Here is a 72,089-nt window from a genome sequence, read left to right on the forward strand (position 1 = left end):
CACTAAACATAATGTCTGGTCTACTTGCAGTTAGATAAAGCAAAGAGCCAATCATAGACCTATAAAATTTAACATCTACACTCTTACCTCCTTCATCTTTGTCAAGTTTTGTAGATGAGCTCATTGGAGTGGCTTGGGGTTTTCCATCTTCCAATCCAAACTTTTTGAGCATATCCTTGACGTATTTTGCTTGATTGACGAAGATGCCATCTTTTCTTTGCTTGATTTGGAGTCCCAAGAAAAATGAGAGCTCCTCCATCATGCTCATCTCGAATTCACTTTGCATTAGCTTAGAAAATTATTGGCAAAGAACATCATTAGTAGAACCAAATATATCATTAACATAAATTTGAACTACTAATAATCTTACCTTTATGCTTTAAAAACAATGTAGTGTCAACCTTCCCTTTTGAAAAACCTTTTTCAATTAAAAAGTTTGACAATCTTTCATACAAAGCTCTAGGAGCTTGTTTTAAACTGTAAATCGCTTTTGTCAATTTAAGAACATGATCTGGAAATTTTGAATCTTCAAAACCTAGAGGTTGTTCCATATACACTTCTTCTTTTATAAAACCATTTAAAAATGCACTTTTAACATCCATTTGATATAATTTAAATTCATTGAAACATGCAAATGCTAATAACATCCTAATTGCTTCCATCATAGCTACGGGAGCGTATGTTTCATCATAGTATATGTCCTTCTGAGCCACTATCCTCAATCCTAATCTAGTTTAATTATTACTTTTTAACTTGATTTAATTCTTCTTGCATAGCCATAATCCAATTTTATCTTTTAATGTTTCTTGGATATTCTTACGCTCTATGCATGAGATAAATGCAATATAATTACATATATTTCTAAGAGAAGATCGAGTTGTTACCCCTTTAGATGGATCACCTATAATTTCACCATTCTTTCTTCAATGGTTGGATTCTCGAGAGCATCATGAGTTTCCTCATCTTTCATTTCATCCTTTGATGATGGTTCTCCAACGTCATGTCTAACATCATTTGTATTTACAATACTTACATCATCATCAACACAAGAATCCTTCCTCGAAAGGGAATTATCATCGAAAACAACATGTATAGACTCTTCTACCACTAAAGTTCTTTTATTAAATACTCGATAAGCTTTAGAATTTAAGGAATAACCCAAAAAAATTCATTCATCACTTTTAGCATCAAATTTGCCAAGATTTTCTTTACCGTTGTTTAAAACAAAACATTTACATCCAAAAGGATGGAAATAACTAATGTTAGGCTTTTTATTTTTGAAAATTTAATATGGAGTTTTCTTTAAAATAGGCCTAATCATTACTCGATTTATAACATAACAAGCGGTATTTGTGGATTCTGCCGAAAATATTTTGGCAAATGTTCTCACAAAGCATGATTCTAACCATTTCTTCTAAAGTTCAATTTTTTCTCTCAACAACTCCATTTTGTTGAGGGGTTCTAGGTGCTGAAAAATTATGGCTAATACCATTGGAATTACAAAAATTAGTAAATCCAGGATCTTCAATTTCAGTACCATGATCACTCCTAACACTAGTTATGGAGTATCCTTTTTCGTTTTGGATTACTTTTGAAAACGTGATGAATTTTTCTAATGCTTTATCTTTAGACTTAAGAATAGAACTCAATATATCTAGAATAGTCATCTACCAATACAAAACAATATGGATTTAAAGGAACCTCTTTTATGTTTTCCTTTAGCACATGCATCACAGATTTTATCATTATCAAATTTTAGCTTTGGCAATCCTCTTACTAAATCTCCTTGAATCAGTCTTTGTAAAACAGTCATGCTAGTGTGTCCTAGTCTCCTATGCCATAACCAACTATCATGTTCATACTTAGCAACTAGGCACAAGTTAGTCATATTTATTGTATCTAAATGCACCATGTAAATGTTTCCTATTCTATGACCAACAAACATAATCCGATTAGATGCAATGTCAACAATTTTACAACCATTTGTTTTGAATAAGACATTGTATCCTTTATCGCATAATTGACTAATACTCAACAGATTATGCTTTAACCCATTCACATATAAAACTTTTTCTATTTGTATGAAAGATGTATTACCTATAGTACATATACCTTCAATGTAACCTTTTGAGTTGTTACCAAAGGTTACCACTCCTCCATTTTTCTCGTTAAGCTCAATAAACAGGCTCTTGTCTCTGATCATGTGTCTTGAGCATCCACTATTAGGAACCATGAATTTGAACTTGTATTTTGTGCCTTGTAGCAATGCTCATTTTCCTACAAACATAAATTAATTTCTAATTTTTGGTACCCAATTTCTTTTGGGTCATATTCATTAGTTTCTAAAATCCTAGTCCCCTTGGGTATCCATTTGTGTAGGATATTCTTATCTTTAGTAGTAATGAATTCTTTAGGAACCCATATACTTCTAACGATTTTACCATTAGAGGTTCTTTGGGGACCTCTATGATTGTAGTTTTAAAACTTTTTCTAACAAAGTTGGATTTTGAACTTTCTCCATTTTCAAAACGTTTTGTTCCAACTTTATTGAAAAAAGCTTTAAGATCATTAATTTCTTTTTGATGATCGTCATGAACTCTTGAAAGTAAATTATGTAAATCAGAATTTTTCTTTTCAAAATCTTAGATTTTGATTTGCAATTCATTAATTTTACTTTCAAGATCATTGTTGGTCTTGGATATGAGATTATTTTCGTTTTTCAATTTTGAAATATCTTTATGGTATTTTAAAAACAATTTCTCATAATCCGAAGCCAACCCAGTATATCTTCTACTAACTCGTTAAAAGGATAATCTTTGAAATCAACTGAGTTAGAGATTACCTGAGAATCTTCCCCGGTGGCCATCAAGCACATGTTCACTACTTCTTGTTCCTATTCGTTTGATGATTCATCATCACTCCAAGTAGCCATGTGTGCCTTGTACTTCTTTTTGGATTGACCTTACTTTTTTAATTGCAAGCAATCGTATTTGACATGCCTTGGCTTTTTGTATTCGTAGCAAATGATCGGGTCCTTCTCCTTTGGTTCATTTGTGAAGCCTTCATTTCTTTTGAATTTTCTTCCACTGTTGGGCTTCATTAATTTTCTGAACCGTTTGGCAAATAATGTCATTTCTTCATCATCGTCATCATCATTAGAATCACTCTCATCTTTTGTGGATTTAAGAGCAACTCCAACGTTCTTCTACTTTTCCGTATCCTTCTTTGACTCATCCTTTTTCTCGAGGTCTACCTCATCTGAATCATCATTTAATGCGTGAGGAGCGTGAGGAGAGAATGATGAGTTCATCGAAAGTTAAAGACTTTAGGTTTTTAGCTTCGATGATCGTCGTCTTCTTCGATTGCCAAGCTTTAGAAAGAGAATAAATTAACTTCTCCAAGCTTCTCGTTTGGAATGATCTCTCCAAATGATTTGAGACCATTGACAATCACGAAAAATCTATCCGTCAAAGCTTTGATGTCTTCCTCGGTTTCATCTTGAAATTTTCATAGCTATGAGTTAGAAGACTAATTTTAGATTCTTTTACCTCGTTTGTGCCTTCATGAGTGACTTTTAGTTTATCCCATATCTCATTGGCGGTTGTACAAGATGAAACTCTTCCGTATTCATCTGGTCAAAGAGCACAAAAATATAATATGGATAGCCTTTGAGTTGAGCTGAAGCATTCTTGTCTCTTCTTCACTCCACAATCTTGAATGAGTGGATGGTATGATGTATCGTCTTCCACGATATTACATGCTCCCAGTAACTGCTTGAATGAAGTACCTCATTCTATTATTCCAATAAGCATAATTAGCTCCATTGAAGAAATGAGGCTTGTTGACGGGCATTGAAACAGAACGAAGTCGAAGTTTAAAGTGGAGGCCATTGATGACTTGAATATCGATATAACTTTTCTCAAATCAACTCAAGAGTGGTTAAACCTTCAAATGAGTGTAGCTATGATACTAATTGTTGAGTTAATCAATTGATGAATTGACCAGAGGGGGGTGAATTGACAATAAAAATTTTGGTTGAAGCTTTTGCAGAAATTGAAAAAGATTACACAACGATTTAGAGTGTTCGACTTTCTCAACCAAATTCTACGTCCACTACCTTAGCTACCACACTAAGGATTTTCCACAAATTCACTAATTTGTCTTTCTTTGAGGACAAAGTAACCTTACAATTCCCTCAAGAATTATACCCCAAATTCTTGAGAACACCCCTCTCCCAAAGAAGAATACGAATTTCACAAACTTACAGAAAAACCTCACAAGGCAAGATGTTTGTACAATTCTAGAACAAATAAATAACACACAAGAATGAATACAATTGAGTACAAATGTTTGTTCTTGAAAGCAAAAAGATTATTGAATGGAAATAGGCTTGAAAATGCTCAAACGATAAGTTCAAGGCTTTCTCTTTGATTCTCCTCAATTCTTGTTTCTTCTATTGATCAATGGCTCATGAGCTTGTTTAAATACACCTTGGATCACTTCTGAACGTTGGAGGATCATTGGTGAAGTCAATAGAGCCGTTATGGTGTAAATTATCATTAAAAATTATGTTGGGAGCGTGGGTGTATATGTACACTCTCTAGGTGTATCGGTACACTTTGTGTAAAATTCAAATATTTTGATCGTTGGTTGACTAGTGTATCAGTACATCCCAGGTGTATCGGTACACTAATTACATTCGATGTTTCTCGGAGCCAGGGTGTATTGGTACATCAGCCAGTGTATCAATACACAAAATACATTCGATGTTGGGTGTGTATCGTACTCCACATCAAGAGTGTATCGGTACCTCCCTTTGCAAAAATCATTTTTGGCCCGATTAAGGTTCGAAATATTTTGTAAAAATTGTTTCAAAAAATATCTTAAGACCCATAGACAATTTTACACTTAAGTAAGGATGAATTTGTCATTTGAAAACTTGGAGTAATATTTTTGATATTCGAATAATTAATCGAATATAATTTTAAAATCGAATATAAAATCTTAAAATTTATAGAACTTTATTTGTTATATCGAAACATTAAAATGTTTTCAACAAAACATGAAATGAAAAAAAGGTTGATATTTATAGAAAATTTTAGGGGAAAATTGCACTTCAGTGCCCCATCATTTGGCGTGTTTTTGCAAAGTGATCACTAATAGGGATCAGTTTCATAATTTAACCATTTAAGTTTATGTTTTATAACTTTTGATTTAATTGTTGTGTAGTCCCTCTAACTTTAGTGTGTTTTCTCATGTTAGTCACATGTAGGGATTGTTTTTGTGATTTTCCATTTTTATGCATGTTATATATTTAGGGTTATTTTCAGTTTAGTCCCTAAATGTTTAATGTTTTTTTTACATTTAGGTCGCTAGATTCATCTTATTTGCTAGTTTTGATTTAAGCCTGCATATTTTGTTTTATTTTATTCGGGTCACTTGTATTATTATTTGATTGTTTCGAATTGTTCCGTTAATTTTTATTTTTTTATTAGGTCACTTTTTTAGTAGTTTTGCTTATTATCTTCATGTTATGATTATTTCACATTTTCCATTAATTAGTGATGTTTATTTTAGTCAATAATAAAATCACCTTCGTTTTGTTATTTAAATCCATTTATTTACATATTGTTTTGTTTTTAATACTTATGTCCCTGGAATTAAACAAATAGTGATTTAGTTCATTATTTATGTTTAGCCCCCTATTAATTTTATTATGAATGTGTTTTGGTCATTATTAATATGGATTAATACATAGATAACCCCTTTTTTATTTTACTTTAATAGGGTATGTCATAATTCTATTTTAATCCTTTGAATTAGTTGGATGCAGTTCCTTTTCATTTTTCCATACAGATGTTTATATTGTCTAGTGTTATTTGTCTGTAAATCATATCTTGTATGAAAATAAATTTATTTACTAAGTACTCTTAATGCTTGTATACTCATGTATGTCATCGTATTTAATCTTAGCCTATTTATTTATTTATTGGTTATTTCAAATTTATCCACTAGTCAGTATTTTACTCGAATATTTTCAAGAACAACGATTTGTATAATGTGTTTGGAAAGCATTACTTGATCGAAGTAGTACGGTACGATACGACATTCGAACAAAATGTGGACTTGAAGTAAATCAATTTTATTTTTGTAAATTAATTCATTTTGGTTTTTAAGTTGAACAATGAAATGCATGTTTTTCTAAATAGCAATTCATTTTGGTTGTATGCAAAACGTAGATTTTTTAATTTATATTCGATTCGGGTTTTCTGATAACATTGGTGAGGGGGTATATTTTTTGTATAAAGGAGAAATATACGAGATAACCTTTCCATTGGAGGATGTGTAAATCTTGTGATTTCTTCTCAAATTAAGGAATAATCCCTAACAAATAATTTGAATCAAATTAATTAAACTTTAATAAATGGATCATTTTCTAACTTTATATTCGGTTTATAATTTCCACTACCACGACAATATATAAGCGACAAAGTATCGATTTTGGGCCTTGTGGGGGTGCTAATCCTTCCCCACACGTAATTGACTCCCGAACCCGTTAAATCAGATTTTTGTAAACACAAACCAATTTTTGTCTTACAAAATGATTTTTCTTAAAATTGTTTTAAAATATGTTTTTAGGTATTCGATCTACCTAGCCCGAAGGTCGATGGCGACTCCTATCCAATTTCATTCAAATTAATTCTAAATCACTAATTTTTCAAATTAAAGTCATAAATTTTTTTAAATAATATTTTTAAAAAAATGATTATGACAGCTTAGGACTTATGTTATAATCAATTTAATCCAAACATTGATATGAAGTGAGTAGAAAATAAAGATTTATTATGTGATACGGGAACTAAATCAAGTTGCGGATACTTATAAGTCGAGGTCAACCATTAGACAAGACAATCTTCGATGTTCCCCTCCATCAATTACAACTATAATTAACATAGAAGCTATCTAACGTCTGATTATTTTTAGTTTTGTTTGAGCAAAATATTATTATAATGGAGATTTCGTAAAACGTTTCATGCACAATGAACCAGTTAAATTTATAATTTAATTAATTATACTGATTTGAATAGATATTACGTACTTAAATTGACCTAAGTTTATAAGGATTATATAATAAGTATTTTTTTCATTTAAGTACCTAAAATGTTTTTTAGTCAAAATAAATACTTAAAATATTTTTGATCAAACCAGATACATAAAATATTTAATTTTTTCATCTTAAGTACTTAAAATATTCTTTAATTAATGCTAAATGTCAATTTTTTTAGAACTTAGATGAAAATGTTTGAATAGTTTAAGTACATATTTTGACATAAAATACTTTAGATACTTCTTTTAACAAAAAAAAATAACTTTACATATTTATTTTGACCAACAAATACTTTAAATACTTAACTGAAAAATATATAATTTAAATACTTATTTGTGATATAAGTCAATTTATAATATTTGAAAATTTATAATAGGCTTTATTAGAAAATAAGCGTTGAAATTATATCGTTTTCCCCAAAGTTGTGAATAAGTTTTTTTTCATCAAAGTGTCTAACGTTACAAATATTATCACTTTAGGTATCTGACCGTAACGATCGTTAAAAAACTCTATTAAATGATATATTTCTGGTAATTTTAAACTTTTATTAAAAATAAAAAATAAAAAATATTTTTAAAAAAAATAAACCATCGGACCCACATAATCATTATCCCTGCTCTCCGCGTCTTATCTTGCAAAAGTGTAAAGGTTTGTTGCCAGCCTTTCTCCAGCCCTTGACTAGCCGTACGTCAAACGGTGAAAGGTCGATGGGTGACCAAACGACCAACCACCACTGTCGTAGGTGTTCGAACGACCGACCGAATGAATTTGAGTTAGGATTGAATATGTGATTTGAGATTTAAGGATTTTATTTTAAAAATTTAAGGGATTTGAGTGATGATAAGGATGGTGACCGGTTAGTGGATGGCCGTTGATGAACGGGTGGCCATTTGACATTGACGATGGTGGTTGAAAATGGTCGATAGAAGTATTGAGGATTGAAATTAGAGTTATTAAAGTTTTGGGTTATTTAAAAATTTTAGAAAAATATTCATTTTTTTAAAACAATAATATTTTTAATTTTTAAAAAATAAATTTTCCAAAATTACCAAAACATGAAACATGTCATATAACATAGTTTTTTAACAGTCATTACATGTAACTACTAAAGTCGTTAACTCAAAATTTTACTCTTTAAAATGAAGTTTAAACATCATTCAAAATATATAATCAAATAAACCATATGTGGAAACATAAATATTTAATTTTACAAATGTAGGGAGCTCCCAATACATTCCAAAAAAATACATATCAAGTATATTCAAAATAGAGTTATGACTCGAATACATGAATGTTTATAATAGTACATGTCCTCTATAAAGGACTCAAGACGTACGCTGATGCCTCGATGAATTTGGAATCACTAACTGCTATAACGCTCCTCAAGAGATCTCTTAAGAACCTACACAAGAAAATAAATTTCAAAAGCTGAACTCACAAACTTATTGCCACACTAATAATTGTATTATACCATATGTATTCACTATATGAGCTATTAGTGTATTATACCATATGTATTCACTATATGAGCATGCTAGCAGGTAGAGACATCGGCATATAGAAACAATAAAAACAAGTTGAGGTAGACATCATGGTGTGGTCGGAGGATTCTACATTTCGGGATGTACACCCCTCTAGTCTACCTATGATACCTTTAGGTATCTAGGGTGAGATTTGGAGTTGCATCGGAAACATACATCCGACCAGCTTACTCCATTGAGTACTTGGGCCATCTGCATTCAGCTAGCAATTGAAGTACATTGACAATAGTTGGGATATATCTGAATATTCTAATCACACAGACAATCATCATACTACTAGAGTAACTTGGATGTCATTGTCATTTCTCAAGCGTCACACAGTAACTAGTTTTATGCCGTCATAATTCATATAATTTTTAGAGATTGTTGTATCCATAGTCTTCTCACTTGTAGTTTTATTAGAGGAGTTCTAATGGCCTTGACCCTTCTCAAACTCTTGGATCGAATTAAGTTTCTTGCTTAATTTATGACATTGGTATTGATACTAAGTCCTATTGTAACACCCTAAATTTAACAGAAAGATTAAAATAAGAAGTGCGGAAGTTGAAAATGAAATTGAGAATAAAATTTAAAAAATTAAGGATTAAGTTAAAGTTACTCGATATGACTTTTTAAATATGATACTAAATAAGTTGTAAACTACTTTGTATCGAGAATTTTATAAAGTATATATTTTAATCGAACGAATATTTTAAAAATTATTTTTGAATTCTTAAATATTTTTAAATACCTAAAATTAGAAAGTGAGGGTGATTTTTCCCAAAAATCACATTTTCGTTATATATTTCTGTCAGACACCCTTTCAAATATATTTCCCCATCTAACACCTTTTGCAGAAAGGCACGGCCATGCACCGCGCCTTACGCGTGTTAAAAGGTGCGACCCATGCATCACGCCTTGTGCCGCGTGTACAGAATGAATGCTAGTTTTGCAAATGTTTTTAAAATGATACCTAATATGTAATTAATTTCTGTTATGGTGATTGTGTAAAAACATCAACTTTTATTTATTTATTTTTTGTGTGTGAAAAAAACTTTCTTCATTAAAATATTTAAATATTATTTTGCAAATAATTTTATAACTTGAATTTTTTGATTTTTGCATGAAATTACACAATACATATAATCTAGTATAGAAAAACGTTGAGGGTAAGTAATTTAAAATATGAATAATTTTATAAAAGTTTTTCAACTAGTATTTCTTTTACAAAATGATGATGATGATGATAAGAAATATTTTATAATTTAAAAAATTATAAATTTCATATATTTTAAAAAATTTATTGAATTTTAAATTAATTGTTTAAAAATGTAAAAAAATATTAAAATAAACTTTAATTACAATTGAGTGATCAAATGAATTATTAGTCATTATTATTTTTAACAACAATTAATAATGTTTATTCATCTTTAATAAAATTAGAATTTAATATTTATTTTATATTTTTAAAATTAAGAATATTCTAAATATATAGGTGATATTTTTTAGCTTTACATTCTTTTTTATTGAATTTTCTTACAAGTTTAGAGAGTAACACAAAAGAAAAAAATCTTTAGATTTTCATGTATGTATTTATTTTTCTTTTAGAAACATTTTACCATAATTTTTCTTAATTAATTTGAATAATAGCAGAATGAATGATTAATTTGAATTATAACTCATATATTTAAAATTCAATAAAAAAATTAAAAGTGAATAAAATTCAATAAAAAAATAAGGTAAAGCTAAAAAATATCACCTATATATTTAAAATATTCTTTTTAATATTAATTTTAAAAAAATATAAAATAAAGATTAAATTCTAATTTTATTGAAAATGAATAAACATTATTAAATGTCGTTAAAAAATAATAATTAATGACTAATAATTCATTTGATTCCTTAATTGTAATTAAAAGTTTATTTTAATATTTTTATATTTTTAAACAATTAATTTTAAAAGTCAATAAATTTTTCATGCAAAAATCAAAATTTGTCGAGTTATAAAATAATTTGCAAAAGAAGATTAAAAGATTTTAATGTAGGAAGTTTTTTTCACACACAAAATAAATAAAAAAAGTTAACATTTTACAGAAAAATCACCCTTACAAAAATTAATTACATATTAGGTAAAATTTTAAAAAACTTTATAAAACTAACACCCGGTCTTTACACGGAAGGCTCAGTGCATGGGACACGCATTATCGCACGTGGTACCATATCAACGTAAGTCACAATATATAGGTCGTACCTTTTCGCAAAGGGTATGAGATTAAAAAATATATCTAAAAGGATGTCTGATAAATAAATATATAATAAAAATGTGATTTTTGAGAAAAATCGTCGAGATGTTTTATCGTATGGATAAATGTGTATTTTATTTTCAAAATTTAGTGTATTTCATATTCGAATAAATCAAATTGTTGGTAGATAATTATAGAATTTATGCATTTCTATTACTACTACCGCTTTTGATTTTTTTTACTTTTAGAATAATACATTTCGAAGTGATGGTGGGGTGATTGATTGAAAGAAAGGATTGAAAGCAAATGATTTTTTTTTATTATTTTATTCAAAATATTTAGAAACACAAATTTATAAGATATTTTGGGGGGCAATATTCAATTTTAAAAAGGAAAATTGAGGAACCATTAGGGGACGAGAATCCTAAGTGGGAACCAATGTGGTTACCAAAGACCTTTAACTTATGTATTGCAAGCCATAACCCGACCCATCAATATTTCCAACATTGGAATAGTAAACTGGACCCAAATTAGCTCGTCAATCCCATCTGCCTAAACTTTCAGTAGAACCGACCAACATCGAACCCATCACCGGTGAAGAATCGACGGCAACAATGGTTAACCAAATGAGCCAGTAGTAACGGCAACAACCGTTACCTCTTCGACATCAACATCAAGCAAGGACGGTGATCATTTCTCCCTTAGTCCAATAACCTGGAAAATAAGCTAAGACGAGAAGAAGTCTATATAACAACCAATACCTTCATCGTGTTTATGGCGTAATATAGTCAATTCGGCCATTTCTATTGAGGGAGACTTATATGGTGAGTTGTTTTGCATTATGGGTGATGGGGCTAAAATTGATTTTTGGAATGAGCATTGGACGGAAGTGAATTCTCTCAAAGCTTCTTTCCCGAGAATTTTTGGTTTGGCTATAAAAAAATCAGGGAAGATTAAGTAGTTTGGGTGTTGGGAAAATGGTGGCTGGGAATGAAAGATTGAGTTGCGAAGAAATCTATTTGATTGGGAAAAAGATCTTTGGGCGGATTTTTTGTTGGTCTTGTACAGAGCTGTAAGTTTAGCTCCGTCTTTTGATAGATTGAAATGGGTAGGATCTGCTGATGGTAGGTTCTATCCTAAATCCTTCTGTTCTAAGGTGGCTTCTGCAGGTAAAACGGAAGATTCGATTTGGAGAACGGTTTGGTGTAAATTCGTTCCTCCAAAAGTCTCCGGTTTTGTGTGGAAAGTTTTGCATCAGAGGTTGCCGGTTATCACAGAGTTGGAAAAGTGTGGGTGTTTCCTGTTCTGCTAATCCTCTTTGTGCTTTCTGCAATCGAGCTCCAGAATCTATTAATCATGTTTTATGTCAATGTGAGTGTGTATGGCAGGTTTGGCAACGTTGGTGTTCTGTTTGACATGTTAATATTGTTTTCCCATTGAATGTGAAAGAGTTGCTGCAGATTTGGGTTTCCCAGAGTATCAAAAGAAATTGCGTTCGTTATGGGTTCTTGGTTTTTTTGGTTTGATCTGGAAAATTTAGTTGTGTCGTAATAAAATCAGGTTTAAGGGGAATTCATACTCGGTTGATCAAATATTTTTCTTATCCATGGTTCAAATTGGTATATGGGCTAATGTGCTCTGGCCGTCGTTGATTCCGATTGTTCAAGACTTTGTTCGTTGTCATGAATCTCTTGTAATTAGATTCTGCTGATAGGCTCCCTATTTTCTGCTCTTACTATTGCGGTGATATTGTTCTATTTTGTTCTCTGAGTTATGCGGGCGCACAATTAGTAGAGATGAATCTGTTACTTCTCATCTTTTTATTGAATCTGGTTTCTAGCAGTCTCGGTTGCTCATCAGTTTTGTGTTTGTGGTTTTCCTTTCCAGTAGTCCTGACCGTTCCTTATTTGCTCAGGACTCTTGCTGTTCGTTGGCCTCCATTTTTCAAGCTTCATTTGCGAAATTATCTAGGCTCCTGCATTTTTTTTGTTGTTCTCATTTTCATGAAGGTGCATCTCTATTTGTTTCAGTGGTGGTGATTATTGCATTTACCCAGTAAGGCTTTTGATTAAATGGTATCTAGTTCCATGGCCGTTGCTTGCTGCTTGTTTTGATTCTGTTTGAAGTGGGTTAATTTATTTGTAATCCTTTTCATGTAGCCTGACATGGTTGTTTTTTATGGTCTGTTTCGGTATCTTGTTGTGTTGTAACAGAGACTATGGTTGTTTGCCTTTTCCACCCCAAAATTATACTCTTTTTTTTCCACACATAGGTTTAGGGAGATTTTTTTAATGAGGTCTTGGGTGGTGTACTTTCGTGTTATTCCTTAATACAAAGTATATTTAAAAAAAAAAAAACAACCAATACTTGAAATGAGGAAAAGGAAAAATAAAATAGAGGGAAAACGGTCGATGAACGGGGGTTCCATTTTTTTGGTGATTCGGTTGTTGTTTTCAAGATCCGATTGGTGAGGAAGTTCTTGACGGCGAGAATGATATAGTTCTGAACCGGCATCATCGGATGGTGAACGACGGTGTTTGATGAAATTTAACCCATGGAAATCAAAACGTTTTCCTCATATCTAGGCCAAACGACGATGATTTTGGGAAATCATACCTTATGTTCATGTTCGGGAGGACGATTCAAGCTTACGAGTAAAGTTGGTCTTGAACGGTACCGAAAATGGCAGTCGAAGTGGTGGTCACCGGAATTCGACTGTTGTTCGATGAAGTTTTCTCGTTGATCTTGCAGAGCATTGTTGAAGGCTTAAAGAAGGAATGAAATGAAATTGGCATGTGGGAGATGAAGTTAACTGTTGATATATATATACATATTCCAAAACTACGTGGTTTTGGGGGTGTCTAGAAGGGAGACGGGCAAATCTCAGCTTCAGTCCTTCATTTTAGGTAATAATGTGACCTTATCCCTACATTTCAATGTAATTATATATATTATAGCTCAATAGTTTAGACTAATTCGATTTAGTCCAAATTTTGATAAATTAAGTATTCATTCAATCTTATGTCCTTGATTTTTTAGCGAATAAGTCCCCCATTTATTATTAGTTCTAATAAGTTATTTTATAGAGGGAAAAAAATTGATTAAAGTTCGATGGCAATCGAATGAGGCTTAAACGGTCGATCGATGTAGCTCGAAAATCTGAAGTAATACTTTATCACCTTTTGTATGTGTCGACAGTAGTTTTCTTCCATTTATTTATTATTATTATCATTAATATTAATATTATTATTAATTATAGTTTTTTATTTTTTTTCTTTTCAGGCTTTACAAAACAAGCTCAATCGGGCCCAATTACAAATGGTCATCTAACCCAAACCTAGGCCCAATTACAGGTAGACCTGGAACCCAACTTCAGGCCCAAACCTGAGCTCGTTCTTACCTAATTAGGGTTTATGAAATCCTAGTTTTTCAGACCACGCCGCCGCTGCCACCTTCACTGTTCACCGAATAAATCTACGCTGCCACACGTTTCTGGCCACCCATTCCCATCGACGTCACTGTGCCAACGTCGACAGCTCCCTGCAACAAGCAACCACATCAACAATCAAAGACAGAAGTGCAGAGACAAATGGCAAGGCAACCATCACACCTCTGCAAACTCGACCAAACACACAATCCAAATACAACACCACACGCAAAAATCACAATGATTTCTCTTTGTAATTATTTCGTTTCAGAGTAAAAAAAGAAAGAGAAAAATACTATAAACCGAGGTTTATAAAACCTGAACTATGTTGTAAAAAGGGGGTTATTCTCTTGGTTCCCCTTTTCGGAAAAAGTAATAAAAAAAAGAAAGTTGAAAGTTCGAAAGGTATATTATTATTTTTTCTATTTTATGGTTTTGAAAAGTGTTAGGGGGCTTTGCATGTAACGAAACAAAATAAAAACAGAGGGTTAAATCTTTAGTTACCTGAGACATCGGGGTTAGATCGTCGGAGGTCGTCGGAGTGTGGAGTAGTCGAAGGGTTAAGGGACTCCTCGGGGTGATTAAGGAGTTTTTTTACGCGATTTTAGCCTAGGATGTGGGTCTAGGAGTGTAGATCTAGGCTCGGGGGAAGTTTTGGGTCAGTTTGGGATTTTCGACCACCGTGTGCGGCGGTCGGACAACGGAAAAAGACAACCGACAGTGGGTCAACCGAAATGAAAAGAAAAGAGAGAAAAAATCTTTTAATTTTTTTTGGAATTTAGTTAAAATGAAAAAAAAAACAATTAGGTTGTATATATAGAACAAGTTAGGGGAAATTGCACTTAGGTCCCTATAACTTACGTGTCTTTTTGCAAAGTGGTCTTGTGTAGGGACCGTTTTCTTAATTTACCCATTTCTGTTTATACTATATAATTTTTGGTTTATTTGCTCTTTAGTCCACCTAGTTTAGCCGTGTTTTTGTATGTTTTCCACTTGTAGGGATTGTTTTTGTAATTTACTAATTTTTATGCCTGTTATATATTTTTTTGTTTAATTTCGGTTTAGTCCCTGCATGTTGAGCGTGTTTTTAGATTTTGGTCATGTGTAGTGACTTTTTTATTTTTTAAAATACTTAGGGTTGATTTAGTAATTTTTTCTTTTTATTTTGAATGTATATTTTAGGTTAGAAAAATTTGGAATATTTAGAAATTAGTCCATGTAGTTTATGCATGATTGTCATTCAAACCCGAGTATTTTATTTATTTATTTTAATTTGGACATGCAATTTTAATTTATTTTTAATTTAGTCCCCATGTTTTATTTATTTTTATTAATTGTAATCTTAGCTCTCAATATTGGAAATCCTTATTTTAGCCACTTATATGCTTTATTTTGTTTTAATTTTGGCATGATGGTTTGATTATTTATGTTTTAGTCTTATTTTTTTTATTTTAATTTTTGCATGTTGCTTGCATGTTAGTTCATTTTAGTCCTAATTAATTTTGCATGATACCCTCATAAGAATCACTTGACTCGAATCGAAATAAATTGACTAAGGATAATATTATATCATTTTAATATTGTCGTAAAGTGACTGTCTTAACGTATAAGAAAGTTACTTTCAATGATTTTAAAATGAAAGTCTATCACATTTAGTGACACAAATTAAATTGAATTCATTTTAAAATTTGGGGTTAAGGAAAAGATCATGTTCTTTTAATTAAATTCATCAAGAAAAAGACTGTTAGATCGAATCTAAGATATCTTCTCGAGATATTTAAATAATTGAACATCCTTATTCTCATTAAATAATGGAAAAATAAATAATTAATTATACTTGCTTGATATATGCTTTAAATTTGCTTTATTTTTGTATGTGTTTTCCTGATAGGTTTTTAAAATAAAAACATTCGAATCGATATTGAGAACATTAATATCCCTTCATTTTGATCGGAGTAATAAATGACTGCTTGAAGGCATGAGAGGTCATTTATTCTCGATTGGAAATAATTTGATATTGTCTTTTTTTTCTCGAATTAATACCGATTTTTAAGATGAAATAGTAATATCTCCTCAATTCGATTAGAGCAATAAATGATTGTTTTAATGCACAAAAGATTATTTATTCTCAATTGAAAATTATTAGATATTATCATTTTCCCTCGAATCGATATTGAATTTTAAGACGGAATAATGATATATCTTCATTTCGATTGGGGTAATAAATGATTCTTAAGGTGCGAGAGGTCATTTATTTGCGATTGGAAATAATTAGATATTATCGTTTTCACTCTTAAAATTATTTTGGGTGTGGTTATTTTGAATTAATAGTGAACTTTAGAATGAAATTTTAATATTTCTTTATTTCGATTGGAGTAAGAATCAATTGCTTCAAGGTATGAGAGATCGATTCTTCTCAATAGGAAATAATTAAATATTATTATGTTTCATCCAAATTTTCAAAGAATATTATTTTAGGGGATCTTAAATTAAGTTAGACTCGAACTTGTAAATCTCATTGCAAAGACAATTAATTAATCGACTAGGTACCAATTTAGGGGGTGCTAATCCTTCCCCACACGTAACCGACTCCCGAACTCGAATTTTGGTAACGTAGACCACAAGTTTGTTGATTTAATTAAAATTAATATTTTATTAAAATGTCAAATATGTTTTTGGGTGCCCAATCACACCTTAATCAAAGATTAGTGGTAACTCCTCGAACCATATTTTATCAGTAATCGATCACCAAAAATTATTTCGAAACGAGACCCCCCTTTTTCCCCCTTTGAAAAAAAAACCATTTTGACATTATGCTTTTACGAAATCCGTTGATAATTGGTAAATGCATTAATGGTAACGATCGGGCAATTATGTGTAGTTAATTATTGCTAGTCTTGAATTGAATTTGGTATAAAGTTAGTTAACTGAATAAGACTCAGATGACTCGTATAAAGAATTGAAAGATCAATAAGAAATAAATCCAAACTTAGTGAATAATCAATAAATTAATTAAACTTAAGATCCGTAAATTCTGGTTATTTTTGTTAAAAGTTAAATGTCAGATATACATGGATAAGAAATTTCGAAAATACCCCTGTGATGTAAAAATGATAGAGATTACCCCTGAAATTGGAAATAACCTTGAAAGCTATTCCTGACCTAATAAAACTACTTTATCACATGTTAAAGGTTTGTTTTGCTAAGAAAACCCTGGTATATGATCACGACTTCTGAGATGGTAAAGGGCTTAGGATTATGATTCTTGAATAAATGATTGAAGATCAAATTACCAGATATAATGCATATGCTTGGATCAAATATAATGATCAACATGACCTTAAGTTGCGAAATGACTAAAATAACCTCGAGTATTGAAAAGTCCTAATTACCCTTAAGACTTGGATTAATGAATGGTTTATATAGACTTTGAAAACACCAATGAACCTAAATGTTGTACTGCCCCTAAAGGTTATGGAGCACGACCCAAGCTGTCGGACATACTAAATACTGCTACGATACAAAAATAAATTAAACACCATCATAATACTAAATATTACTTATATATAATATTGCATATTATATTTCATATTGTATGTAAGTATTTATATACACATGATTTTGTTGCCTTTTAATTTATTGTTTCTTTTATTTAGGCATTAATTTATTTGGTCAGATGTATATTTTCACTATGATATTTATTTGTCATAAATTATTTTCCATAATTCATTTACTTTCTGCTGTAATTCACTAGCCATGATATGCATTCTTTTGACTTGTCCCTTTTTTTTTGTATGTTTACACTACAGCTCACAATGTACAAGCGCGTATTATACCATAAACATATGCTATAATTTTAGTTAGTTAGATGTATATAATTAATTAAGGTGTTTTACATCTTTCCTACTTATAATTTGCATTCATTATATACTAACTTATAAATGGTATCTATGTATGTTGTAATGGTATGTTAAATATTTTAATATGTTCGTAAAGTTTACTTGTAGTTATTTTTTTTCTTCTTTTTCCAATAGAGTTGGCCACAATCTTTATTATATGCATTTATACCGATTCATTTATTCGTTTGTGTAGTCTTCTTTTATTTGTTACTTTAAATGTTTGTAGTTATTATTTATTTTAGTGTACTTGATTTTAAAATATGATTTTATTCTTGAATTATTATATCCTAGTCCTTGATTTTAGATTCTTTACAATTTAATCATTGAACTTTTTAATTATATATTCATTTGACATAATTAATTAGAGCCTCCACTTCAAGTTAAATTTTGATTTAGTCCTTTAATTTAGGGAGTAATCTGAATTGGCTATCGATTTAACATACTCGAGGGACTATTTCGATTATTCGATTTAATAATTGGTTAAAAATAAATTAGGATTAATATTAGAGCCTCCATTTTAGGTTTAGTCCTATAGGTTCTTTAATTTGCATAATTTGACACTTTATGTTAGGAAAGTCTTAATTAACCCACCTAGAATAATTAGGTTTATAAATGGTTATGTGATTGCATTTTGATTTTAAAATAATAAAGCAATATCTATTTATAATTAATAATGTATCCTCCGTGTTATGCTCAAGGGTGACCACTGGTAATCCCGAAGTAAATCAACATTCTTTTTAAAACATATATCATGATTTCTTAAACTTTAAGGCAATGTTTGTTTACTTAGATTAATACCAAAGCTTTTGTATTACATGCTTGAGGGTGGTCGTTATTAATCTGAGTAAACTGAGATCCTTTTCCAAATTTGGCATCCATAATGATTTTTTAAATTAAATAAAACTTCGAACTCAAAATTTCCAATTTTAAATATAGGATAATTGACTAGGTACCAATTTCTAGGCGCTATGAGGGTGCTAATTCTTCCCCCGCGTAACTTACTCCCGAACCTGATTTTTGGTTTTCGTAGACCCAAATTTGGTATTTTTTATTAAAATTACCCGATTTTAGGTGTTCCAATCACACCTTAACAATGATTGGTGGCGACTCCAAACAATGATTATAACATCCAAAACTTTACAAAATGATCCCTTTTGAGGGAATTTAAAAGTATTTTTGGGAATATCTTTGAGGGTATTATAGTTTGGTCCCAAAACAACTCAACTTGAGTGGTGATGATTCATGTAGATGTGGGAAGAAGGATTAATGGATTTCGTTCCTCGAAGTCTTCAATCTCTATGAGGGCGTGTAGGCCCTTACCGATGAAGGCTTGAACTACGATCTAAAGCTTGTCTTTGAGCAGTTTGACCTGGTCATGGGTGATTGGGCCAAGCGGAAGAGTTAGTCCATCTTTCTTTGATGGTTGGCTTGTGATGCATGTATCATATTCATTTGCAATGCAAGGTGTTAATTGGGGGCTTAAGGTTAGGCTAATCACCTAAATTAAGTTCTAAGTGTAAGTAAGATCATTCATTTGTTTAGTTTAAGTTATTTCAATTCATTAACAACATGCATTATGTTCTTAAGAAAGAAATTTCATCATGTAAGTATGAATGTTATGTTTTGATACACCAGTTTTGAACAAATGTAATATGAATATAATATGAATATGATATGAAACAGATATGACACACTAGTACACACATATGAAATGAAATGATTCTATTTAAACGCATATTCAATGACAACCAACTAAGAAATCAAAACTTATGTATGAATATGAGAGTGATGTGCATGAAATCAAACTTTACATAGAGTAATATGAATTTATTACTATATTATTCTTTTTTAGATCTTAAGGTATGCCTTAAGATTAAGTATACTCACGTCTTTAAACTTTAATAAGGTATTATAGGCGTTTAGGACATATGGAAGTGTGATGTTGCTTTAGCTCCACTCGTTGGGTGATATGGACTGGTGTGGAGTGTGTTAGTTTATACTTGACAATCTTGAGATTGAAATTAACTCTTTGAATCCATGAAAATGAGAGCTAAAAGGAGATTCATTTAACCGATGTGTCACATCCCAATTTAGGGGCTAAATTTTAAAAATGATAAAGTATTGAATTTAAGTGATATTTTGGATGAAATTGAGGATTAAAGTGTAAAATCGCAAAGTTAGCAGACTATTTTATGAAGTGCAAGAAATTTAGGGACCCAATCATGAATTTACTCATTTTTATTATGTGTTAAAAATAAATTCCTTCCCCGTGCTTAGGTTTCCCAGATTTTCCCCCAATTTCCTCTCCCCCGTCAACACCTTTTGTAACTCTGATTTCTCCACTGTCCGACCATTGTTCGTCGATCCGAAACCACCAATAGACTCACCATTGAACGAAAAAAATCCAACCTCTATTCCGTCGTGAATCGACGCCGTTCGCCGTAAAAATCAACCGGAAGTTTCATCGGTTTTAACTCGATCGTCGTTGGTTTTCTGTCGATTCCGGTCGATCCGACCACCCGTTTATCACACCTCCTACACCATCTCACTCACCATCACCGTGCGCTCAAAACCTGACCGAAATCATCTCGCCGTTGTTACACCGTCGTTGTCACTCGTTGGCCACCGTCGGATAAGTTGGTACGCTTTAAATTTTATAATCCGTTATGTTTTGATGAAAAATACCACTTGCACGAGACTTCCGAGGTTTCGATCTACAAATCTAGAAAATTTGACGCTGAATCGACGATCGAAGCCGCTGCACGCGCCGCCCCCTATGCGTGGGCGGCGTTTGCCAGCAGAACCGACTGGACCAGTTTCGACTGAGCCGCTGAGCTGAGCTGAGCTGAGCCGAGCCGCTGAGCCGTTGACCGTCGTTGATTACCGTTGATCGTCGTTGACATTTTTCTGGTACAATGTCCTGACGTATTTTGACGTACTGAGACCGTTTTTTAGGTCCGTTTCGCAAAATTCGAACCCGATAAGCTGTTTTTCACTGATTAATCACCCGATTCGATTCGTTTTTCACCCGATTATAAATACCAAAAATATTATATTAATATTAAATATATAAAATGAATTATGGAAAATCAGAGAGTGAATTATTTTTTCAAAAAATGCTAAAGAAATCCTATTGACTAAAAATTATTTTATATTGACCAATCTATTTTGTGACAACCAAATACTAGAAAATAAGGAAAACATTTTCCTAAAGATATTTTATGTGAAACAAACGTACCCTAATAATTTTTTGAAACCCAATTTGAATGAAAATTTGCAGGATGCTTGTGTAGGTTTATATTGGTTTGTTGATGTGTTTAAATTGAATTTTTGAGCTTGTTTGTTCGAATAAATGTGAATTGATGATTTTGCCCCTATGATTATAAACTTGTTTAGCTTAGTTTCAAATGGTAAATAGCTTAAAAGATTGTTCGGGTGATCTAATAATTCTGCATTTTATCACAGAATTACAAAAGAAGCAATGGGAACTAATGTTCGGCGTTCCGAAAATGAAATTATGGATCAACTTACGAAACTTGCAGGTTTTGACAATTTGAATACGGTCACATATCTCCAACCTCCTTAGGTGATGCACTCGACGGATGCTGTTTATGGTGAATCAATAAGTAGGAATTAGGAACTTGCAGAAGTTGTTTAGCCCTTGCTAATCCTTGGGTGGTTTTGTTTTATCGTGAACTGTTTATGTTGTTGGCCTGTCTTGTCGAGGTTCTCTCGTAATGCTTTGGCTGATTATGAATGATGAATAATTAAAAAAAAATAGAGATGCATGATTTTAGGTATATTTTGTTCTGAGTTACTTATATAACCAGGGGCGTGGTTGGGGCGGTGCGAATTGTGCGACAGCGCAAGCCCCAAAAAATGACCCCAAAAAAGTATATATATAGTGGCGTTTTCCAAATAGATGAATTTATTGCGACGTTTTTTAAAACAAACGTCACTATTATTATGCAATCCAAAAAAAGCCCAAAAAAGTATATATAGTGGCGTTTTTCCAATAAACACCATTATAGATGGACCTATTACGACGTTTTTTTTTTTAAAAACACCATTATTGTTGTCCCGAAATCGAATATATCTAAAAAATAGGGCCCCTTTATAAGAATTTGTACATGACCCCCGAAAACCTAGCCACGAGCATGTATATCACTAATGTATTAGATGGTATTCAGGTCGGACCATTGTGATAAAACATCGAAGTTACAAATAAAATCAACTAATATATTCACGGTAAAGTTACAATAATATTATTTTAACATGGCAATATAATTTATAATAATATAATAAGACTAATATCATAATACTACTTTTAATAATATCATACAATAGTAATAAACTTATAATTTATAAAATACTAAATATTTTACAAATATGTGAAAAATAACTAAAATAATAATAAACTATTTTTTATTATATTATAATAATATTGACATAATAATAATATGGTAAATTATATATTTGGTCACCCACATATTTATGTATTTTTGTTTTGGCCACTCAAGCATTTTTTTTATAATTATACAGGCATTAGGGATAGCAATTTAACCTAAAATCGATAGGTTTTGACTTGACCCGATCAAATAGGGTCGTATTTAAAAAAAAAAGGATTCAAGTCAAACTTGGTCAATTTTTTAAAGGGATGAGGTCGGATCGGGATCGAGTGGAGGGTGAAAAAACTCTGACCCGACCCGTGGATAATAATGTAATTTCATTAAAAAATTTACTATTATTTTAATTAAGGCTTTATTTTATACTGTGTTGGGTCAAGTCGAGTCGAATTTATACTTTAAATTTCGAGTCAGGTCAAAGTCGACGAAGGATATATAGTTTTTAAGTCAGGTCGTGTTGGATAGAGGATATATAATTTTTGGATTGAATTGGATTGAGTTTGGGTGGAGAATACATATTTTCGAGTTGGGTTGGTTGATCAAAAACATGACCCTAACTCGATCCGTTGCCATCCTTATACCTAATGTTACAATTTCAATTTTGTTTTAATCACTTACCGTTAATTTTTTAATTGACATGGTAACATGTCATAATATAATAACAATTATAATCCTAAAACTTATGCATTCCATGACTAAGGTCCTGGTTCAAAATAACCCATCAAATGTTTAAATTTCTCATCCTTCTTACTTTGCAACAACCCTCGTCTTTCTCCACTTAGTTCCTCTCTTCGTTGGTCATCTATTAAACCTAGATAAAAGGGGAGCAGTCAAGTAAATATTTGGATGAGTTCTTGTTTCTATTTTCCCTCAACCATACATGGAAATAGAGAAATTCGAATAAGTAAATTCGAATTTCTCTATTTCCATGTGTGGTTGATAAAACCGAGATGAAATGAATATATCACAAATAAGTACATAAATATATCTTTTTCTTCATTTAAGTATCTAAAATATTCTTTTTGTCAAAATAAGTATCTAAACTTATTTTTTATTTATCAAAATAGGTACTTAAAATATTTTTTGGTCAAAATAAGTACCTTAAGTATTTGATTTTTTTTCATCTAATTACCTAAAATATTTTTTAATTAATGCCGCATGTCAATTTTTTTAAAACTTAGATGAAAAAAAGTTGAATACTTTAGGTACCTATTTTAACCAACAAAATAAGTTGAAGTACTTATTTTGACAAAAAAAAAGTACCTTGAGTATTTAGATGAAAAAAAGTACACGTTAGGTTCTTATTTATAATATAAACCTTTTTAGAATTTTAAAATTAATGGAATTACACCTTAATCCCAAATTTTTATAGTTTAATTACATGTTAAGATATTTGAATTTTAAAATTAATAAATTTAAACATTTAATCTTTTAATTTTTATGATTTAATTATTTTTAAGATCCTATAAAAATAATTAACAGTATTAGGCAAGAGAAAAGTTGTGAAACAAGAACTGAAAGCAGAATATACCATTCCAGTACCACATATTTAAGTGAACAATTCACCCCCAAGTTTCCCACAATTACATTCTTATACCCCTTCCTTATCAACATATAAACCTTAATTCCCATCTTCACTTTTCCTCACCTCCTACATCACACATTTCAATCATCTCCAGTTTTTTTTTTTCATATCAGAACAAGAAAATATACCCACTTATACCTTGCTACATATTCCACAAGAATTAAAAACAAAAATAAAAAAAGGTTCATAAAACCGAGATGAAATGAATGTTCTGAACATTTCACTGATGATTTACCTTGGCTCCGGACGGGCTGGAAATGACTGAGCTTGTCGAAGCTTCCGTCGTGGAGGGTTGCCGAAGAACATGGTCTGGGATCGCGTCACCATGTCTGTCATTGTAGGGGTCTGGTAAGCTTGAACGAGACTTGTACTGTCGGTTGAATCACCTCTCGCGGTTGCTCTCTGCCAGGAATGTGAGCTCAAACCCGATAACACATAAGCCCTACCAGATGACTCGTAAACTCGACGGTTCACCATCCTTTCTTGCATCTCCTTTAGCTCTGCAGATAGCACAACACATAATCTGTCTCCGGCCCGAGCAGAATCAGTTTCTGATAAAGCCCTGCGGCAACTCTCTAGCAGAGAGACAGCGGTAGTTAGATCACCATGTTCAGCAGCAGCCCTAGCCTCGGCCATAGCCTCTGCGGCGCGGAGCCTGTTTCTTTCCCGGTCTACTTCCATTGACACTACTGTTTGTCCAGTTATTGTTGGCCTCTGGATCTTTACTTCATTTGCTTCTTCCATAGACACCATTTCTTTCGATATGGGGTCTTGGTAATACATCGAACCTTGAGCAATGACATCTCATCAATGGATTCGTCAACTGGAATATGGACTGTCACCAGAAAATCTCTTTCTTCTTCAGCATACAAGTCTCCCGCATCAATAGAACCCGTTTTGGCATCAGCTGAGACGCTAGTTCGATAACTCCCTGCCTTTATCGAATTAATTACCACATCTGGGTAAGTGCACTCAACTTTAACACATGCCTCCTGCACTACCACACTTAGAAGCCCTCCAATGCATTGAGCAAACGCATCTTGGATCACACCTTCAGCTTCAATGAAAGAAAATGTACCCCCGGATATCTCAGAAATTGAATGCATTGAAGCAGCATCGTGATCAGCACCAAACCCAAACGCATGCACAGGGATTCGGGGACCTGCAGGGAGAAGTAATTTGTAATCTGTCCGGGAATGTGCTCCGCCAGGACTTACGACGGTGTAAGTATCCTGCCCATCCGATAACAGTATAATGCTTCCAACTGGATTCTTCCACTTTTGATCTACTATTACCTTGGCAGCTTTCCTAAGCCCTTCAGCAATATTTGTCCCACCATTTGAAGTAAGAGAGTTAACAGCCTGCAATGCTTCCTGCCGGCCTGTTTCAGTCATACGGCGAAGAGGAAAGAGGCGACGGGCTGTGGAGGAGAATGCTATAACGAAAGCCGGTCAGAGGACCCAAGATGCTGTATAACGAACCCCATAGCCCGTTTCAGTAATGCAAGCTTGGTCCCCGCCATGCTGCCACTAACATCAAGAACAGTTACAAGGTCAACCGGGGCACGAGAACTTTGAGTTGAAGGGGATAATATAGTTTGATTTCTACTATTATCCCTCCACTTGTACAGGGAGCCTTGAGATGGATTAATATCGCAAAATTATTACGACTGGTTGCTCTTGGAATGGCCGACACTTCAGGATATGTTTTAACTTCAATTGTGCCACTAGAGTTATTCTTAGTAGCATCACTGGCAAAGACATTTTCCTCAGTTGTCTCGAGCTGTTGATTGAGGACTTCATCATCATCGAATGTTTCAGGTTCAGAGTGATGAAAGAGTGGAGCAATCTGCCTAGTTGGATCTAACCGAAGGGAATGCATCTGCCGTATCGCAGTAATCCACGCATCATCTCGTGGCCAATCTCCTGGGTTGATTCTAGACCTTCCATTGGGAAGATCTGAAGTGGGGCTCTGACAGGGTATGTCCTTCCATTTCGCTCTACAAATGGGGCAAATCTGATTACCATGTTTTACATTAGAAGTTATACAGTGGAAATGGAAAGAATGGGAGCATTCTGCGGTGAAAGTCGCATGACCTTGGCTTGGTTTTATTGCCTTCAGGCATATAGAACAGGTTCTCTGCAGTTTCGAATGACAAGCAGATGAGAATACGTGGCAAACAGGTCCTAAATACAATTCAGTAGCTCGAAAAAACGACAGATAAACTTTAGCATGCACCCACAACACCCGTCACCAATCTAAACGCCAAGGAAGCTAGAAAAAGTGGTAACAAATTGCAAGAGAAGATTACACTTCATAACATTTATTTCACCATAATGCATGTTAATTCCAGAAGTCGGATTAACAACCAAAAACAAAAGAATAGCCAAAGATAAAATAATGGTTCACGTGAGACAATCACAGCAGCAGCAAGCAAGCAATATATCAGAAAATCAAGTATCTCAAGTACTGGATTTAGAGAGAAGAAAGGACGAAAGAGAGCATGCTGCAATTCGAAAGCATCAAAGTTGGCAGACGTTTTCTAGTTTAAACAGAAATTTAATTTCTCAAATTTGGTTTAAATCCATATCCAACTCAGCTCCAAACTATCATCTAACAACAGTATCACCATTGTGTGTTTCGGAAAAAATCGCAAAATTTTCAAAGGTCATTATAGTGCACATCATCAACACTTTCTGTCATCATACAGCTCTATTATTGAGATTGGAGCATGATAAGAAGAAATAGAAAGCAAACTATCCACATGATATGCAGTGAAATTTCTATGGAACTTAATATAAAACCAAAATAGTAGGTCAATGGTAAATAGTCAAAGGTTGTAAAGGCAAATTCAACGAAAACAAAAGGGTTGTCTTGTGAGAAATATGACATTAACGAATTACTTTCTTTCTTATTGAGCTCAAATAATATACTAAGGCAATATATATATATATATATATATATATATATATATATAATAACCTAACCAATGCTTACAGGTACAGTTAAGCAAACTCAATAATCCCCTGAAACTAATGATGACCCTTTCAACAAAATAACCAAAAAAGAAAAACGCAAAGTTCATCAAAAGATGTGGAAATGATAGGTCTAGCCCCCCAATATTTTCACTTTTAATTTTTTAATTTTCCCATTAGTCCTTTATTCATGCTGAAGCTTAACAAATCAAAAAGCTCAGAATTGAATCAAAGAACAGCCTTTCAAAAATGAACATGAAAAGGAGAGACAAACATTTGTGTGGAGTAGTGCAGTTATGATGCGCAGACAAATCACTTTCCCATCAAGGTGAAGGAGAAAGAAAAAGAAAAAGAAAAAGAGAGAGTACAGCTTACAGTAGGGTATTGTATTCCATTTTCTAATAAGCCAAAGGGCAATGGTCCTCAAAGGGACTAGTCCCCTTCACCCCACATGGCCTCCTTATGGACCCATGGGAGAGTTGAAAATAACAAGTCAACAAATACACATCTTCAGAAATTTCAGAATCTTCACACCATAACACACTACCCCTTCCCTACCAAACCTATCCTACATGATAACAAGCTTGAAAGTGGAAACCAACCATTTTACGGACTCTTGTTTAAATAAAAATAAATGACTGAGATTGAAATTAACAGTAATAAATGGGTAGTTATTCAATAGAAAAAAAAACAAGTTAATCTCAATCTTTTATTTTCACTCGATCCTAAATCCACGAAAAACTAAAAAAAGTTATATATATATATATATATATGAAAAATCAAGCATGTGCAGTCTGTAAAAGTAAATTGAAAGTTAGCAACATATATAGTAGTTGTTAATGGTGGACAGTAACATCCATAATTCATCATACACTGAATCCCCATTATTCAAAGATCAAGATTACAATTGAGAATAGGAATAATTTTATATTTTAAAAAATGAATAAAAAACCTTTCAAATAAATCCCACTACCATGGATTAGAAAAGAAGTGAAATGATTAAGTTAGTGACGAAAATCAAATAATCTAGTCACTAACAACCAAAATCTCCTCTAAGATCCATCCAGGGGAAAAAGCATTAACACAAGTGCAGAAACTGCAAATAATTAATTTTTCCTTCAAAAAAAAAATTCAAAACTAACAACAAAACCAACTTCAGAAAATGGAGAAAAAGTAACTTTATCTTGATTCTGAAGTAAAAATGAAGTGAATTTGGTAAGAAAACGGAAAAACATGCAAACCTTGGAAGATTTTGGGCTGGATTTGGACAGCCGGAGCCCGGAAGAGGAAGGGGTCGGAGTTGTAGGGCGGCGTTCGTTTTCTGAAGGAGAAACTGGAGATAGAGAAGCAGCTTTAGCAATAGATGCTGATGAAGATGATGGTGTTGAGTCTTCAAGCTTTTGATGAGGTACATATAAACACATGTTCATACCAATAGCCAGCTTAGCTTTCCTCCATTTACTTCCCATGATAACGATTAAAAACCGAAAAGAAGGAATTGGGTTTTGTTTTGTTTTGTTTTTTTTCAGGTTCAAGATCAATCCTTTGCAATAAAAGCCATCTTTTTTGTCTTCAAGGCTGATGGAAAACCAGATAAATGGTTAAGCAAAGGCACCATTTTTTGGCTGAATTGCAAGAAGGAACATAAAAGAAGGATAATAGAGATGGTGGGGGTGGTGAGAGAGAGAGAGAGAGAAAAGGACGATAAAATGATGTATTTAAGTTTTAATATATTAATTATTTTAAGTGGTCAAAAAATTGAAATAACCGGTCATTTTCTGAGCTTTATTAAATCTATGCTTGAAAACAGAAGTGGTGTTATGAATCATCTAATTCAAAAGAATACTGCTTTGTCTTTGGTTGGAATCAACATTCAAGAAAGATGATTAGTCATACACTCAATATCAACGCAAATGCTCAGCATCACCACCAATAAGTACTATTTTACCGTTAAAATAAGTGTGTTTTGACTTTTGACCATTGGTATAAATGAATAAATAAAGTTATTTTTTTAATCATTCCTAACATTTATTTATTAAATTAAATTAAATAAACGAGTATGAATAAAATATATGTTCATTAATAAATGAATAAATATGAACAAAGATATGTTTGGTTCATTTATGTCCATGAACAAACTTATTTGAAAACTTGTTTATAAGCTTGTTTCCCGGTTCTCCTTTTTATTTTATTTTTTGTATTTTAAATATTGGTGAATATAGAGATTAAATTGAACATAGAGTGAATTTTGGAGTTCAAACTGTGAAGCCTAGGGAGCTTAAAGACTAGTGATGCGATTTCACTATTTTTGAACTTATAAAGGAATATGTTCATGAACACTAAATGAATATATTCAAGAATGCTAAATCAATATTGAACACTAAACGAACATCTAACAAACATGTTCACGAACAATAAATAAACGAAAATTTAAACGAACATGAACCTAATATAAACACTTTCAAAAATAAAATAAACTCATTATTCGTTCAAGTTCGATTCATTCACTCCATAGTTTTTACAGATATAATCTTTTATAATTGGAAATCTCAATCCAACACTTATTTTTAACTGAAAACTATTCTGTAAAATTACTGTAATTGTGCGATCTTAATTCCTGTTAGAAAACATAAACTTTATTTTTCTCATGTTATGATCCTATTCAAAACATAAAAGTTCAAATACTAGTTATGTAATATCTTAAATCGGTCGAACTCAAATCTAAATGATTCAAATGTCATATGAATGTCTAACCATTTTTAAAGTATTTTTTTATTGAACATAAAATATAATTGTCATATCAAAATAAATAAGTATAATTTATGTTATACAAAATACAAAATTTTAATTTTACAAACCAAATAATTATAATAAGCACAATAAAAATAGTTACATACTCAGATATGGAATAATGTCAATGATTATACATATCCACCACATATATCAATAATGTACTTTATATAAAGAAATAGTCAAAATTTTGTACTCCTCAAATCCACATCTAAAAACTTACAAATAAAAATATTTCAAATGTTGAGCTAATGCGCTTAGTTCCACACAATAATAACTTTACTATATAGTATATGCATTTCAAAAAGTAAACATGCCATCAAGTATAATCAGGAAAGAAAGATCACCAATACAATATAAATCAACATACACACATGTAAGTAGGATGGGCATGGGTCGGGTTTTTGGTCCATCCGACCCGACCCCACCGGAGAATAAGGAGTCCTCCACCCGAGACCCGACCCGATCAAAACAAGTTTTCACCTGACCCGAAATAATAAAAAAATATTTTTATTCAATAAAAATAGTGACTTAATTGAAAAAAATAATATATAGAGGGGTATTATTGTAATTATTCTTAAATATATAAGGTAAAATTATATATTTTTTCGGGTCAGGTTTTTTCACCCTAAACCCAAACCCAAACCCGACCCGACTCGAACACCACATTCAAAAGAAATAAAATCCGACCCGACCTGACCCGAACCTGATTTTTTTTAAAAACCCGACCCGATCGAGTCGGGTTCGGGTCTCATGCCCATCCCTATATGTAAGTATCGAGATGAGGTTTGATGCCTCATAAACTCATAACCACACATAACTCTAGCCTATCATAACATCATATACTTTGGATGAGACCTATATCACTCTAGCTTATCATAACATCAAGTATTTTGAATAAGACTTAGATCGCTCTAGCATTAAGTACATACATTCATTGGCCCCATAAATGTCAAATATCTCGGGTGATGCTTAGATTACCATAATATCAATAATATACATCCGACTAACCTATAGCTAATTTACTTTGTATGCCACGGCATAAATATTAAAAAAATATAAATAACTCACCATTAGCATTAGTGCTATAGACATATTGTATGGACATGTTATTTTGATTATTAAATTTTATTATTATCTTATGTGTGCAATTTTATTGTAATATCCTTGAATACTATTGTTAGTTGTTCTAAATATCCCTAATAAATTATTATTGTGGGAACAATAATAAAATAAGATTGGTATGAAATTTAATAGATATTCATTAGATGAATACGTGAATGAGATTCAAATCAAATTCATATGTTTTTGTTGAGAATATATATTGGACTCACTAGTTTTGAGATTAATACATGGATTAAAGTTTATATTAATTTCAAAACAGTTTTGTCATTAAATCATTGGACGTGAAATTACTACAGTTCTCAACATGATGATTATTACGTTTTGACATAATCAAACATTGTCTTTAATCGGATAATTATAAAGGTTATGGTAGAACATGACATGAAACATGTAGTGAGATGTGAGTGATCAAGGTGGAATTTATCCCTCTTACCATAAGAGAGATATCTTACTGCCAATCGATGCTTGAGAGTGAAAAATGCATGGCCGTGAGTTGATATAGATCAATATCATTTATTTAATCAGTTCAAGTGGGTATCGAGAAATTGAAGATAGAGTGATATAAGGTTGACATTTTCCATGTATTATATTCTATCATGACATCGCGATATAAAATGATTATGGCATAAACTGTATTGAGGTTGTTTCGGATCATGAGTTTTTCATTTAACTTGGGTAGTCATAATGTCTTGCTAGAGGTCACCCATGACTTGTATGATCAAATGTGATTTTATATAGGGTCGCACACTTAGAATGGATAAGAAAGATCGTGATTATTACTATAAATGATAATCTAATATAATGAGATTATTTAAAATTATATTATAAGATATTATGAATTTAAATAAATTAACTTCGTATTCTTTAAATAGAACATTTCATTTATTATTATTTTTTGATTCGATTTAGAAATAACATTACATAAATAATATAGTTAAATAAAATTAGGATTTGAATGATTTTGAATTTTTTATCAGATATGAAATATGTTATTATTATTTATTTAAAAGTGTTTAGATAAATAATAATCATGTTATATTTTAATTTTAAAGAGTTTTAAATTAAATATGATTTAAAAAATGATGGATTAATTAACCCTAATTAAATCATATATATACGTGATATATAATTAAGGTTAAAGGTTAATCTTCCATAGCCGTCCATAACCAAAAACTAAACAAAAACAATTTTTTTTGAGAAAACGCATTAGAACTAGTATTCTATTACCATTCATCATTCGTTCACATGCGGATACTTGTAGAGGGAGGTCGTCTTTTAGAATGGCATCACTTTAAAGATCTAAAGAGAATCAGAGACAATACAATAGGATTTTCGAACTGTAGATTAAGGTAATCCCACAACTTTATTTTACAGCAACTAGTATGATATGCATGAGATCCTAGGATTGATCGATTTACTTTTTGAATGTCCATCGTTTTCTTTGCTTCGATTTCCTTTCACTCACCACACACAAGATAGATGATCATCGTACATAAATAACTAAAGTGTTCATATTATTTTTTGAGTATCAAACAAAGACATAAATTTTATGAGACTCATCTCATAATATTTCTTATTCTTAACAATCGTGTATTATCGAGTTCTAATTATTTAAGCTTATTTATTCACTTTAAAGATTTAATAGTTATTCATTGTTGGTATCAATATTCATACATGAGTATTCGTATCAAATCTAAGGTATCAAAACTCTCATTGAGTGTCGATGTCATTTTTAGCTTCTATGATTTTAAAAACCTCACGAGTATCGATAACTCCAATTAAGTATTAGTACCAAACCTTGAATAACGATACTAAAATTAGTTTTTATGTTTTAAAAACAAACTCAGTTTTGAAAGTACTTGGTTGGGTTTTGAAACCTGATAAATAATATTGATATTCCTTGAACATGGTATCGATTCTCCTCTCTTAAAATCCTAGTTCATACATTATCGATACTTAGCACTTTGTTTTGCTAAAAAAAATACATCTAAACTCACTCTAAACACTCACTTTAAGGTCTAGGGCGATTATTAAAACTTGTAAAAGAACTTTGGGGTCATTATACATCATTTTACACACTTTTAACGTCTAAAATCTCATCTTTGATCCATAAGCACAAAAACCACAAAACATACTTCAAAACATCATATAAGTTATGAATCACAAGCAATAAGGAAGACTTAAAAGTGAATTACCTTCAACTCACAACCAACAAAACCCTTTTTGTCACTATTTTCTCTTTGTTTTTGCTCACTTAGTTCACTAATCAAAAACAGTAAACATGTTTCTAAAATTAATAGGGCGATTATAACTTGTAAAGCTACAAGACTAGTATATGAAAATCAAATGAAAACAAATAGAGAAAGTTCTTAGAGTTTAAATCTTCGTAAAACCTCTATCATGGTCAAAACCACCCTTAAGAAGGTGGTGAGCTTTTCTTGAATCTCTTGATTCATAGATCACGAGTCTTACTATCAAATTTTTGGATTGATGAAGAAGAAGAAAAATGTTGCAACATCTTAAAATTTATGTCAATAGAATTGGATTAACAATTAGATAAAAATCTATAATTTTTGAAAAATGAAATTTTTTGAAATAATATGAAATAAATTTTTTAGTGATAGTAAATATTTTGAAATTAAAAATATTATTTTCTTATAGTGTGATTTGATTTTTATTGTTTCTCTTTAATTCTTTCTTGCTCAATCTAAATTTTCATAGCATTTTTCATTTGATTTCAAGTTTCTTCTTCTTCTTCAAGATTTAAAGTTCATCAAGCTTTTAATTCCAATTTTCAGCAATGCAAAATTTAACTTTCGATCTTGATTGATCTTTTTATTAATACTTTAATAATAATATGATCCATTTTAATGAACTTAACGTTCATCCAAAAATTTTAAAAAAATATATAAATTCCAAGTGATTTTCGGAGTTCTTCTTTGACTCGTTTTCTTTAATGTTTCTTGATGGTTTCTAATGTTTCTAGATGGTTTTTAAAGACTATTTATATTTATAAAATCAGATTTATAATTAAGGTTTAAGAGATCAAAACTGAAAGAGAGTTTAATTAGATTGAATTATATTTTTTTTAAAAACTCAATGGTTCTTGATTTATTGTAAATTGATGGTTTAGATTTGATCTAAATACCAGTTTTAGTTTATTCTAATCAGATTTGATTATTGGTTATTGATGCTCTTGAGTGTTGTTGAGATGGTGATATCGATAAGAAATTTGGTTTTTATTGTGATTTTTGTGTTCTATTTTGGGGCAGATTGCATTGTCATGTTTTGATAATTTTAATGAATTATTTATGTATTCTTTTAGGTGATTGAATAGTGGTTAGAGTGTGTTTGCATTAAAGATTATGTCGAAATGATTTTTCTCTTTAAAAATAAACGAAATTTGATTTTGAAAGTAAGTGATTTTTAAAAGATATCGTCTCGAATAATTTGGTGATCTGTTATTAATAAAACATGATTCGAGAATTCGCCATCAACCTTTGATTAGGGTGTGATTAGACATCCAAAACGTATTTGTTATTTAAAAATTATTAATTTGAACTAAAACAATAAATTTATGTTCTGCGTTACCAAAATTTGAGTTCGGGAGTCGGTTATGCGCGGGGAAGGATTAGCACCCCAGTACCCTAATCGGTACCTAGTCGATTAATTAATTGTCTTTGCAATGAAATTTAATAATTCAAGTTTAATTTAATTTAAGATCCCATACAAATAATATTCTTTGAATTTTAGGGCGAAACAAAATAATATTTAATTATTTCCTATCGAGAAGAATCAACCTCTCATGCCTTAAAGTAGTCGATTCTTACCCCAATCGAAATAAAGGAACATTACAATTCCTTCCCCAAATTCATTATTAATTCCAAGTTTAAATGCTCAAATAAAAATAAATTTAAGATAACAATAAAACGCTCTTTGAATTTTAGGAGGGAAAAAGAAAATATTTAATTATCTTCTATCGAGAAGAAACGACATCTCATGCCTTAAAGCAGCCATTCTTACTCCAATCAAAGAAAAAAATATTACTATTTCCTTCTAAAATTTGATATTAATTCGAGAGAAAACGATAATATCTAAGTATTTCCAATTGAGAATAAATGACCTCTCATGCCTTAAAGAAGTCATTTATTACTCCAATCGAAATGAAGAGATATTTCTATTTCGTCCTAAAATTAAATATTAATCCGAGAGAAAACGATAATATCTAATTATTTCCAATTTAGAATAAATGTCCTCTCATACCTTAAAGTATTCATTTATTACTCTAATCGAAATAAAGATATATTACTATTCATCCTAAAATTCAATATTAATTCAAATGTTATTATTTTGAAATCCCATTGAAAAATACATTAAAAAATAAAACAAATTAAAAGCATACATCAAGCAAGTACAATTAATTATTTATTTTACCAACCTTTAATGAGAATAAGGATGTTCAATTATTTAAATACATCGACACGAGACCTTAGATTCGATCTAACAGTCTTTTCTCGGTGAACTTAATTAAAAGAACATGATCTTTTTCTCAATCCCCAAATTTTAAAATGAATTCAATTTAATTTGTGTCACTTAATGGGATAGATTTTCATTTTAAAATTATTGAAAGTAACTTTCTTATACGTTAAGACAATCACTTTACGACAATCTTAAAATGAACGAATATTACCCTTAGTCAAATTATTTTGATTCGAGTCAAGAAATGCTTATGAGGATATCATGCAAATTAATTTAAAATAGAGAGAAAAACTAATTATTGACTAAAATAAAATAACATAAAAGCAACATGCAAAAATTAAAATAAAGCAAAATGCAAATAGGAATAGAATGTAAACAAATAAATCATCATGTCAAAAATTAAAATAAAATAAAGTGAAAAAGTGACCTAAATGAACATTTTTAACACTAAGTGCCAAAATTGTAATGAATAAAAATAAATAAAACATGGGGGCCAAATTAAAATAAAATAAAATTGCATGGTTAAATTAAATTAAATAAAAAAAGATCGTAGATTGAAATATAAAACATGTTGAAACTACATGGACTATTTCATAATTATTTCTTTTTACTAGCCTAAAACACGCTTTTAAAGATAAATGCATAAATTACAAAATCAGTCCAGGGATATTAAAATGAAATTAAATAATCACTACACATGACCAAAATGCAAAAATACGCCTAAATAAGGGGGACTAAACAATAAATAATCCAAAAAATACATAACAGACATGAAAATGAGTAAATAACAACTTTAGTCCCTATAGGTGACCAACATGCAAAACCACGCTAAACTATGGGGGACTAAACAACAAATATCCCAAAAATATATAACATGCATAAAAACGGGTAAATAACAACTCCAGTCCTAATAGGTGACCAACATGTAAAAACGCGACTAACTTAGGGGGATCTATGCGTGATTTTACCCTAAAGTTTTCCTATAAAACTCATTTTTTTTATTTTCAACCGAAACTCAAATTCTTTTCTCTAAAACTATCTATCTTCTCTCTTCTTCCCTCGGCCGGCCACTACTGGCCACCTCACCACTACTCCGGCCACAGTTTCAACCACTGTTCCAGCCACCACACACGGGGGTCGAAACTCCTAAACTGACCCAAAACCTCCTATATTTCCAGATCTACCCACCTAAGCCTAGATCTAGGGCCTAAACCACCTAAAAAGACCCCTAAAGACCCCAAAAGCTCATCAACCTTTCAGTTCTCGCACGCTCCAGCCGCCGCGAAGACGAGTCGACCCTCCGGTTCGACTCCCCTCTCTAAGGTAACTCTAGATCTACTATCCTCTTTTTATTTTTGTTTCGTAAATATGCTTGGTTTTTTATTCTTTATTTAAAATTGAAAAAATAATAAGGGAAAAATACCTTAAAGTTTTATGTATTACTTCTAGAAAACTGAAAAAAATGAGAGTCCTTTTTGCTTACAATTGATCGAGTTTTATAACCCCTTACTTTTACAGATCTTTTTTTTCTTCAAAAAAATGAATCATTACAATGCCTTGATCTTGTAGTTACTTGCTGCAGAGGTGTGGAGTGGAGTGTTGAAGCAGCAAACTATTTGTTTGGTGCAGAGCACTGTTGCCTTGGATTTCGTTAAAATCTGACCCGACTCGGCTTGGTGGCTCTGACAATCGATGCGGCTTGCTTCTCGACAGGTTCTTCATATGGTGACGATTACTGTAGGTGGCTAACCCTAAAATTATGGTTAGCCAAAGTTTGCAAAATAATGGGCCATTAGGGTTTGGTAGTTGGGCCCCGTGTCTGGATTTGTAATTAGGCCGATTGGCTTTTAATTTGGCATGGGTGTAATTTTAAACCTATAGAAAAAAAGAAAAAATAATAATATAAATAAAAAATAAAAATAATAATAGAATAATAATAATAATAATAATAATAATTAATATTAATAAAATCAACAAGATCCCCGGGTGAAAATGGGTGTCGATAGCTGCCCCTCTTTTCCCATTCTTGTGTTAACAAGAATAGGGCAAAGAAGAAGATACAATGAGTTTTCGTCTGGTTAAATCTGTACTTGGCAATCTGATATTGTCTCAAATAAGAATGGAAATGAACATCTCAAGAGAGATTTTCGACAATAGAGTATGAAAAGAGGTAGATTTAGAAATGTTTATTCATTCCACTGTTCTTCAGAGTAGAAAAGATTTGGAAATGTTTATTCATTCCACTGTTTTTCAGGGAATATTGAATCGAGGCAAACTTGTTCCACTTCTTCTTCAGGGAAGATCAAATCTATAAAAAGAGGATATGTTCCACTACTTCTTCAGGGAAAATCAAATCTGGAGACGTTGATTCACTCCATTGTTCTTCTGGGAAGATTGAATCGAGACAGAATTGTTCCACTGTTCCTCTGAGAAGATCAAATCTGGAAAAACAAGGGATTTGCTCCGCTTCTTCTTTAGGAAAAATCAGATCTGAAAGTTTTGGGAATTCAAGATAATCTTTGTAAATTGATTTTTCTTGTGGAAGCTTGTCTCACAGCCACCAAATACGACAATTTGCCTTGACTTGGGTGTCAGTTGAACCTTTCCCTTTTTTGGGACTTTGAATTGGTTTATATTGGGTCCCGACATCTTCAACCTTTCTTTTTGGAAAACCTGTAAGCACTCAATCGCATTTATCATCATTATGCATTTTATGAATGTCAGGATCCTATTTATGCCTAAAATGTGTGCAATGATGCAATTTTAGGGTATTTTCTTTTTAAAATGATAACTCTCTTTTGTCGATCACCTTGTAATTCAATCAAATCTTGGGCACAAAAAAACCAGCAGTTCATCCCGACTGTCATTTCTGATCAGACATTTTTTTGTTGGACATGACTTTGATGCTCTTCATTCTTGAACCTACATAGTATTCATGACCAACTATTTTATCAGCGACAAACATCTTGGATTATCTCAACTTGCTAAGCTTTTATGTGTAGCCCAAGGTTTTAATTTTCTGCAGCCCATCATCATGGAAGCCTCATGCTAAAACCATTTTCAGCTTCGGAACACTTGCAGTTTTCCAAATTTTTTTTTTACAATAATACACATTGATCTCATGTTTCTTAAGTTAATCTACATGTTTTTATTTTCAAATTAGGATGCTTGCAATATGGTTTTAACAAGAAAAAAGCTCTTTTTATTTATATAAATGTAAAGAGTTTTTTTGGGTAAATACATGACGAACTTTTAACTGGAAAAATTAAAAGAAAAATAAAGTAGGTGTAACACCCATTGACTGATGCAGGTGACCCGATCCGATCTGAGGTGTCACATTAGGCCACCGGAGCGACCCACAATAAAAGTCCAAGGAAAATTAAAATTTTGTTAAAAGCGCGTAAAATCGTAAAACAATTTATAATTGAAATACGAGTTCAAAAAACCATTCATATATTACAAACATAATTAAAATCATACAAATATTAGACTCATTATAAAAATCAAATGTGACCTACAATCCCCTAATTACACTTGTATCGTACTCTACAAGCAAAGCCGAATGGAACTCCCCATACTAAAGTTGATAGCTGAATTTGATTAATTCTTTCAACCTGAAATAGTAAGTAAAATAGTAAGCTTTGGGAAGCTCAGTAATACAAAACTACCAAGTTATGCTGAAGGGCATGCAGATAAATAGAAAAACATAAATTTTCCTTATTGATTTAGCATTATAAAAGGTTTTTCGTAATGGGCTGAGGTTCCAATGATATTTGATCGAGTAAAAACCAAGAAGATTTCAGTTCATAGGAAACATTCAGAGTACCAAGTTTTCAACATATCAGAATAGGATGTTTAGTGTGTTCCAATCAAAACCAATGAAGAGATACATTTTTTTTAAACAGTAATATTTTAAAACATATTTTTAAAACCATAGTAGAACCCTATAACTAAACACCTTTATACAATTCCCCCAGAACTACAACCATAAGGTCTTACTCTAAGCACACAGTAAAGGAGCCACCCTAAGAGAATGCCTTAGAGCCTATGGGCTTACCCAAGGGTCACCTTAGGTCCGTAAGGATTTACCAGCTTGATCAGAGATGAACCTCCATACTCCAGAATCCTACCCATACAAAATCCAGTAGAAATCAGATTTAACAGTAGACAGTAATATCTAGATCGTGATTCAGTAAAATCTAGTAAGCGTGACAATGAAATAAACCATATAACTGCCCTCCACCCGTACATCATATGTAGTCCCATGATTAACCCAATTGAGTGCCATGGGGTCTGAGAGCCTACCCAAGAATGTTTCTCGGGGCCTCGGAGCCTACCCAAAGGTCACCTTAGGTATATAAGGATTTACCAGCTTGATCAGAGCTGAACCTCCATACTCCAACCTACCCAGATAATATCCCAATAAAACAGTTCAAGTAGTAACCAATAGATTCCATGATCCATAAATCAGGAACAATCATATTTTCCAATGAAAACAGGAAACCAAATAATATATTTCAGGTAACTATAGTTCATAAATAGTAGATTCCATGATCCATAAATTAGGAACTATTATATTTTCCAGTGAAAACAGGTAACCATAGAATATATACCATGTAGCCATAATTCATAAGCCAGCAAATCAGTAAATCAGTGATTTCAGAAAATCACATTTAAAATAGGTAAAACTTTTACATGTCACATAAGGAACACACTAGAGGATCCAAATATTCTTCAAAGCTACTTGGTAATCAGGAAAGTATTCATAATCTTGTGCATCAGAATTACATAATATTTCAAGTATGACAAGAGTGATTCCATTATTCAAACAAACATGGATATTTCATATATTTTGGTTCTTAGAGAATTCTCATTAATTTAACTCAATAAGGATAGAGAAATGATTTATGGTATTCAAGATTATATATATATATTAAATTATCAAGATTTTGAGTCTGATTGATATACAGTTCCACTATTGCGATACTTGTTAATCATTTGGACAGTGATACTTTACTATTATTCACTTCCTATTACTGACTACACTAGTTGATCTAATCAATATCAGAATCATCCTTGATCAATTCTTGAGGAGACAAATAGGTATACCAATCCATTGGTATTTACTTTATTTTCGCGTTATAGTAGTATCCAAAAATGTCTAACGACTTGAGTCGTGCTCATTGACCTTTAGAGGTAGTACAATCATCTAGGTTCATCGGTGTTCCTATAGTCTATCTATAGTCATATTTACACTTTAAGGGAATTACCGTCATTCCATTCAATTCTTTTAGTGACATTACTTCCGATAAATTAGGCTTCAGGGTATTCTAGTAATTTTAGAGTCCAGGGTATTTTGGTTATTTGAACATTGTAGGTTTTTTTAGTTATTTCGTAGCTCGAGGACATTTCAGTAATTCTGATCAATCCAAATATATGTACCTTTTTTCTGGTAATTTGGTTAGATATATCTGTTTAGCGTTTTCGCTCTTAGGGGTAATCATGATCTTTTTACAATATAAGGGCATTTTGGTCAAATTACAATTCAAGGTTATTTTAGTCATTTTCTTCCGTCCAATTTTTCAATTTAATTTAATTTTCTGAATAATTCAAACAAGAATAGTACTTCCAATATTTTAGTCTTTAGGTGATTGCTGATAATCGAAAATTACAAGTCTTGAACCTTTTCCAATGTTAGGATTCAATTAGTAGTGACTATTGAGCAGATTGTGAATTTAATAGATGAAATAATGATTTATCGAATTAAAAATACGAATTCTCAAGGTACCTTCGCTCTTAGGTTAGTTTGGGCCATTTTTACCCTATAGGGGCAATTTTGTAATTTTATAATCAAGTGCTTTCAGCATTAAACCTTTTAACGAAAATAATTAGAATTTAATAATTCTAAGGTCATTAACTCTTCAGATTAATCACTGTACTTGAAATCCATTCTTACCAGTCTTCTAATTCCTTTATGTAATTCAATCGAGTCTTAAACAATTTATCACTTAAACCGTATTTGGTTTGAGTCCATCCATAATAAAACATGTATAATAGACCAATCATATACATCCATGTATTTATCCATTATCAACATGTTCCATAAAGCATGAAAAGATGTAGTAAAATATTACCTCGATTTTTGTACTCCACCGATTGAACGTTTGAACTCCATTCGATCACTCTCAAACTTGAATTCAATATCGAATAATTTCTCGGATACATAGAAAAAAATTTACGTTAAAAATTAAACTTAATCGGAAAACCAAATTTGATTGCGAAGATAAATCACTGAAAAACGACTTACCGAGTGGAAATTTTGTAAAACAGATTTCGGACGTCGAAAAACATAAAATAGGACTTTTTAGAAAATCTGACTTTTTGGGTCAAAGTCAACGATCAAAGTAAATGGGTTGACTCGGATAAGTTGACTCGGATGAGTTGATTTAGACGAGTTGACTTAGTTCAGGTCAACAAACATGGTTCATACCTGTTTGACTGGACCGATTTGGTCCGGCTGGACTAATTCTAGAAGCTTCATGGACCGACCAGTGAATCCCACCCGTACTACTGACGCGTGGTAGTGCGTACGGATGCGACGTGGGCTATTTTCACCGACCGATCACTCCAGATGCTGCCAAACACAATAACAAGTAAAAAATTACTCAAAATTCATCCAGAACGGTTGCAAAACAAACTTCAAAATTTGTTAGACATTTACCACCGATGATCGATGAAAGAACGGTGACGAGACGACGGTGTTGACTGGGTTTTGATCATAATCACATGAGGAGTCAAATGGTGGCAACGGTGAGTCGAACAGACGTTCCAAATGGACAGAAATGAGGAACAACCAAAGCAGGAATTGATTTTTTCGAAGAAGTTTCAAATGCTTCCCTGCGGCTTACGACGGTGGTTCAGAGGGTGTGGTTAGTAGGGATTTGATCGGGCTGAGGAGACATATCCATTGGTAGGAACGGTGACGGTTACCAGTAAACCACGATCGGGATTGACGACTAAAAAAAATCATGCGATCCTTTCCTATTTTGCGACTATCGACAATCAATCTATGCTTTTAATGGTCTGAGCTAGGGTCGCGAGATACCGGCGATGTAGCTAGAGGTGGTAGTGTACTTCACCACTGGCTAAAGGTGATTGAACAACGTTAGGGCGGTGGTTTGGGTTGATGGAGTTTTCTGGAAAAATGTTTGTTTGGCAGTTGGATTTTTTTGATTCGTTGCACACATAGAAAATACCATTTTTTTTCAATGCTACAAATTGATGGGATAATTTTAGCTTAGGTCCCAAAGCTTCTTGAAATTTAAAAACTAGACTCAAGTTTTTAATGTTTTATGATTTGATCATCAAAATTTATTAAAATTCAATTTAAATCAAAACCGATAAAAATCGGGGTGTGACAATTCTCCTCCCCTTAAAAGAATTTTGTCCTCGAAATTCACCTAAGTAAAAGAAATAGAAAAAATGAGCTTTCATCACTTCTTCATTCTCCCAGTCATCTCCCAAGCTACTAAACTTTAACCTACTAATTATGCACATATCTCTTCATTGTTAAATTTCCAGAATCTAAGATTAATTCTCCTCGTAAAACCAAACATACCTTAATTACCAATCCTTAATCAGAATAACACTTGCTTCCTTTCAGTGCAACATGCATACATAACTATTTTTTTGTACGAGTAGCATCACCTCGAGACTTGAACTTTTCCCTAGTATTCAAACATTTACTTTAATCTAATACATGTCAATTCATTGAGGCACATGGCTCGACACCTATTGGGTTTCAAACTCATAAAATTGGAACAATCATGATTCCATAATTCTATATTTTTCACCCACTCAGGATACTTGGCTACCATAAAGAATCCAACATCAAATTGCTTATTCATTTATTCTTTAATTTCCAGTAGCATCTGGGTTCTCATCCTTTTGATCTTTGTTGTATAGGTTTATATTTTGGCTTTATCGGTTATTTGTGTACCACCAATTCAATATCTAAACCTGGCATGTCATTATGTGACTAAGCAAACTCGTGTTTGTACTCTTGAAGTAGTTCAATCAAACTTTGTCTTCCCTCGACATATAGGGTGGTGATTATTTTTACTTCTTTCTTATTTTCATCTGATCCCAAATTCAAAATTTCAATGGGCTCTTCATGAGGTAGAATCTGTTTATCTTCCATTTCCACCATTTTTAGCAGTTCAGAAGGTAAGTCACATTCCTCATCAGTATCATAACCCACGATTTCCCCTTGACATATGGGAAGCTCAAAATCAATCTTCGGGTCAGTGTCATCAGTATTCATACTATTGATACTGGAGGTCCTGAAAGAATAATGAATGAGATGATATATATACATATACACATATAGGAGAATATATCCCATATCAAAATAGAATGAAATAATATACACATAAATAATACAACATGAAAAAAATATACAAGAGAATGTCTGCCACTTTGTGAATTAATGGGAATGCATCTTTCATTGAAGATTTAAAAAGAAGTGGAATAACCCTTTACAAAAGATCACCTATTGCCCCAAGTTTAGACAATAGGGAAAGTTTTTATGCATTACTCTAAAAAAGATTTGTAAACTACAGGTAATTCCTCTACAGTTCAATTATTTAGCATGAAGTTCGACAATGCATAATAGATGCCTACAACTCTTCCTTCTTCACCTCATTATCCTATACCACATTTATCCCCAAATCTCCCAAGGTATTGTCAACAATTGGTTCCATAGCTGACTGGCCTCCTTGAAACATATGGCCTCCATACACAAAGGTATCATACATCGGTAGATAAGTCATAGGCTCCTACTTAATATCCTCCCCGAGTAACCTTGCTCTCATCCTTTTATGGCTCTTTTGAATACCTTTCAATTTCTCTTTCAAGGTCGGGTGATACCCCAGGCCAAAACGATCTCTTTTGTTGGTAGGAAAAACTGGATTAACAGATCCATGTAGGCGGCTCCCTAGCCCTTTTCCAGCCTTGGCACCCCTTTCCAGAGTCATCTTTAATTCCATTCTGATACAATTGGACACTTTAGGCTTTAATATATTCTTTTCCTCATCCATGAATGTGGCATTAAGAAAATCCAGGGATCTGAAGGAACATTCAACATTTTCTTCCTCCATTTCAACTTAAGGGGTAGTAGTAGACACATAAGCAATAATGTCTTTCTCAGCATTGATGCATACCAATTTCCCCTCAATTATGAATTTGAGTTTCTGATGCAGTGTGGATGGCACGACCCCTGCCTGGTGGATCCAAGGCATTCTCAATAGGTAATTTAGGTAGGCATAGTGTTTATAACAAGGAAATTGATCTCGTAAGTAGATGGACATATGGTCAAAGGAATATCAATCTTTTCCAACACTTCTCTTTTTGTTCCGTCAATTGCTCGAACGATGCTATGGCAATTCCTCATGTGAATACTATTTACCGGCAACTTCTTCAGGGTTACTAATGGCATCACATTTAGTACAGAACCATTGTCAACTAGTACTCGAGATAATACATGCCTCTTGCACTTGATAGTAATATGCAGAGCTTTGTGATTTCCAACCATCCCAGATGGGATCTCGTTATTGGAAAATGAGATAAAATTATCTACTTGAATATTTGCAACCAATCTATCTATCTTGTCTATAAGTACATCATTCGACACAAAAGTCTAATTCAAGACTTTCAATAAAGCATTTCGGTGTACCTCAGAGCTTAGTAAAAGAGTAAGGATCGAGATGCGAGTAGATAGCTTGTTCAGCTGTTCAAAGATGCTATACTTGATATGTTTTAAAAATTTCAGAAACTCCACAGCCTCGTTTTTTGTCCTAGGTTCGTTAATGATCGGCTCATCCTCTTTTAGTAGTATTCAACTTTATTTCCTTTAACATCGGTAGTTCTTTTCTCGGGTTTTTTTGGTATGATTGGGAGAATAACATCTCCCACTTCTGGTGAAATGGCATACCTCATCCACTTCTTATTTGGTGAACTCTGAATCACCCTTATTTTCCATATTGCACTCATATCTCCAAGGGACTTGTTTATTATCCTTATAAGGGAATGAAGACAGGGGTGTGATTACCACCTTAGGAGTTGCTTTCTCTGCCATGCAAGTTTTTGGCGTGATGACTAGAGGACAGTTGACATTATAAACTCCCTTGAAAGAACCCTCGTATGTACATATCTATGCTCCTTATTCTTCAACAACTTCTTTGTAAAATTCCATCTCATTGTCATCCATCATTGTTTACAACAAAGCTCAGAACTCATAACAATCTTGTATGTATGAGCCTCACAGTTGTGATATTGGCATATATGCTTGCTTTTATCAACCACGTTAGAGACCAACAAGCCTGCCTTGATCAACTGCCCCCATACCCAATGCATGGGTGACTTCATCTCACTCACCTTGGTTATAATATTCTTTCCTTTTTCCTCAACAATTACATTAACCTCTGCACCTGCATGGTTTGGCAGTGGGTTCTAAACCACATTTGGTTGCTCATTGTCACCAAAGTTGATGACATTCTTTTGCCTTAATCTTTGGAAAATCTTCTTAAAGTTAATGCAATTCTCTATAGAATATCTAAGAACCCTTGCATGATATTTGCATTGGGCATTAGTGTCATACCATTTAGGGTAGGGAGGTTGCATTGATGATTTATGGGAATGTGACACCACATGTTTATCATCTAAAATCTAAAAAAATTCCTTGTAGGACATGAGAATAATGTCAAATTAAAGCCTTTCTCTCTCTTGTCTTGGTTCTCTTGCCCTTTGCATGGCAAAGTTCTGTGTGAATGATCCTGTGGCTTGAGGTCGAGACACAAAAATGTTATTGGTGCCATAGTTCCTCACATTATTAACTTCATTATCCTTCCTTTTTACTTGTGATTTTTTACTGGACTCTGCTCCATCAAGCCTCTCACTCTTGATTGCCATTTTTATCATTTCTCCTATTGTAACCAAATCAACAAAACTCTTGGAGGAATTTCCTATGAGGTGGCCAATGAAAGGAGCTCTTAGAGTGTTTACAAAGAGCATGTTGGTTTCCTCTTCTCCAAGTGGAGGATGAACTTGTACAACCATATCTCTTCACCTCTGAGCATATTTTCTGAAGTTTTCATTAGATTTTTTCCATGCTCTGTAACATGATTCGATTAGGCCTTTCATCCTTCGCATGTTTATACTACTCTAGAAAAGCTTTAGCCAAATCTTTCCAGGACTTAATGTGAGTCCTGCTCAACTGATTGTACCAAAGGATGGCTGAACCTGTCAGGCTCTCCTGAAAGCAATGAATCAACAGTTGATCATCCCCCACATAATAGTTATTTTTCTGCAGAACATAGTGATGTCTGCAGAGGGACATCTATTGCCATCAAATTTTTCAAAATATGGAATTTAAAACTTGAGAGGTAGTACTAAATCAGGAACCAAACTTAACTCCTTGGTACCGATTCCATACATGCTAGTGTCTTCTTTCATAGCTCTAGTTTTATTTTCCAGTTGTTTCTATTTCTCCTTTAATTATTTATTCTGCTCTTTTTTACCCTCATCGTTGAAATCTGGGACATCTTCAACTGGGTGCGGGCTTACAGAGGTGCCAGGTAAGTTTTTCTGTATTCTTCTTAGCTGAGCAATCATTGTTTGTTGTGCTCTAACATGCGGTGATGTAAAGCCATGGGGATATAGGGGTTCTTCAGTAGAACCAACATTTGGATCCTTTCCACGATCAACCCGTTGTTCAAAGCTCGGGGGATACATAAGTTTTTCGGTAGTAGCACCGACAATTGGAGTCTTTTAATGATTTGCATTCTTTCCATGTAACAAGCTTGCTAGTTTTCCATTATATCATTCTGAGCTTTCAACATTTGTTTACGCATACCCTCTTGAGCTTTCCTGAAACTCTCATGCATTTCGAGCTGAGTTTTCTCAATTTGGGCAATTCTCTCATCCGTTACCTTTTTTTTAGGTATGGTACTGATGCTTAGAAGTTTCTAGTATTCTTCCATACAATCCTTTTATTAATATTGATATTTTATTAATGAATATGAAAAACACTAATGAATAAAATGCTCTGCGAAAAGTAAATGTAATGTGAATGGAAAAATGCAAGGTGTTGATTCTGGAACGATTCCTTAGAATAATTTTTTTATATTAGAAACGAGGTTTGGTTACAAGGCTTAAACATATCACTGATAGATATGATCTATCTCTTCTAATTGTTGCATGTGCCCAAGTAAATCCAAAATTCTTTGAGCTTCTTCAGTCTCGGGTTCCAATCCTTCACTTACAACATCAGCTTCATGTGATAAGTCCACCAGGTACTGAGCCACTCCTTGAGCATGTTCCAGGTAGCTTGCGATGAGGTCATCCCTTTGCTTAACTCTCCACTGAGCCTATTCTCAATGATATATAACTCCTTCATAGGGGACTATCGACAGTTCACTTGCTCTAAAAAGCTTGAACCATAGCTTCGAGTTCATTCACACCCTTCTTCAAGTTTTCAACTTCCGCACGGTTTGAACTGCCTCTCGACTTTGGTATCGTTGCAAAGTTGTCTCTAAACTTAAGACTATGCACTCCAATTTCTCATTTTTGGCTCGAATCCCTTTTAGTTGTTTCTCTAATGCACTATTTTCTCTTGAAAGTAGCTTCACCTAGTGTCTACTTTGCTTGAGCTCTTTACTGCTTTCCCAAACTTCTCTTTTTAAACTCGCCACTTCCTGTCATCATTCAACATGCAATTTACTTGAGCTAGTGACCATTTTGAGCTTTTACTATTCATTGGTATGATAACTGGAGATCATCAAAATCTAATCTAAGTTACTTTTCTACTTTTTCAATTCAGTCAGATCGACCCTTTTGGATATCGATTTCTAAACTTTTTTTGGGTACACCTCATCCTCCATTTTCTGTAACGTTTCCTTCCACTACTTTCTTTCAGCTTCAAAATAACGCCTGACTAAATCTAATAGAGATGGTATCACTTTGAGATGTTCTTTCATAGGCTGAGTATTTTCAGTATTGACCATAAAATATTATCATTGACTCTATTGCTTCCCCATTCCTCGTATTATTGTGACAATTTTAAGTCGAAGGTGAAGAGATTTACTCTACGATTCTGCTTCCATGCATCAGTAATGCCTTTGACTTTACTTTTGTACTGCTCTCAATTGAATATGAACTCTGACCCATATAAATCCCAAGTTGTTGGAATGAACTGTCTCGACCCATATTGCATGGAAACTAGTAAAGGAGCATACCCTACAGAACCCCATATCCCTGGTAATAGAACTCAATCTCGTTCTACACACCTATAAAGTACGTATGAAGAAACGTTCGATGAAGCACACCATAATATATCTCTTTCTCGGATATCTTTAAAAATAATCATCCATTTCTCTACAGTGAAAACCCCAGTCCATTCTTGAGAAAGAAAATCCTTCAAATGTGAAAATCCTTCTAGAAACACTTGACCAGATACCCTATGAAGCGTCCTTCTCCTTCTCGTATGCAAGAATTCAAAGAACTAAATGTTTCTACAAAATAGCCAGAACGGGATCCACATGTATTTCCAACCTATCGAACAAATCAACTACTAATACAAATACATGCCCCAGAACCTTTGGGAATATGACTAGCCCATAAATACCCAGAGCAAATAGGACAATTTTCTTTCTCTTGTCGGGATGACAGTCAGTTAGTTCTCTCAGAGTGATCCATGTATTGTACTCACTATCTCACTTCTTCTTGAGGCTTCTTACAACCCATTTTTCACTCATGTCGGTCATTAAAAGTAGTTTATTCTTGAAAGAATGAGTATTTGGTGGTTAGTGTACACCTTATCTACTTTAAATCTAGGACAACGAATCAAGGCATGACACTCCTCTATGGTAGGTGTCACATCCACTCGGCCAAAAGTATAGCAACTGTAGGCGGGTTCCATAACTGATCAAGAGCACTAAACAAATTTCAGTTAATCGAAACATCTAAGAGACAAGAGATGTCACCATAGAGTTGATAAAACAACTGCTTATCGGATGCTTCCCACTTTCCCCAGATTTCTTTCAACTCACTCAGGTTATTTTGACGGACATTGATGTGTGTACCCAATCAGATCTGACATGTATCCTGGCTATAAGCTATCTCCATTTGTTAGCTGGGACTGCTCAGACCATCTCAGAACATCTGCATTATCTTCTACCTCTTTTTGAAACCTTCGTTCCATATTACTAGCCTTCTATATAGACATCAATCATGGATCAACACCATGGAATGAATAGTGCAATGCAAAAATGAAAACAAAAAGTCCAAAACAAAATTTGTCAGTAATCATAAAGAAATTATTCGAACATAATACAATTTATTAATAAAACCTACCCCACATACTAACTACTCAATCATGCTTTAGCAAATCCTACCTAAACATGGTTTCTACCCATATGCTTTGTTCATAGAAAATACTAACCTCATGCCATCTAATTCGCATGCTTATTTGAAAAAACTAAAGCTAACCGCATGATCTTTAGTGCGCATACATTTATTCTGAAAGTAAAATAACCCTACAAAAATTAAAAGACTAAAAAAGGCTTTTCCTTGTGTACTCTCCTCACGGGATTCTTAAGGTTTGGGTTAGACTTTATCTAGGTTCTAGGTTCTAAGTTCATTATATGCTGGGTTTGGATCCAAAGTAAAATGTTCTCGAATTGTCCTTGTCGGTGCCCCCTTAGGCTGCCAAACCATCAATCCTGACCCATCACAGGCTTTCGGATCAAGTTCAATTCGAGGGGACACACCTCCTTATGTATATACAGAGGTGAAAACCATCACAAGGACCATAAGGCGTGAGCCCCAGGAGTGATCCACTATCCCTTACGGAGGTGAAAACCATAGAAGTAAAGTAAAATAACCCTACAAAAATTAAAAGACTAAAAAAGGCTTTTCCTTGTGTACTCTCCTCACGGGATTCTTAAGGTTTGGGTTAGACTTTATATAGGTTCTAGGTTCTAAGTTCATTATATGCTGGGTTTGGATCCAAAGTAAAATGTTCTCGAATTGTCCTTGTCGGTGCCCCCTTAGGCTGCCAAACCATCAATCCTGACCCATCACAGGCTTTCGGATCAAGTTCAATTCGAGGGGACACACCTCCTTATGTCTATACAGAGGTAAAAATCATCACAAGAACCATAAGGCGTGAGCCCTAGGAGTGATCCACAATCCCTTACGGAGGTGAAAACCATAGAAGTGAGTAGTTTCTCACTCCTACTTAAATAGGATGGAGCGGGGGTTTTAGCTCATGTTATGCAAATGCAACTATGCAGTGTGAGAGGAAAAGCGAAAACAAAATAAAAAAAATGAAAAACAAAATTCTCAAAATCTTGAACATTTATTTAATCTGAAAACATCAGCAAACAAATCAGTACAACTATTTAGTGGTTAACCAAATTATAAATAGATTTTTTTAAACCTAACAAGGGACGAAAAATTAAATTAAAACGAATTCATAATTCTCATTGAGAAGACAATTAATTAATAAACTAATGGTCTGTCTCTAAAACAAAGCCCCTAGCGGAGTCGCCAAGCTGTCGGAACGATTTTTCTCTTTAAAAAAATGAATTTTGATTTTTGAAAGTAAGTGAGTTTTAAAAGATCTCGTCTCGAATAATTTGGTGAACTGTTATTAATAAAACGTGATTCGATGAGTCACCACCAACCTTTGATTAGGGTGTGACCCAAAACGTATTTTTTATTTAAAAATATTAATTTTAATTAAAAAACAAATTTGTGGTATGTGTTACCAAAATTTGAGTTCGGAAGTTAGTTACGCGCGTGGAAGGATTATGAACCCTACATGCCCTAAATCAGTACATAGTCGATTAATTAATTGTCTTTGCAATGAAATTTAAGAATTCAAGTTTAATTTAATTTAATATCCCATACAAATAATATTCTTTGAATTTTAGGACGAAACACAATAATATTTAATTATTTCCTATCGAGAAGAATCAACCTCTCATGCCTTAAAGCAGTCGATTCTTACCCCAATCAAAATAAAAGAATATTATAATTCCATCCCCAAATTCATTATTAATTCCAAGTTTAAATGTAAAAAAAATTAAGATAACAATAAAACACTCTTTGAATTTTAGGAGGGAAAAAGAATATTTAATTATCTTCTATCGAGAAGAAACAACCTCTCATGCCTTAGAGCAATCATTTTTTACTCCAATCAAAATAAAGAAATATTACTATTTCCTTATAAAATTTGAAATTAATTTGAGAGAAAACGATAATATCTAAGTATTTCCAATTGAGAATAAATGACCTCTCATACCTTAAAGCAGTTATTTAATACTCCAATCGAAATAAAGAGATATTACTATTTCGTTCTACAATTAAATATTAATCTGAGAGAAAATGATAATATCCAATTATTTTCAATCGAGAATAAATGATCTCTCATACCTTAAAGTAGTCATTTATTACTCCAATCAAAATGAAGAGATATTACTATTTCATCCTAAAATTCAATATTAATTCGAATATTATTATTTTGAAATCCCATTGAAAAATACATGCAAAAATAAAACAAATTAAAAGCATACATTAAGCAAGTACAACTAATTAAAATAGATTCAATTTAATTCGTGTCACTTAATGGGATAGAATTTCATTTTAAAATTATTGAAAGTAACTTTCTTATACATTAAGACAATCACTTTACGACAATCTTAAAATGAATGAATATTACCCTTAGTCAAATTATTTTGATTCGAGTCAAGGAATGCTTATGAGAGTATCATGCAAATTAATTTAAAATAGAGAATGAAACTATTTAGTGAGTAAAATAAAATAACATAAAAGCAACATGCAAAAATTAAAATAAAACAAAATGCAAATAGGACTAGAATGTAAACAAATAAATCATCATGTCAAAAATTAAAATAAAATAAAGTGCAAAAGTGACCAAAATGAACATTTTTAACATTATGTGCCAAAATTGTAATGAATAAAAATAAATAAAACATGGGGCCAAATTAAAATAAAATAAAATTGCATGGTTAAATTAAATTAAATAAAAAACAGATCATAGATCGAAATATAAAACATGTTGAAACTACAAGGACTATTTATTAATTATTCCTTTTTACTAGCCTAAAACATGCTTTTAAAGAAAAATGCATAAAATACTAAATCAGTTCAGGGATATTAAAATGAAATTAAATAATCAAAACACATGACCAAAATGCAAAAACACGCCTAAATAAAGGAGACTAAACAACAAATAATCCAAAACCTACATAATAGGCATGAAAATGGGTAAATAACAATTTCGGCCCCTACAGTGACCAACATGCAAAAACACGCTAAACTATGGCCTTTATTCTTTCATAACTTATAACTCTTTGAGTTTCTATGCCCCTTTTTATCTCCATCATCTTTTTTAAGTCTTCATTAATCAAAACCATACTTGAATCTTACAGTTTAACCAAAAGAAATCCAACTTACCTTGGCTATGAGGCTTCACGGTTGGGAGAAGACGAAGAAGATGAAAGAAATGTCTGGAAACATTTGTTTCCCTAAACATGATCCACGTGGGTTATAAAATAACCCCAAATAATATTTTATTATTTCCTTTGTTCAATGACCTTTTTGCCCATTTCCTTCTCCTTTATTTGTTAAATCATCCTACACAATACATTTCAATTAATTCCTTTACTTTTCAATTTATCTAATTTGGTTATTAAATTTTAAAATCTTACACTTTAATCACTAGCCCGGTATTGAGGATGTTACAAATCTCCCCTTAAGAAAATTTATCCTCGAATTTTTATTGTACGAACAAATGAGGGTACTGATGCTGCATATCCTCGTCACGCTCCCACGTTGCTTCTTCTATCTTGTGATTCCTCCACAATACTTTGACCAATGGAATAGTCTTATTTCTTAGTTGTTTCACTTCGTGAGCTAATATTTGAACATGTTCTTCCTCATAAGTCAAGTCAGATTGAACCTTGATCTCTTCTTGTGTCACGATATGAGTATGATCAAATCTATATCTTCGAAGTATTAAAACGTGAAAGACATCATGTATCTTTTCCATTTCAGGTGGCAAAGTTAGTTTATATGCCACATGTCCTACTCTCTTTACAATCTCATAAGGTCCAATAAATCGAGGACTAAGCTTTCCTTTACGTCCAAATCGTAATACTTTCTTCTAGGGAGATACTTTAAGGAAAACTTTATCTCCAACTGCAAATTCAATCTCTTTTCTTTTAAGATCAGAATATGAATTTTTTTCGATCAAATGCCACTTTTATATTATGTTGAATTTCCCAAACTTTCTCTTCCATATCTTGAATCGAATCTGGACCAAGAACGCTTCAATCTTTGAGTTCATACTAGTTTAATGGAGTACGACATTTCCTCCCATATAATGCCTCATAGGGTGCTATATTGATACTGGACTGATAACTATTGTTATAAGCGAATTCTGCTAATGGTAAATAGTTCTATCACGACCCTTTGAACTCAATGACACATGCTCTCAACATATCTTCCGAGATCTGAATAGTTCTCTCAGATTGTCCATCAGTTTGATGGTGAAAGGCCGTACTAAAGTTTACGCTAGTTCCCAACGCTCCATGTAGGGATTTCCAGAATCTCGAAGTGAATCGAGGGTCTCGATCAGAAACTATATAAACAAACACTCCATGCAATCTAATAATTTCTCTAATGTATAGCTCTGCGTATTTTTCCATAGAGAAATCTGTTCTAACCAGAAGGAAATGCGCTGACTTAGTCAATCGATCAACAATTACCCATATTGAATCTCTTTTATTCGGAGTCAAGGGTAACCCTGAAACAAAATCCATCATCAAATTTCCCACTTTCATTATGGAATGGAAAGCGGTTGCAACAATCCTGACGAAGCTTGATGCTCAGCTTTAACTTGTTGACATACCAAGCACTTAGATACAAATTAGGTAATGCTTCGTTTCATCCATGGCCACCAATATTGATCTTTACTTGCTCTATTCTTTTCAAACACATTTAATCTTTACTTTGTAATTCTCTAATTCGATCCAACCATGTTGGTTTAAGATTTAACTCTGCACATAGAACACCGTCTCCAGTTAAAGATAATCTTGCGTCTATAGCTCGTAAAGCTACAAACGTTTTCCTGCTCAAAGCATCTGCTACCACGTTAGCCTTTCCGGGATGGTAGTCAATTATTACATCATAATCTTTTAAGAACTCAACCCATCTCCTTTGCCTCAAATTAAGTTCTTTTTGAGTCATCAACTACTTGAAGCTCTTAGGATCTGTATACAAGTAACAACGTTTTCCATAGAGGTAATGACGCCAAATCTTTAGAGCGACGTTACAACAACCATTTCTAAATCATGAGTTGGATAATTATTTTTATGAGGTTTTAATTGTCTCGATGTAAACGCTATCACTTTCCCGTCTTGCATTAATACAGATCCCAACCCATTATGAGACGCGTCACTGTATACCAAAAAAATCTTGCCAGATTCATGTTGAACCAATACAAGAGCTTCTGTCAAAATTTTCTTTAAAGCTTCAAAACTTTCTTGGCACTCCGAATTCCAGACAAATGGTACATTATTTCTCATCAGCTTTGTTAAAGGTAACACTATCATCAAAAAATTCTTAACAAATCTCCGATAATAACCTGCAAGTCCAAGAAAACTCCAAGCCTCAGACACATACTTTGGAACTTCCTAGTCGATTATAACTTTAATCTTTTGAGGGTCCACCCTAATCCCATCTGAAGTGATCACATGCCCCAAGAAAATTACTTCATTTAGGAAAAATTCACATTTGGACAGTTTAGCGTAAAGTTTCTTATTCCTGAGAATTTATAAGACTATCCTAAGATGTGTGCTATGCTCTTTATGGGATTTTGAGTACACCAGTAAGTCATGAATATAGATAACAAAAAATTGGTCCAAATAGGGCTTAAAAATCCTATTCATAAGGTCCATGAGAGCAGCAGGTACATTTGTTACTCCAAATGACATTACCATAAACTCATTGTGACCATATCTCATTCTAAAAGTTGTCTTCAGAATGTCTTTCTCCTGAATCTTCAATTGATGATAACAGAGCATAAGTCAATCTTAGAAAACACCGGAGCTCCTTTTAACTGATCGAATAAGTCATCAATTCAGGGAAGGGGATACTTATTCGTGATTGTCACCTTATTGAGCTGTCGATAGTCAATGCAGAGACGCATTGAACCATCATTCTTCTGAACAAATAACACTGGAGCTCCCCAAGGTGACACATTTGGTCGAATAAATCCATTCTCTAGCAACTCTTGCAATTGCTTATTTAATTCCTGTAATTCTTTCGGAGCCATACAATAAAGTGTCATTGCAATAGGAGCTGTTCCCAGTATTACTTCAATTTGAAATTCTACCTCTCTATCTGGAGGTAAGCCTGGCAACTCAGTAGGGAAAACATCAGAGAACTCTCGAACTATTGGAATCTCATCTAAACCTTTCTCTTTAGCTATTGTATCTATCACATTTGCAAGAAAACCTTGACATCCTTGTAGCATTAGCTTCTTGGAAGACATTATTAATATTACATTTACTAAAGGATTAAACATTTCACTGATCTCATTTACTTCTATTCCTTCTGGACTCTTCAGAATTACCTTTTTCAATCTACAATCATTATTCCCATAATAATAAAACAACTAATCCATTCCCAAAATCACTTCAAACTCGTCAAAGGGTAGTTCCATCAGATTAGCAGGGAATTCAATTCCCTGAATCCTTATAGGACATCCCTTACATAAATTATTTACTCGAGCATTGTGCCCTAAAGGGTTAATTACTACCACTTCCTTACTCGTAGCTTCTAACAAAATTCTCAATTCTTTTACTAATTTACTGCTAATATAAGAATAATTGGAACCCGTATCAATCAATACCACTACCAACTTATCATACAGCTAGAAAGTACCTGCTATAATATCGGGATCATCACAATTGTCACTTGTCTTTAAATTGTATACCCGTACAGTGGAGTGAATTTTAGGTTGTGTAGAGGATTCATACTGGTTTCTCTCTCTACCTCTTCCTTGTCCTCTTTGCAAGGCAGAACCAACTCTCTTAGATGGTGCAGACTCACCAATCATCAATGGACAATCTCGGATAAAATGTCTGACATCTCCACATCGAAAACAGACTCCGGAAGCCATCCGACATATCCCAAAATGATTCTTTTCACAATGCTGACACTGTCTTGCTTGACCCTAATTGGATCTCCCAGCACCAGATCCCACCGACTGTGTCTGTCGAGGTCTCATTTGAATTGCTCCTCTAGCAGAAGATGCAACAGATTCAGATCTAGCTTGAGACTAGAATCCTGAATCTCTTCCTCTTTTTGGTAGTGTTGAGCTGGAAGAAGCACCTATTCTCTTTGAAGTCTGAACTCTTTGATCCCCAAATCTTTCATTCTGAGCTCTCTCAAGAGCTTTAACACGATTAATCACCTCCTGGAATAAAGACAATTTCAGTACTACCAACATCTCTTTTAATCTAGGGCACAAGCCCTCCACAAACAATTCTCAAGCGTCTTTCTCTGTAGGAATAAGCTCAGTTACAAACCGACTCAGCTTATTAAACTCACACTCATATTCGTATACCAAGCGATTCATCTGCTTTAAGTTCTTAAGCTCCTACTTCATTTGTCGTATAAATTGATCTCCAATGTACTTGTGGTTAAATTCTTCCAAGAACAGAGATCAAGTCAACTGGTCACTTGACATCCTCATGGTGACATTCGTCCACCATATCCTCTCTTGACCCCTTAGTAAAGAAACAATTCCATCTAGATTCTCCACTTCAGAGCAGTAGAGACCATCTAGGATGATTTTCAAATCATTCAACCAAAGATCTACTGCAATTGGACCTTCTTCGGCTTCTCCCTTAAATTCTGGAGCTCCTAATCCTCTAAACTCCTTTGCTACATTTACTTTGGGAGTTGATAGAATAGGAGGTTGGAAACACGTCAGAACAGTGTCCAACGTCCTGAAGAAAATGTCTTGATCTTGTACATGCACTCTAGAAGGTGTCTGTTCTTCACCTTGCCTGGCCAGGCTAGGTGAATTACTACTCTCAGCGGGCCTATCGTCTCCCGCTTCACTTCGAGAACTATTATGTCCGGACATCTAAGAAGAATAAACATATCATTCTATTAGCAAAATAACATACTCCATACTACATCAGATCATAAGTTTTCACATTTATATTGGCATGTACACATATAAAGACACTCTAGACTCTGGTTTATGCCTAGAATCGGCTAAACTGTAGCTTTGATACCATTAAATATCACACCCCAACCCGTACCTGACCCGAATATGAGTCTGAGATGTCACATTGACTTTTTAAAACAATATTCTTATAAAATAACAGAGCATTTGGAATTATATTAATAAAATACAATAATATACTGTTGAATTATGTTCGTTATAACAAATTTAAGAAAAAAATGTTTTTATGAATAGTACTATATTGTATGAATAGTATCGATATTGTGTAAATAGTTCTGTGAACAGTATTGAACATATTGTGAACATTATGAACAATATCGTGAACAGTGTACCGATGCACAAAAATATCGAATTTAAAATGTGTATCAATGCACTGCTACAGTAATTTCAGCCCAACATATATAAAACTCATAAAAATTTAAACTTGCATTACTATAAAGTTACCATTTACATAAATATGTTTAAAACATTACAAAACTCGATCAGAGCATACATACTTAATTTACTGACTTTGTTTACATGCCATCCTACTTATCACATAACAAGACATACTGTGTAATTTACTTCTAATTTGATCTTCAAGTGGAGATATGATGTTCTGCTGAGCTTATATTATATCTTTCTGCTTTTTGGTACCTACGTGTAAAACGCTTTCACGCTAAGTCATAGACTTATTGAGGCATAATACTAATAATGAAATATAATGATGATGCCATAATAGAATGAAGTCAAATGAAATCACATATCTAATTCATGCAAGGTACATAACATGTATCTTACCTGCAAGATTATCCATTTAACAATCGTGAATTATTATTAATAAGTTCACTAGCCCATGACACAATATTGAGAACCTAAGGTATACGAGTACAATGAGGTTATGCACTATGCTGTCACCACAGCTCGTATAAATTACACCGAAGTGCCACATAGAATTGCACCGAAGTGCCGCGTAGAGTTGCACCGTAGTGCCATATAAAATTTGTCCATAAGGTCCATATATAATTTTCTTAAGAATCATATACATATACCAAAGATCAAGAAGGTGTCTCAAAAGACCTCTTACATGTTCCAAAGAATACATATATGTCCAGAAAGACCATATAGAATTGTCCCGAAGGACCGCGTAGGCCCTCTACTCTTGGCATGCCATCTATACCTATAGTTCTCATTTACATAACATGTGCTTTTCATAATTCACATAGTATATCACATAGACATATCATTTCCTTACCTTTGTCACATAGCTCATATAACTTTGCATAAATATTCATTTAAAACTTGTTACACAATGAACATAATATGAATTCATATCATGTTTCACAATTTGAAATGAATCATGCATCAATGTATTGAATCTAGACTTATCACAAGTCTAGAACTGGATATACTACTATAATCATGTTATACATATGCACTCACCTATATCTCTTTGTTTTTCCCCGATTGTTCTTACTTACCAAATGTTCCGGAATTGCTTTAGGCTCAGAATATACATAAATATACATTTTAAGGTAATTATCAGATATCTACACCTTGTAATTTGATGCTAATAACTTAAACAAATTTAATATACCAATATTCACTTTTTCCTTTAGGGGGTATCGATGCACTACGGGTGCATCAGTACCCAAATTAGGTTCAAAATTTCCATGTATCGATTCATGCCTGTGTGCATCGATACACAAGTATCGGTGTACCTCTGAATGCATCGATGCACTTTAAAGCTATTCTTTACAATTTGATCTGAGTGCATCGGTACCTATTCATAGTGTACCGATGCACCTGCCCATAATTGGATATTTTCACTCGAAATTCATCCATACTAATTTCTAGCATTCTAACACCTTATAATCTCTCATAATTCATCCAAATTCTTAAAACCAAGAATCTTATCAAATTTTCCATGTAATCCAAACTCAATTCCAACACTTATAACTTCTTATTCACACCTATGACAAGTCAATTTCAACTTCTAAATTCATTTATAATTCCTTATTCAAAAATTCACTTATCCACCTCCTGCCTTTATTCTTTCATAACTTACAACTCTTTGAGTTTCTATGCCCTTTTTTATTTCCATCATCTTTCTTAAGTCTTCATTAATCAAAACCATACTTGAATCTTACAGTTTAACTAAAAGAAATCCAACTTACCTTGGCTATGAGGCTTCACAGTTAGGAGAAGAAGAAGAAGATGAAAGAAATGTATGGAAACATTTGTTTCCCAAAACATGATCCACTTGGGTTATAAAATAACCCCAAATAATATTTTATTCTTTCCTTTGTTTAATGATATTTTTGCTTTTTCCTTCTCATTCATTTGTTAAATCATCCTACACAATACATTTTAATTAATTCCTTTACTTTTCAATTTATCTAATATTATTGAGTTAATCGATTGATGGAATCGGCCAAGAGGGGGTGAATTGGCAAAAAAAATTTTGGTGGAAGCTTTTGCAGAAAATTGAAAGATAATGCACAGCGATTTAGAGTGGTTCAACTTTCTCAACCAAAGTCTACGTCCACTACCTTAGCTATCCACACTAAGGATTTTCCACAAATTCACTAATTTGTCTTTCTTTTGAGGAAAAAGAGTAACCTTACAAACCCTCAAGAATTATACCCCAAATTCTTGAGAACACTCTCACCCAAAGAGAACAATACGAATTTGCAAACTTACAAGGAAATCCCCACAAGGTAGATTGTTTGCACAATTCTAGAACAAAGAAAAGAACACTCAAGATTGAATACAATTGAGCAAAATAAGTGTTCTTGAAAGCAAAATGATTATTGAATGAAAATAGGCTTGAAATGCTCAACTTGAGGTTTGATGATTTCTCTTTGATTTTCTCTTGATTCTAGTTGCTTGATGTTTCTTGTTTTTGATCAATGGCTTCTAAGCTTGCTTAAATACACCTTGAAGCACTTTTGAACATTGGGGATGATTAGTGGAGTCAATATAGCCGTTTAAGTGTGAAAACAATTAATTAAAAACAATTGGGAGCGTCAGTGCATCGATGCATACCCATGGTGCATCGGTGCATCAGTGTAAAATTCAAATTTTTTGACCGTTGACCCTTGCATCGGTGCACTAAGAGTGCATCGATACATCAAGTGCATTAGATGTTTCAAAATAGCCAAAGTGTATCGATGCATGTCTGGTGCATCGATGCATCAAATGCATTCGATGTTTTCATAAAATCCTCAGTGCATCGGTGCATGGTATGTACATCGATGCATGAAATTCATTCGATGTTCAATTTAATTCATGGTGCATCGATGCATGGATTGGTGCATCGGTGCATCATTCTGAAAAATTGATTTTAGGCTTGATTTTTGGTTCAAAATACTTTTTGAAAATTGTTTCAAAAATATATTAAGTATAAAACACAATTTTACACATTTACTAAGGTTTGACATTGATCTTAAAAGACTTGGAGTAATAATTTGATATTCGATTAATTGAATCGAATATATTTAGAAAATTATTTGTAAAATCTTAAAATTTATTTAAACTAATTTGTTATATCGAATACAAAAATGTTTCAATAATCTCCCCCTGTTTGATATAACAAAACATTTGTGTTATTTAAGATTTTCTAAAAATTTGAAATCAATTTCAATTTAGAAAAATTACTCCCCCTTACTATAACACTTCTCCCTTTTAAAACATTTTAACACTTAACATTTCTCCCCCTTGTTGTTAAATAAAAAAGACTTAAAATCGATTTGAACAAGGTTTTGAAAAAAACATAGCCAATATATATATATATATAGCTTAAGCTGCTAAGATCAAAATCAAAAGAGAGTTAGCCATTAGTTTCATAAACAATATTCATAATAAAAATGTTAAATGGTAAATTGGTCATATTGCAACTAAAAAATAAATGATGCATATGTTGTAATAAACCAAAATATATATAAAATATCAAACAATCATCCAACGATTAAAGAAAGATAATCCAAAATGTTTTAACAATTCAAGTTCAACCCAAAAACAATGAAAGATAAGTCTATTCATCCATTTAAGGATCGAGAGAGAGGAGGGTAACGAGCTCTCATCTCAAGCGAGAGTGCTCCAAACGATCATTCATATCTTGTTGTCGAGCTCCCAAGGTAGAGAGCTGGGACTCAATGAATGTGAAGCGCGAATCCATGGACGCATACCGTAAATCAAATGTCTCCAAAAACGAACGAAAATATGGAGGCATTTGTTCTTCTTATGGAGCTGGTTCCGGTGCAGGCTTGTCATCAGGTACGTGATCATCGATGTCTTGCATAAGTTGTTAGGATCATTGTCATCAGCCAGAGCTGGAGGAGGAGGAGCACGAGAGGAGCTAGGAGCAGCTCGTGAGGAACTAGCTCCCGGAGTTTGCTTTTCGGGTCTAAAAACCCATTGACCGATAACCTTGTCTTGTTTCCAATCCGCTTTCTTCAAGGATGCGAGATTGATTTGATTTTGAAGTGGGATAGGATTGTCAAGAGAAATGTTTAGACCAAGTTTGATAAAGAGGTTACTAAGAAGACATCCATAAATCAATGTTTCAACATGTTTTGAAGGAATAATGTTTATGATGTCCACTAGTTGACTGAATATAATGTGGGTAATATTTTGATTTATTTAAGACATATATCCACCATAAATCCCTAGCACGAAGTGTGGAGTACCTACTCTGGATGGTCTAAACCACCAGAGATCATCAATGGAGAAAACGATCGTGATGAGATCGTAGAGTACTAACACTGAGTTTGGGAACATAGGGATATTCCACATTTTCACTTTCATTATATACACCATTATCATCTAACCCAAATCGGAAAGCTATAGTCTCGGGGTCAATATTAATATATTGGCCTAAAAGATAGGATCTAATGGCTATAGTTCCACATTGAGTTTCATTTTGAATACACACCGCATTGGAATAGAAAATGCGGACCAATTGTTGATAGACGATAGGTTTAAGCTTAAACAATTTATCAAACTTCCAAGCTTTAAGAATCAGAAGGTATTCGAAATCAATGTCAACCATAGCTTGAAGCGAAGGAGTTTGGAAAGAGTTTCTATACCTAGAGTACAATTCGTCTCTACGACGCTCAGGCATGTTAAAACAAGATCCTAATAGAGATGAAGGTGGAGGAGGAACGGGATTAGGAGGATGAGGAACGGGAGACGGTTTTGGTTTGACCGACTCGAAGATGACCTAGGTCGTTTAGGATTTGACATGATTAAGGAATCGGAATAAGATATCACCTGTAATTTGAAACACATGTATGCATAAATCAATCCAAAACTCAAATGAGTCCTCAATAATTCAAGGTTCTCTAAACCATATCCTAATGGGCATGTTTTGAAAACTTTTTAATTATATCATAATATAGTTTTCATGAAAACAACACAATTAAATAAAAAAATATTACTAATTTTCGATTTTTTTTAAAATTTCGAAATTCAAAGAAAACTCTTTGTTTTTGATGAAATTGGTAGTAAAATCTAGTTTAGAACAAACAATCAATCAATGCCCGATATAATGTTCATCCTAGAACTAATCAAACTAGTTCTAAAATCAAAATCAATAAAATAGAGTTTTTTGAAATATTACCTTGAAAATTTGGATTGAGAGGGATGAGGAGTTGTTTTGCACGATTTAATGATATAAGCAGGTTTGAAAGTTGAAAAACTTGAATATTCCGAAGAAAAATCGTTGATTTTGAGCAAGAATGGAGATTTTTAGAGTGAGAGGGACGAACGGCTAGAGAGGATAGATTTTAGGGTTTGAGATAAATGAGAAAAATAAGCTTTTAAAACCCCAAAACCCGATGAATGCATCGATGCATGACCATGTGCATCGATGCACATTCAAGACGTGCATCGGGGCATCAACATGATGAATCGATGCACATTCAAAGGGATGCATCGATGCACTAAGCACATAAATGACAAAAATAATTAAGCATTTTTAGTCTTAAAAGTGCTAAAATATTTTTAACACTAAGTGAAGATAGGTTGGTCAAACCTAATTCTCTCCTAAGTGTCCAGAATCTTTCCTTGTCTAAAGGTTTTGTAAAGATATCCGCTAATTGGTGCAAAGTATCAACAAATTCTAGAACTACATCTTTCTTAGTGACATGGTCTCTAATGAAGTGATGTCTTATTTCAATGTGCTTTTGTTCTAGAGTGGGATGGGATTTTTAGTGAGACAAATAGCACTAGTATTGTCACACTTGATAGAATGGTACCTACTTCAATTCCATAATCAAAAAGTTGTTGTTTCATCTATAAAACTTGTGCACAACAACTACCAGCTGAAATGTATTCGGCTTCAGTGGTAGATAATGCAACACAATTTTTTTCTTGAAAAACAAGAAATCAACATATTTCCAAGGAATTGGCAAGTACCAGAGGTGCTTTTCCTAACTAATTTGCATCCTCCATAATCCGCATCAGAAAGGCATGCAAGCTAAAGCTAGAGTCTCTAGGATACCAAAGTCCTAACTAGGTGTCCTTAAGGTATCTAAAGATTCTCTTAACAATTCCTAAACTAGGAGTGTCCTTAAGGTATCTAAAGATTCTCTTAACAGCTAGTAAATGTGATTTCTTAGGACATGATTGAATCTAGCACATAAGCAAAAACTAAACATAATGTCCAGTCTACTTGCAGTTATAAAGCAAAGAGCCATCATTGACCTATATAATTAACATCTACACATTTACCTCCATCATCTAAGTCAAGCTTTTTGAAGAGCTCATTGGAGTGTTATGAGGTTGCCATTTCTAGTCCAAACTTCTTGAGCATATCTTTGACGTACTTAGCTTGATTAATGAAGATGCCATCTTTTCTTTGCTTGATTTGGAGTCCCAGAAAAATGAGAGCTCCCCCATCATGCTCATCTCAAACTCACTTTGCATTAGCTTAGAAAATTCTTGGCAAGCATCATTAGTAGAACCAAATTTATATCATCAACATAAACTTGAACTACTAATAAATCTTTATCTTTATGCTTTAAAAACAATGTGTCAACCTTCCCTTTTGAAACATTTTTCAATTAAAAAGTTTGACAATTTAATACCAAGCTCTAGGAGCTTGTTTAAACCATAAAGTGCTTTTTCATTTAAGAACATGATCCGAAAATTTTGAATCTTCAAACTAGGAGGTTGTTCCACATACACTTCTTCCTTTATAAAACCATTTAAAAATGCACTTTTAACATCCATTTGATATAATTTAAATTCATGAAAACATGCAAATGCTAATAACATTCTAATTGCTTCCATCCTAGCTACGGGAGCGTATGTTCATCATAGTCTATGCCTTCTTCTTGAGTATACCCTTGAGCAACAAGTCTAGCCTGTTCTCACTATATTACCACTCTCATCAAGCTTATCCTAAATACCCATCTAGTACCTACAGTAGATTTATTCTAGGCCTTTCAACTAATGTCCATACTTTACTTCTCTCAAATTGATTTAATTCTTCTTGCATCCATATCCAATGTTCATCTTTTAATGCTTGTTTAATATATTAGGCTCTATGCATGAAATAAATGCATCATAATTACAAATTTCTAAGAGAAGATCGAGTTTTTTAACCCCTTTGGATGGATCACCTATAATCTCACCATCCTTGACATAGTTGTACTCTCTTGGATAAGATACTTCCTTTCTTCAATGGTTGGATTCTCAAGAGGATCATGAGTTACCTCATCTTTTGTTTCTTTCTTTGATGATGTTCTTCAACGTCATGTCTAACTTCATTTGTATTTATATACCTACATCATCATTCACACAGAATCCTTCCTTAAGGGGATTATCATCGAAAACAACATGTATAGACTCTTCTACAACTAAAGTTCTTTTATTAATACTCGATAAGCTTTAGAATTTAAGGAATAACCCAGAAAATTCCTTCATCACTTTAGCATCAAATTTTCCAAGGTTTTCTTTACCGTTATTTAAAACAAAACATTTACATCAAAAAGGATGAAAATAACTAATGTTAGGCTTTTTATTTTTGAAAATTTCATATGGAGTTTTTTTTTTAAATTGGCCTAATCATTACTCGATTTACAAAAACAAGCGTATTTGTGGCTTCCGCCCAAAAATATTTGGCAAATTGTTTTCACAAAGCATGGTTCTAGCCTTTCTTCTAAAGTTCGATTTTTCCTCTCAACAACTCCATTTTGTTGAGGGGTTCTAGGTGCTGAAAAATTATGGCTAATACCATTAGAATTACAAAACTCATTAAATCCAAGATTTTCAAATTCAGTGCCATGATCACTTCTAACACTAGTGATAGAGTAACCTTTTCGTTTTGGATTAGTTTTGAAAATGTGATGAAATTTTCTAATGCTTCATCTTTAGTACTTAAGAATAGAACCCAAGTATATCTAGAATAGTCATCTACCAAGACAAATGCATATTGTTTTCCACCCAAGCTAGTAGTCCTAGTTGGCCCAAAAAGATCTATATGGATCAATTGTAATACTCTACTGGTTGATACGTCATTAATGGATTTAAAAGAAACTCGCTTTTGTTTTCCTTTAGCACAAGCATCACATATTTTATCATTATCAAATTTAAGCTTAGGCAACCCTCAAACTAAATCACCTTGAATTAGCCATTGCAAAACACTCATACTAACATGTCCTAGTCTCCTATGCCATAACCAACTATCATGTTCATCCTTAGCAACTAGGAACAAATTAGTCATATCAATAGAATCTAAATGCACCATGTATATGTTTCCTATTCTATGACCAACAAGCATAATCCGATTAGATGCAATGTCAATGACTTTACAATCATTAATATCAAACATGACATTGAATCCCTTATCACAAAATTGACTAATACTCAATGCTTTAATCCATTCACATATAAAACATTCTTAATTTGTATGGAAGAGGTATTACCAATAGTACCAATACCTTCAATGTGACCTTTTGAATTATCACCAAAAGTCACTTCTCCTCCATTTTTGGCGTTAAGCTCAATGAACCGGTTTTTGTCTCCGGTCATGTGTCTTGAGCATCCACTATCAAGGTACCATGAATTTGGATTTGTTACCCGTGCCTTGTAGCAATGCTCATTTTCCTACAAACATAGATTAATTTCTAATTTTTGGTACCCAAATTCTTTTGGGTCCATATTCATTAGTTTCCAGAATCCTAGTCCCCTTAGGTATCAATTTGTGTAGGATATCCTTATCTTTAGTAGTAATGAGATCTTTAGGAACCCATATACTTCTAATGATTTTTCCATTAGAGTTCTTTTGGACCTCTATGATTGAGTTTTTAAAACTTTTTCTAACAAAGTTGGATTTTTAATTTTCTCCATTTTCAAACGTTTTGTTCCAACTTTATCAAAAGAAGTTTTAAGATCATAATTTTCTTTTGATGATCATCATTGACCTTTGAAAGTAAATTTTGCAGATCCAAATTTTCTTTTCAAACTTCTTCTTTGAGTTTTGATTTACAATTTTCTTTGATTTTTTTCAAGATCGTTGTTGGTTTTGGATATGAGTTTATTTTCATTTTTCAATTTTGAAACATCATTTTTATATTTTAAAAATAATTTCTCATAATCCGAAGCCAACCCATTATATTCCTCTAATAACTCATCATAGGATAAATCATCAAAATCAGATGAGTTAGAGGTTACCTTAGAATCTTCCCCGAATGCCATCAAGCACAAGTTTGCTACTTCTTGTTCCTCTTCATCGGAACCTTCTTCATCGCTCCATGTAGCCTCATGAGCCTTGTGCTTATTCTTTGATTGACCCTTTTTCTTCAATTGTGGGCAATCATATTTGACATGCCCCGACTTTTTGCATTCATAGCAAATGATTGGGTCCTTTTCTTTTGGTTCATTTTTGAGGCTTTCATTTCGTTTGAATTTTCTTCCTCGGTAAGGTCTCATCATTTTTCTGAACCGTTTAGCAAACAATTCCATTTCTCGTCATCTTCATCTGAATCACTCTCATTTTTTGTGGATTTGAGAGCAACTCCAATGTTTTTCTTCTTCTCTTTCTCCTTTGGTGTCTCTTCAATCTTATCAAGGTCCACCTCATCTTCAAGTATCATTTCATGAGTGAGGAGTGAACCGATTAGCTCTTCAAGAGTTAAGGACGTTAGATCCTTAGACTCGATGATTGCCATCTTCTTTGATTGCCACGATTTTGGGAGGGAGTAGACTAACTTCCTCACAAGCTTTTCATTTGAAATGATCTCTCCATATGATTTGAGACATGACAATCGTTGAGAATCTATGCTTTGATATCTTCATTTGGTTTCATCCTGAAATTTTCATAGCTATGCGTTAGAATACTAATTTTAGATTTCTTTACCTCATCGGTACCTTCATGAGTGACTTGAAGTTTGTCCCATATTTCTTTGGCGGTTGTACAAGATGAAACTCTTCCGTATTCATCTGGTCCAAGAGCACAAAATATGATATGGGATGACTTTGGAGTTGAGCTGGAACATTTTTGTCTCTCCTCCACTCCATAATCTTGGATGAGTGAGAGACTTGAAGTATCATTCTTCTACAACATTCCATGCTCCCATTTCACTTGCTTGAATGAAGTACATCATCCTATTTTTCTAATAGGCATAATTATCCCCATTGAATAAAGGAGGCTTGTTGACGGGCATCGAATCGAGACCGGAGTCGAAGTTTGAAGTAGAGGCCATTGATGACTTTGATTATCGATGTAACTCTTCCCGAATCGACTCAAGAGGTGATTAAACCTTCAAATGAGTTAGGCTCTGATACCAATTGTTGAGTTAATCGATTGACGGAATCAACCAAGAGGGGGGTGAATTGGCAATAAAAATTTTGGTGGAAGCTTTTACAGAAAATTAAAAGATATTGCACATCGATTTAGAGTGGTTCGACTTTCTCAACCAAAGTCTATGTCCACTACCTTAGCTATCCACACTAAGGATTTTCCATAAATTCACTAATTTGTCTTTCTTTTGAGGACAAAGAGCAACCTTACAAACCCTAAAGAATTATACCCCAAATTCTTGAGAACACTCTCACCCAAAGAGAACAATACAAATTTGCAAACTTACAAGGAAATCCTCACAAGGTAGATTGTTTGCACAATTCTAGAACAAAAAAAAGAACACTCAAGAATTAATACAATTGAGCACAATAAGTGTTCTTGAAAGCAAAATGAATATTGAATGAAAAATAGGCTTGAAATGCTTAAACTTGAGGTTTGATGCTTTCTCTTTGATTTTCTCTTGATTCTAGTTGCTTGTTGTTTCTTGTTTTTGATCAATGGCTTCTAAGCTTGCTTAAATACACCTTGAATTACTTCTAAACATTGGGGATGATTAGTGGAGTCAATATAGCCGTTTAAGTGTGAAAACAATTAATTAAAAACAATTGGTAGCGTAAGTGCATCGATGCATACCCATGGTACATCGGTGCATCAGTGTAAAATTCAAATATTTTGATCGTTGGACCCTTAGTGCATCGGTGCACTAAGAGTGCATCAAGTGCATTCGATGTTTCAAAATAGCTAGAGTGCATCGATGCATGTCTGGTGCATCGATGCATCAAATGCATTTGATGTTTTCATAAAATCCTCAGTGCATCGGTGCATGGTATGTGCATCGATGCATGAAATGCATTCGATGTTCAATTTAATTCAAGGTATACATGGATTGGTGCATCGGTGCATCACTCTGAAAAATTGATTTTAGGCTTGATTTTTGGTTCAAAATACTTTTTGAAAATTGTTTCAAAAATATATTAAGTATAAAACACAATTTTACACATTTAGTAAGGTTTGAAATTGATCTTAAAAGACTTGGAGTAATAATTTGATATTCGATTAATTGAATTGAATATATTTAGAAAATCATTTGTAAAATCTTAAAATTTATTTAACTAATTTGTTATATCAAAATACAAAAATGTTTTCAACAAATATGGTCATTGAATTTTAAAATCTTACAATTTAATCACAACCCGGTATCGAGGATGTTACATCCCCTCTCTTATTCCCTCGGTCGGCCACCTTACTATTACCCCGGCCACTTTTTTCGACCGCCGTTCTGGCTGCCACACACGGTAGTTAGAGGTCTTAAACAATCCCAAAGCCTCTTATATTTCCATATCTACCCACCTAAGCCTAGATCTAGGGTCTAAACCACCTAAAAAGACCTCTAAAGACCCCAAAAGCTCCTCGACCTTTCAGTTCTGACATACTCCGATCGTCTCAAAGACAAACCGACCCTCTAATTCGTCTCCCCTCTCTAAGGTAACTCTAGATCTACTTTTCTCCTTTTATTTTGTTTCGTAAATATGCTTGGTTTTTTATTCTTTATTTAAAACTGAAAAAAATAATAAGGGAAAAATACCTTAAGGTTTTCTGTATTGAAAAGGAGAGTCATTTTTGCTTACAACTGTTCGGGTTTTATAACCCCTAATTTTTACATATTTTTTTAAATGAATCATTACAATGCTTTGATCTTGTAGTTGCTTGCTGCAGAGGTGTGGAGTGGAGTGTTGAGAAGCAACCTATTTGTTTGGGGGCAGAGCACTGTTGCCTTGGATTTCGTTAAAATCTGATCCGGCTCGGCTTGGTGGCTCCGACGATCGGTCCGGCTTGCTTCTCAGCTAGGCTCTTCGGCGGCAGGCTCTTCATCTGGTGGCGGCTGCGGTAGGTGGCTAACCCTAATTTTAGGGTTAGCTAAAGTTTATAAAATAATGGGCCATTAAGGTTTGGTAGTTGGGCCCCGTATCTGGATTTGTAATTGGGCCGATTAGCTTTTAATTTTGCATGGGTGTAATTTTAAGCCTGCAGAAAAAAAAAATAATATAAATAAAAAATAAAAAAAATAATAGAAAAATAATAATTAAATAATAATAATTAATATTAATAAAATCAACAAGATCCTCGGGCGAAAAAGGGTGTCGATAGATTAATTTGGGAGTGGTTTTAAGTTAATTTCCTTGTGTCGTTATATTATGATTGTTGAAGTAAGTGGCCACACATGCTTTCTTGATGTGCATCATTAATGATGAAAGATGACTTAGTGATAAGTCTTAATCATATTATAAGACCCTAGAATAAGTGATCATGTTCTTAATTAATGTTGATTATGAATTATGCAGTGGGTGATTGTAAGCATGTGATTATTGCATGAATAATATGACATGTGCATTGGTGTTACTAGTATGATGCATAAAATTTTGAAACTACCTAGAAAATTATGAGAATTTAGTAAATGGGGTGAGTGTGGAGATACTTTTTGTCTAATTGAGGTTGATTATGGAATCCAACATAAATGTGCTTTAAAACCATGTTTTGAAAACCTATATGATATATGTTAAGCATTAAGCAAATGATAAATGTAGATTAATTGACAAATTTTTAATTATAGAACCTTAAGACATGAAAAGCATGCCTAAGAAAGAATATTCTATGTTTTTATCAACATGTAAGTGAAATCAAAGTGCATGGGTAAAAGAGTGTTAAAGCTTTCTCCACTTAAAGTTACAAGATAAAGTTGAGGCCTTAGAGCTTAGTCTGTAACACTCTTTCTTGTATGCGTTCTTGTACACGAGTCATATATGTCATATCAAATAATCAAAACATTTCTTAAACCAAAATAGGTAAAATCTTGTTTCTTTCAAAAGTTCCATATTTGCACATTTATTATAAAATAAGTAATCCGAGAAGATAAAAATATAATTTTTACTTCTTCTAATTCAAATATAGGATCAGAATATAACAAGCAGTTCTACTCTTTTTCATATAATAAATAAAATTGTCTAACTTAAAATCCCATTTAAAGTAATATTTAAAACATAGTTTAGTATCATAATATTTGTTCATACTAAGTTATATTTGTTACTAACTATATTAATAATTTACATGCATCTCTTATTCGTATACATGCCATCTAGAAATTTAAAACACGTTAGGATGTCATTACTGTAACATGTAATTATTCTTCGGTGATTGACACCAAACTCAACACCTTAATCCTCTCGTTTGTTTTTACCTACGCATGAAGATCATCACACACTAAGTATACACTTAGTGAGACAATCATAGTAGTATTCAAGGCAATGCAACACATGAAAGTAAATGAATAACAATATTCAATGCATTATGATCACTTTACCTATATTCCAACCATTTTATCACATATTAACATGATATAA

At 33.0% G+C, this 72,089-nt stretch overlaps 1 pseudogene; it reads right to left on the minus strand.

Moving 5' to 3' along the window:
* Positions 1–24,166: 24,166 nt before the first annotated feature.
* Positions 24,167–28,844, minus strand: LOC120145512 (annotated as a pseudogene).
* Positions 28,845–72,089: the final 43,245 nt, after the last annotated feature.

This window comes from Hibiscus syriacus, unplaced genomic scaffold (assembly GCF_006381635.1).
Source record: "Hibiscus syriacus cultivar Baekdansim isolate YM2019G1 unplaced genomic scaffold, ASM638163v2 tig00110893_pilon, whole genome shotgun sequence".
NCBI classification, from domain to species: domain Eukaryota; kingdom Viridiplantae; phylum Streptophyta; class Magnoliopsida; order Malvales; family Malvaceae; genus Hibiscus; species Hibiscus syriacus.